General features: G+C 32.8%; 5 protein-coding genes and 1 non-coding gene across 6 annotated transcripts in view; 3 read left to right on the forward strand and 3 right to left on the reverse strand.

The window, feature by feature from the left end:
- Window positions 1–19,005: 19,005 nt before the first annotated feature.
- Window positions 19,006–19,766, reverse strand: LOC124922426 (VQ motif-containing protein 4-like). The gene has a single exon (XM_047463156.1). It carries the CDS (start codon window positions 19,717–19,719, stop codon window positions 19,075–19,077), a length of 645 nt encoding a protein of 214 aa, XP_047319112.1. The 5' UTR covers window positions 19,720–19,766; the 3' UTR covers window positions 19,006–19,074.
- A 7,125-nt stretch (window positions 19,767–26,891) lies between these two features.
- LOC124920664 (beta-glucuronosyltransferase GlcAT14A-like) lies at window positions 26,892–28,615 on the forward strand. Its single transcript, XM_047461204.1, has 4 exons — window positions 26,892–27,465; window positions 27,548–27,623; window positions 27,689–27,804; window positions 27,875–28,615. The coding sequence occupies exons 1-4, from the start codon at window positions 26,892–26,894 to the stop codon at window positions 28,372–28,374; spliced, it is 1,266 nt and encodes a 421-aa protein (XP_047317160.1). The 3' UTR covers window positions 28,375–28,615.
- LOC124920663 (probable serine/threonine-protein kinase At1g54610) lies at window positions 28,549–32,039 on the reverse strand. Its single transcript, XM_047461203.1, has 8 exons — window positions 31,156–32,039; window positions 30,783–31,067; window positions 30,376–30,693; window positions 30,062–30,289; window positions 29,885–29,985; window positions 29,688–29,805; window positions 29,158–29,592; window positions 28,549–29,071 (listed from the first exon to the last, which is right to left on the reverse strand). The coding sequence occupies exons 1-8, from the start codon at window positions 31,588–31,590 to the stop codon at window positions 28,859–28,861; spliced, it is 2,133 nt and encodes a 710-aa protein (XP_047317159.1). The 5' UTR covers window positions 31,591–32,039; the 3' UTR covers window positions 28,549–28,858.
- Window positions 32,040–52,832: 20,793 nt separating this feature from the next.
- Window positions 52,833–52,906, forward strand: TRNAV-AAC. The gene has a single exon. It is a non-coding gene; the product is annotated as a tRNA-Val (tRNA).
- Window positions 52,907–62,256: 9,350 nt separating this feature from the next.
- On the forward strand, window positions 62,257–65,616 carry LOC124921433 (terminal nucleotidyltransferase 4B-like). The gene is made up of 13 exons (XM_047462095.1): window positions 62,257–62,664; window positions 62,835–62,947; window positions 63,036–63,092; window positions 63,170–63,265; window positions 63,345–63,415; window positions 63,785–63,827; window positions 63,910–63,990; window positions 64,062–64,121; window positions 64,211–64,261; window positions 64,553–64,650; window positions 64,755–64,803; window positions 64,882–64,926; window positions 65,016–65,616. The coding sequence occupies exons 1-13, from the start codon at window positions 62,304–62,306 to the stop codon at window positions 65,523–65,525; spliced, it is 1,635 nt and encodes a 544-aa protein (XP_047318051.1). The 5' UTR covers window positions 62,257–62,303; the 3' UTR covers window positions 65,526–65,616.
- Window positions 65,617–71,051: 5,435 nt separating this feature from the next.
- LOC124913261 (WD repeat-containing protein 44-like) overlaps window positions 71,052–72,089 on the reverse strand; it is a 3,285-nt gene continuing 2,247 nt past the window's right edge. Inside the window, exons 4-7 of the mRNA XM_047453860.1 lie at window positions 72,087–72,089; window positions 71,934–72,016; window positions 71,769–71,862; window positions 71,052–71,695 (exon numbers count right to left, since the gene is read on the reverse strand). The exon at window positions 72,087–72,089 is cut by the window's right edge and continues 49 nt beyond it. Coding sequence (XP_047309816.1) covers window positions 71,124–71,695; window positions 71,769–71,862; window positions 71,934–72,016; window positions 72,087–72,089 — 752 coding nt within the window. The 3' untranslated portion in view covers window positions 71,052–71,123. The remainder of the gene's footprint in view (window positions 71,696–71,768; window positions 71,863–71,933; window positions 72,017–72,086) is intronic.

A 72,089-nucleotide genomic window follows, 5' to 3' on the forward strand; every position in this document is an offset into this window, starting at 1 on the left:
CTTTCAATAAATTCGTTAGTTAATCCTCGACGATCTGGTAAATTTTTGTTGTACATCCAAAAACGATTTTCTCTCATATTATTCTGACAAAGTTGTAATTGCCAAAAAATTTAATTTAAATTACCTTGGATAGACTCTCATGAGAAATTTGTAACAATTATTACAAATGAATCAAAAATAGTGATGGACATACCTGTAGTATTCCAATAGCAGCTAAAGATTATTCATCAACAAATGCAAAATGATAAGCTCAGCTAAATCTCCAAATATAAGGACCGGATCTTTAGAAGTCCTAGAATATAACCAAAATTTCAATAAAAACAAAAAATTTGTTTAAATGGGTTTCCATTTCATGTGGGAATCATCGTTTACAATGACTAATATGTTTTAGCAATACACACTTGTTGTGAATAACTGGAGATACAAAGAGTAACAACAAGTATAGCTAGTAGTAATAGTAGTGACAAACAATAAAGAGAAGAAACAAGCAATTCTGGTACACTGTTTACCATTGTTAATGAGCGAACCTAAACAAATCAAGAACTAAATCATCATCATCAACAACTAAAGCTCCAACAATAATAATAATAATAACAGCAATAGGCTCTAGGTTTTTGCATCTTGCTTGGAAGAGATTACTCCATATTGCAGCACTGATCCTCTTACAATCATATTCCATCGTCTTCATCCAGTTCTCAAAGTCTCCAATTTCCTGCACAATCAATCAAATTTCAACATTTGAATTCAATTCCATTCCATGATTCAATAACTCAGAAACGCTATCAACCCTAACAACTTAGGTGTCTAATATTAACTAATATAATAAATCTAAGGGATTACATACTATATGGAGTCCTATCAATTAATCTCATAAATGTTACACAAACACATAGAGTGCATTAAACCTATTAACAATGAAACAAGGCTTCAATAGCTTCAAAAACATTTTAACAAACACCTAAAGTGCATTAAATCTATCAACAATGAAATGGGGCTTCAATAACTTCAAAATCATTTTAACAAACACTTAGAGTGCATTAAACCTATCAACTATAAAATTTGGGTTCAATAGCTTCCAAATCATTTTAACAAACACCCAGATTGCATTAAACACATAACAATGAAATGGGGCTTCAAAATCATTTTAACGAACAACTAGATTCTATTAACCCTATCAACAATGAAATGAGGGCATCAATAAGTTCAAACTTATTTAAAATCATTTTAACAAACACTAAGAATGCATTAAACTTATTCAATCCTTCAAAATCAACTTGCATTGCATTCATTAAACCGATATCTATTAAACTGTTAAAAGATCAAGCCATTATAATCTAACACCAAGCAATCAAATCATCAAGCCACTATGAGATTGACCTTAGATTGAAGAATAATGGCTGGAACGAAGAACAATCGATCGGTTGAAACACTTACAATCGATCGGTTTTGGAGCTTGTAATGGAGAACGTATGACGTGACCAACACAAATATGTTTATAATTCTGTTATACCCATGTCCCCAAACTCAACAAAACATAAAGAAACCCGAGCCTTCATTATGTTTCATTATGTTGTTCTTTCTAAACCTAGAAAATATAAATGTTTGTCATTTACGATGAAATTTATGATAAAAATGAATGTAGAAAATAAAGTTAAATATAACGTCGAAACGACCGTCGAAAATCTATAATTAATTTTGAACACTAATATTTTCTACGGAATTTTTGACAAACTAAATAAAAATCCGACACTAAACATTTTCGTCGTAAATATAATCCAAAATATAGTATAAATTAATTGACTGATTTTCCTACGGAAATTTACCTTTAAATTTAGGGACGATTATTGATCATAGGTAAAATATATTTATTTATTGTGATGAAGTTTTTTTCATTTATTAATATTTCCGACGATTTATGTTTTTCGTGATTAAACCGCCGCAATCGCTGTCACATATTTTCGACGCTAACTAAATGTCGATAATTATTCGTCGCTAATTAGGCGTTTTTTGTAGTGTATGTTATGATTTAATAAAATAATAACATAATATTTTATCATACTAATTATATATTTTTAAAAAAAATAAATACTTACAAGATGATATATATACAACCTGTTAGTAAATGAGTCAACAATAGCAGGGGGTTGACCAATTATTGTTAACCGCGAAAACTTTCGTTTGATATTAACTCCTTTAGAAGCTAATATATGTTTCTATTCTTCGCAAGTCGTCACAAACTCTTGAACGGAGTCAAGTTCAGAACTGTTTGTTTAGACTTGAAGCGACAGATAAGGGGTTGGAAAATTCAGAAAGTAAAGAACACAAGACACAAAGTTTGTTTATGGATATTCTGAGCAAACTCTCCTACGTCACCCATTCTTCTCAACCTCGAGAAGGATTCCACTAGAAGATTTGATTTGAATAGCACATCTACACAAATCTAGTCAGAAATAGGTCTTAAACACTGCCTGTTTCTAAACTCCTAACACACACAACACTTATTGAATAGATACTATCTATTCAACTTACACAAAATCACACAGATAAAATGATTAATATAAAGCTTTATATGAAATATCTCTCACAGAAAATGCTAAGGAAAAAGCTTGAATATATATTTGTGATAGTCTTCTATAGGATTAGCTCAACAACTGCTACATTGAATATAAAGCTTTTCTGGCGTTATTCCGTTGACCGGACGCATCTGACCGCTTTTCTGAAATAATAAAACTCTAATTATTATTCGCACCTGGTGAGATATGAACCCAGGTCTCCAGTGTAACAAACGGAAGTACTTACCACTGTACTACAAGACTTTATTATTATCTTTAAATATATTAATATACTTGATATGACTTAACAATTATAATCTAACAATTTCTCTCTTTTTGATTATTTTAACTAAATTATCAAAACCATGTGAGTTTATTTATTACTTATAAAATCGATTATGTTAATTATCCTAAGTTAATTAAAACTTTAGTCTAACAATTTCTCATTTTTTATTGTTTAGAATAAATTATCAAAACTAGTGACATCATTCTAACATTTTCTCCCTTTTTGATTATTTAAACTAAATTATGAAAATCAGGCGAGTTTATAATTAAATCAGTTTATGAATTATCTTAATCTAACAATCCTAAAATATTTCTAAGGTAAGAAAACTTAGACTCGAGAAGTGGCTTCGTGAGGATGTTAACCACTTAATGCTTTTTGTCTGTCATATGATGTGTCTGTCAGCAGCCGACTGTCCATATGTCATGCATAATCTTCCACGTTGTAGTCCTGTTTTATCTGTATTCATAGACAATAACAAATTTGGTACTCATTTTTCTTTGGGTCCTTGATGGATTAGTCCATTGGGAATCCATACCTTAATTATGCTTATGAATTTCCCATTGTGTGCGTGTTTGGTAAATTTGACAGATCTCTTACTGCATGCTGATGTTTCTATAGCTTCAAAGGATGAATTTTGTTAACATTTCTTGACTTTCTGTCAAGTTTTTCTTGCCATACCAACTGGCTGTCGTTATCTCAGGTTTTATCCAGCTTTAAGTTGGCTTAAGATAAATCACTTTATCATTTGAAGTCAAATCATCACAGTTTGGATTAATTCCCTTTTCAGTTGATTGTCCCTTAAAAAAACTTATTGAAGAAAATTTGTCTTTGTTGGGTTTCAACTTCTTGGTGGACTTTTCTGGATTTCCATGAACATACCCAAGACTTGTCTTATGTCCTGCATGTCTTTGTTGTTCCTGGAGGTGCTTAACAGCTTCCCTAGAATTTGTCCATGCATCGATCACGTAGTTGTCTCTCTCGTTTTCTTTAGTCAGTATTTGAACTGTCTCCTTGAGCTTCTCGTTCTTAGAGGATAGTTCATTTGTATTACTAATCACGTTGTCTAGTTGAGTTGAAACGATATTATACAATTTCTTGTACTTAATCAAGTCTTCCCGAGTGAACTCTTCAGAGGAGAAATCAAATACCTCATCGTCGTTCGCGATGAAACATTTGATGTCCTCATCATCATTGTCGCTGGATGAGCTTGAGTCCGAATCGCTTTTGGCCCATTTTCTTTTGTTTTCTTCAACCATCAGCATCTTCTGTTCCTTCTTATGATTGGATGTTTTATGATCCTCCTTATATTTCTGATCAGCAGACTTCTTGTTGTCTTTCCTTGGCTTTCGGCATTCGAACTTGTAGTGACCTAGAGTATCACAATTAAAACATCGTATGTTAGCCTTAGAGTAATTAGAGATATTATTGAAAGATGAGTTAGATTGATTCTTCCTCATATATTTGCCAAAATTCTTGATAAACAAAGTCATCACATCTTCGCTGATCTACTCAGCTAACTTGATGGACGATGGAACAGTTGACTCAATAGCAGACACCAGCGCCTTAGATGTGATCGAGGATGATGGCTCATCTTCATTCTTAGAGTTCATCTCAAACTCATGGACTTTTAGATCGGCAAACATGTCGTGCAACTCCATCTTGTGGAGGTTTCTAGACTCCCTCATCACCGTAGACTTGATGTCCCAGGCACTGGGAAGAGCCTTCAACGCCTTGACGATGGCTTCTTTGTTGCCATAGACCTTTCCCAGAGTGGAAAGTTCAATGACAATATTGGTGAACCATTTGTTAAACTCGTTCATCGACTCCCCTAGGCGCATCTTGATGCTATCGAACTTTTGAGTGGCAACCATGAGCTTATTCTCTCTAGGTTGTTCGTTGCCCTCACAAAGTTGGGTAATCTTCTCTCATATCTCCTTGGCAGTGGAACATGCTTTGATTTTTCCAAACATGTTCTTGTCAAGGGTTTTGTACATAATTTTTTGGCCAGGTTATCAAGGTTGTTTTTCCTCTTATCTTCACTGGTCAATTCACATCTTGGCTTCTCAATCTTTATCGGACCATCTGTGATAATGAACCACATATTGTCGTCTTGGAAGCCCAGATGCACCTTCATGCGAATCTTCCAATCATCATACTCTTCATTGTTGAACAGGGAAGCTTGTTAGTGAAAGACATAATGATATTTAATTGCTTGAGAATAGAAACCCTTACATTAATACCACTTGTTAGGAAAAGAGTCAACAATAGCAGGAGGTTGACCAAGTATTGTTAACAGCGAAAACCTTCGTTTGATATTAACTCTATTAGAAGTTAATATATGTTTCTATTCTTCACAAGTCGTCACATACTCTTGAACGGAGTCAAGTGCAAAACTGTTTGTTTAGACTTGAAGCGGCATATAAGGGGTTGGAAGATTCAGAAAGTAAAGAACACAAGACACAAAGTTTTTTTTATGGATGTTCAGAGCAAACCATCCTACGTCACCCCTTCTTCTCGACCTCAAGAAGGATTCCACTAGAAGATTTGATTTGAATAACACCTTTACATAAATCCAGTCAGAAACTAGGTCTTAAACACTGCCTGTTTCTGAACTCCTAGCACACACAACACTTGTTGAATAAACACTATCTATTCAACTTTAAAAAAATCACACAGATAAAAGGATTATGCTAAGGCAAAATCTTGAATATATATTTGTAAACAAAGAGTTTTTAATTAGCAAGAGAACTTGGAGCATCAAGTCTGCATTTTGTTTTCCTTTGATATTTTTTTATATCTAAATCACAACAACGGTCGGATTTTCTTCAATGGATATTTTTCCTCCTTCCGTTAGATGTGTGCCAAGATAGTACATCAGAGAATATTTTGAGATCGTGGTGTACTAGATAGTGGACATGCAATTTGAATAATAACGCATATGTGGCAATCTTCTATAGGATTAGCTCAGCTGCTTTGCATTAAATGATGACGTCATTACATTGATTACTGTGTGTGCTGATGTGGTAGTCTTGTATAAAACTAAACAGGTTAAATACCGGAAGTGCTAACATACTATCAGACTTGAACATAATACCGAACGCGCTTCTCCAAAAACCGAGCCGATCAAACTACCGGACGCGCTAGCTTCTCATTTATCTGACCGCTCGGTCACTTTCCTAAAATAATAAAAGTCCAATTATTATTTGCACATGGTGAGATTCAAACCCAGGTTACCAAAGTGACAGACAAAAATACTTACCACTATACTACAACACCTTGTTATCTTTAAATATATTAATATACTTATATTTCTTCCTTTTTGATTATTTAAATTAAATTATCAAAACCAGGTGAGTTGATTTATAACTTATAAAATCGATTAAATTAATTATCCTAAGTTAATTAAAACTTTAGTCTAATTCAACTAATTCAACCAATAGTTTTAGGAACGAATAAAAATACTAGTTTTAGGAACGAATAAAAATAGATAGAGTTTCTTCTTAATATAGAAATAATTAAAAATTATGAATTATTAATATAATAAATAATTGTGCATATATTATTTTTTATATAAATTATAAAATAATGTAATTAATTAAGTTTATGATTTATTGATATATTAATGAGAATATCAAAATTAACACGGTGTTTATTTGATAACTTTTCCCAATTTTGAAGTACAATTCATTTTTTCATTAACCACCGTTAAGAGAGAAAGATAATTGGAAAATCATTACAACTTGTATGAAAAAGAAAATAATTTGTTGAGATAACTCTAATTATTTGTATCATACTCATCCTAATTAATTTTGTTAAAATATATCAAATATCATATTATTTGGGATATATATTGGTTTTTGATGGGTGCAAACAAAAAGTTTGGAGAATATTTTTTTAATAATCGAACTATTTTCTCCTTACTAATTAATTTCTCTGTTTTATTAATTAAGTTTTTTAATTAATTAATATATCTTTTCAGCAATTAATTCATTTATTTGTTATTAATAGATGATTTTTTTTCTCTATTATTTTTTTTTACTTTCTTTAATATTTCTCTTCTATCATCTAACTTTTCAATAAAAATAACTTAAAAATTAAAAAAATAATCTCTCACATAAAATATCATAACTCAAAAATAAAAAAAATAATCTCTCACATTAAATATCTTATTAATATTTTTGAACAAAACATAATGTGCATTATTTACTAATTAATTTCTTTTTTTTCTCCAACTAATTAATATTTATCCTTCATTTTAATTTCTCTTTTATTTTCTTCATATTTTCTTCATATTTGTATGATTTTTCAATTAATTTATTTATCAAATATTTCTCATCTATTCTTTCCTCTTTTTTTTTTCTCTTTTTTTCATTTTATTTATTTATTTTTTATTTTACTTTTGGTTATAAATATTTATCTAATATTTTTCATTTTTTATTCTCATAATCTTTTAATCCTTTAACAAATGCATATATAATATATTAGTGAGGTACCTTTTTATTTTGGTCAATAATATGGTTAATTTTTTTTTAATAATTGCACGTATTTTTTTAATAATTTAATTTATTTTTTAATAATTGCAAGTAATTTTTTAATAATTGCATGTATTTTTTAATAAATTTAGATAAAGAAACTATTATGGAAAAAAGAAAAAATGATACAAATTAAGTGAATTCAGAATAACAAATAGTTTTCGTAGTATTTCGTGGTAAAAATGGAGACAAAATATCTAGGTCAAGAAATTTAATAAATCCTATATCTCCGCTTAAGATAAATTTTAAAGCTAAGGTTAATGTAGTTATTTAAGATGATACAAATTTTGTAATAAGTGGTGTACACCTTAAACATAACCATGTATTGAGCCCAGGAAAACCACTATATTTTAGATCTAATAAAGTATTAGATTTAGTTATAAAGAGAAGATTGGAACTAAGCGATGAAACTGGAATAACATTAAGTAAAAGTTTTCAATCATTTGTAGTTGAGACTAGAGGCTATGATAATTTGTCATTCGATGAAAGAAGATGTAGAAATTGAATGGAGATGCTGAAACCTTGAATGCTTATATTTTTGTCGCATACAAAGTAGGAACTCAAATTTTTTTTACGCGCTTGATTTAGATGGTGAATATCATATTAGAAATATTTTTTGGGCAGATTCAATATCAAAAGTTGCATATAATTATTTTTCCGATGTCATTACATTTGATATAACCTATTTAACTAATAGTTATGACATGCATTTCGCTTCATTTGTTGTTGGAGGACGTTATTTTTCATTTAGATTAATAGGGGTTTTGAGAATAAAGAGAGAGCAGAGTAAAAACAACATATTTAGAGGTGTAAGCACTAGTAAAAAAGTGACTTTTAATAAGAGAATAAAAAAATTAATATCACCGAGAGTGTTTGTCGCCCTTGGAGATAATTAAATTCTTTTATAGAGAGAAGAGTCAATGCTCTCGGTGATAATCAACATTTCTAAGAAAAATTATTGTTAGAGTTTGTGGCCCTTCATATGCTGTGTCCGTCAGCAGCCGACTGTCCGGATGCAATGTTGTTTCTTCCAAGCTTCTGTCTTGATTTACCTACATTCATAGAACAATAGAGAATCTGGTCCCCATTTTTCTTTGGGTCCGTGGCTTATTAGTCCATTGGGATTTCATACTTTGATTATTTTTATGGATTTCCCGTTGTGTGTGAATATACTATACTTGGCAGATTTCTCTTTGCCTACTTATGATTCTTTAGTTTTAAAAAATGAAGTTTGGTAAAAGCTTCTTGACTTTCTGTCAAGTTTTTCCTTGTCATACAAACTGGCTGTCATTCCTCAGGTTTCAGCCAGCTTGAAGTTGACTTTTACATAAATCATCTCATCCTTTGAAGTTAAATCATTGCAGCTTGTAATTTCTTCCTTGAGCTTCTCATTCTCATATGAGATCTCACTTATTTTACTTTTCAAGACATCATTTTCATTGTTTTGAAAGAAAGATCATGTACTTCCAGATTTGAAATCACATACCTCAGATTCTTTCTCAGCCGGAAATCTGGTATCAACTTTATCATCACTGTCGTTGGATGATGAGTCGTCTGAATCGCTATCGGCCCATTTTCCCTTGCTTTCAGCAGCCATCAGAGCCTTCTTCTCTTTTTGGTTCTCCTTTATTTGGTCGTTCCCTGACACAGTTGGATCAGCTTTTCCCACACTTCTTTTGCAGTAGAGCATGATCTGATTTTTTGCGAAAATGTTTGTCCCTAGCTGTCCATTCACTTCTTTCTTTTTCGATTTTCGTCGGGCCATCGGTGATGACATACCACATGTCATCATCAAAAGCAGCCAAATGTGCATGCATTCTAATCTTCCATTCATCATAGTCTTCCTCTATAAGCATATGAATCATGTTTAACAGAGACATGATTCGAAAGATTGATGTTGCTTGAGGATGTTGCATGAGAATAGAGAACAACTGCTCTGATACCACTTGTTAGGATCGGGATCACCGATAGGGACCGATGTCCGGCTAAAGGAGAACACTTACACACATGTCGGTTGATACTAACCCGGTTAGAGGTTAATATTGGTCTCTATTCTACGCAAACCGTCACAAACTCTTGAACCAAGTTCAAGTGCGGAAATATTTGTTTCGATTTGAAGCAACGGATAATCGGTTTAGAAGATATAGAAAGAAAAGAACACAAAACACAGGATTTTATGGATGTTCGGAGCAAACTCTTCTACGTCACCCCTTCTTCTCGACCTCGAGAAGGATACTCTTCTCAACCTTGAGAAGAGTATCCACTAAAAGATTTGGTTAAATACAACACACTTGTACACAACCCAGTCGAACAGCCAGGACTTAGTTGTTGCCTGCTTTCGAACTCCTAGCACACACACCACTTGTTGATAGACACTCTATCAACTTACAAAAGAGCTCACAATATAGAGAGTGATTCACTGATTTTCGGTATAAAAATACTCTCTCACGGAAAATGTGCTAAGGAGAATATTTGTAGAGAGATAGTTTTTGATTAACAAGAGAGCTCTGATCTTTTTGGTCTTCTGCTCTTCTCTTGTTGAACACTTGTGAAACAGATTGTCTTGTCTTCTTAAGTATACAAGCTGCAATGATCATATTTTCTCCAACGGATATATTGACAGTCTGTCTCTGTTGCATCTGCTCCCAGGCAGTTTTCATCAGACTTATACTAAAATGGCAATCTGATCTTTTGTGGAAGGCTTCTGCTTCCAAGAAGGGTTTCATCAGACTTATACCAAAATAAAAATGAAACAGTCTGGACATATAAAAGTTGTTTTGCCGATCTGACTTCCGGTTGTGCCGTCAAATATTGGTAGAGCCGAAAACACTATCGAACCGATCTGACTTCCGGTTTTACCAATCTCGCCTTCATGGAAATTTCGGTCTTTTCTCAGCTTTCTTGAAATAACAAAACTCTAAATATTATTTGCAGCTGGTAAGATTCAATCCTTGGTCACCCATGTGACAAGATGGAGTGTTTAACACTACATTACAACACTTAGTTGGTATCTTTAAAACAATTAATATACTTGATATGACTTAGCAGTTTAATTTATATATTTATTTGAACTTAATTTTATCTTATTCATTATTAAAGCTTTTCATAAATTCTAACAATTATATTCTAACAATTTCTCTCTTTTGATTATTTAATTTAAATTGTTGGCCGCTTAAGTTAATTAGCATATTTAAATAATTAATTAATATTAATACTTAATTAACTATTTTTACTTAACAGTTATTTCTAGGGCTACATTCTAAATAATGAATATCTATTTTTTAAGGCTTCTAAGACAGTTCAAGAGAAAATCAGAATTGGTAAAGTTGATTGATCTTGCTATTTGTTGTTATTTGCCAAGATTATTGTGTGATCTTCATGCAATTGATTAGTGACTCTAGTTTGATTATAACTCGAATGAACTTATATTTGTAGCCATGTTAAGTAGTCTGACTGTCCAATGTTTTTTACTTTCAATTTGAAGAAAAGTTTTTCACGCTAAAACTTATTTCATTATTTTTTAATTCTGTTTTGCTCATTTTTTTACTCAGGTTAATTGGGAAAACGTTGTGATTTGAAGAATACATTTTCCTATCATAAATCACCATGTGAGCGAAGATAAATTTCTGAAAAATATAATTTTTAAAATGGGATTTTCAGAATTCAATCTTCAAGATGGTAATGAATTTGAACTTCTAATCTACCTAGAAAGTTTTATGGGTTGATTTCGAACACTAAGTGGTAAGCACAAGTAGTGGGGATGATGTTTTTCTCAAAACCCGATTGGTGTGTTCTTGAGTTTTTTTTTAAGAACTTGATGTTCTTGATTTTGAATGAATGGAAACGGTTGGATAATTCAAAATAAATCTCCAAATGAATTCGAAGTTAATGCAGAGGATCTTTGTAGGGGCTCAGATTGGCTCACCTCGAAAAACTAATAATAATAATAATAATAAATATTTTTTTACGGTAAAAATTTGACATTAATTATATTTTTTTTAAAATTTCAATATAATTCACTATTTGGTTATTTAATTATTAAAAAAATAATAAAAAAAATTTCTTGTTATTTTTTTTTAAGACCAACCTAATTTTTGTTAAGTCCACCCAACTCTAAATCTTAGATTCGTCATTGAGTTAATGAGATTCAGGGCCGTCTCGTTCATTTTTGGGGCCCTGAGCGATCTAAGATTTGAGGCCTAAATTTTGAATTCAAAAACAATATTTAATAAGAAAAAATATGATTCGAGGAGGATTTCAAAAATCTAATTAAACTTTTGAGTCAGTATTGAGAGAAAGATTTTAGAGAGAGAACCGAGTATAAAGAAACATAAAACCTAATTTTTATTTTTTTTATAGTACTGCATAAAAAAAATTTGGCCTTCTTAATTTTGGGGCCCTGTGCGGTGGCCCATCTTGCCCACCCTAATAACCGGCTAGGATGAGATCCCTTGTTGGTTCTATGGTGAACCTCGTCAAAATGCCTAACTTTTTGTTTTTATTTAAAAAATATTAATTCGAAAATTAAGGGAGATCGTGTTGATTGAGAATCTTTCTGTTAATGAATTTTTTTCAGAGCAACGTTTTACAGTCGATCGAATCTAAATTCTCATATTTTAGTGGGAATTTTGAAGATTGATCGTCATAGCATTGAATCAACTAATATATTTTTATAACATATTTGTAGTATGTAACAGTAACACATGAGTGTATACAAGTGTTAAAATAATATTTTTTAGAAAGATTTTTTTATATTTTTTTATTTTGTAATTTTCATAAATGATTTTAATAAAATAATATTTTTCAAAAAGTCAAGTTCTTGGAATTTGTTATTTTGTTTTTGTCATATTTAAAATTGTGAGTAAAAATAAATTATTATTGTTAGCATTAATTATTAAGTGAAAATGAAAAAAATATATGAAAAGTGAATTCAAATAACCTAATATAACCAAAGCCTAATAATTTATAAAGTGGAGTGAAATATTTACTTATAAATAAGTATTTTTTTTTTATTCATATACATTAACTTAAAAGTCTTACTAGATAGAAGAAATACAATTTTTTTGTATTAATAAACTTAAAAAACATATTTTCTTTCTTCATAGCTTGTTTTTTTGGTTGATTTTCTTGTGTTACTTCCCTTTCCACCATTGAGAGATTTTAAAAGGGTGACTCTCTAAATTTGCTAAAATTTCAAATAATTTTGATGTGCAGTAAAATCTCAAAATAAATAAATTCAACAATTAATAGTTCTTTTTAACATTTTTTTCGGTGAAAAGAATGAGTGTCTATATATGTCAAAATAATAATTTTTTTTTATAAAGAATACAAAACAAAAAAAAATTGATAATTTAATTAAGAAATTGTTTTTAATAAAATAATAATTTTCAAAAAAGTCAAGTTCTTGGAATTTGTTATTTTGTTTTTGTCATATTTACTTAATAGTTTATAAAGTTGAGTGAAATATTTACCTATAAATTAATAGTTTTTATTCATGTTAGATCTCACTAGAAAAGAAATACAAAGATTTGTAATGACAAACTTAAGAAACATCTATTCTCTCTTCATAGTTTTTTTCTTGTGTTACTTTCCTTCCCACCAAAGGTGCAAAATGACTTAAACATAACAATACTCAATATTTGTATCTCTACTTTAAATTAATTAATATTGACTCGGTTTTATTCTATTTTGATGATAGGAGAGACCGATGGACTAATATACATGGGGTCATGTGATTTTTTCAAAGATTGCATGGTCAAATGCCAAAGGAAAGGTTTTTTCTTGGGTGGAATTTGCAAACCTCATAAACCTAGAACTATATCAGATTTTCCTAAAGTTGTATCAGATTGTTTTTGCACTACAAGATAACTTTATAAAAATATCTTATTTTATGTAAAAGTATTATCAATAAATTAATTATAAGTGAATCAACTTGTTGAGATTACTCTTGTATGATTATTTAGCATTTTATTTCATGCCAAGAAGATAGGAACCAAACAGTGAAAGCCATTAGAAAAACAGTTAAATATAAGTCATGACATTATTTGTCCTAATTTTATGGAGAATAATTTTATTGTAAAAAAAAGATCATTAACATTTTTATCACAAAACAAACACATAACTGCAAAATCTGTCGCTCGCAATTATGTACAAGAAACTCAAAATTGGGTGGAGTAGATCATGGTTTCTCTATTGATTCGACTTCCGACATTTTCAAAGTATATTCACTCTTCTAAACTAATGACAAAAAACCGGTGATATTTAAGTCTCCCTGAAGTCCTGGGTTTGAGCCCATCATGTGACAAGTTCCACTCGTGTCGTTTAATTAATTAAGTGTGTTTACGGAACCCAACATTTTATCATCATATAAACGCTTGATTATGGACTTTGTTTAAATCAAATTCTAAAGTAGGCGACATTGGTTTGGCCAAACATTTTATACACATTATGTTTAAAGAATATAAACTATAAATCATAATTGCTTTATAGTAATTATTAATATGTTAGTTAATTACAAAGTGTTCATAAGTAATCTAATTACATATTTTTTTAATAAGCAATTCTCAATTTACAAGTCAATGAATGAAAAAAATATTTTAGAATTGTAAAACTATGCATGTACTCAATCTTATCGGGATAGTGTATAACAAATGATTAAAAGCTCCCCCATTTCATTTTCCCAGCTACACAAATTCTCTTATATATAATTAGGGCTGTACACAAAAACCGGAAAACCGATAACGCAATCGAACCGAAAGTTAACCGGTTTTATTTTAACGGTTTATTAGTTAACCGGTTCTGGCGGTTCCGGTTAATCGGTTTTTTACCGGTTAAACGGTTCGGTTTTCGGTTTTCCTATTTTTCTAACGGTTTAACCGGTAAACCGGTAATAATTTAATTATATATTTTTATATTTTATAATTTGTATTAGTTATTTTATAAATAATTTTTATAAAATAATTTTTAAAAATAAATTAAAAACAAATTGAAATAATTTAATTAAAATATGTAAATTTGTTTTTAGGAATTATAAATTAACAAAATCAAAATAGTTAAGCAAATTAAAACTTGATGTCTTCAAAGTTTAACCTTCACTTTATGTTTTAACTTTCTCTCAAACACGTCTAATACAGAAACGCCTAAAATCAAAGTTATAAATTATAATTTACCGATTCTACTTCCCGTTCTATCGATTGAGAAGGGGATTCTATCATATTCGCTTATACTTGGTTGGTCAAAGACTAATCGACATAATGAATTTGAATTTTCTCAAGAAACGTATAAAATCCTAACAGAATAGTTATAAAATATATTATATTTTTATAATAAAATTATATATTATAACATATTCCTAAATATATCAATAAAATATATTTTTATAATATAATATATTATAATAGAGACAAAAAAGGAAGGAGAATAGTATAATAGGAAAGTGCAAACAATAATTTAAAAAAATATATTTTATAAATTTATTACTTAATTTAAAGAAATTGAATTATTGGTTCCTGGTTAAACCCGGTTAACCGGCCAGAACCGGTAGAACCAGAACCGGTAAAACCGATACCATTAACGGTCGGTTAACCGGTTTGTAAAATAAAAGCCAAAACCGATATTAACCGAAACCGTTTAACTGGTTAACCGGTTAACCGGCCGGTTGAACACCCTTATATATAATTCTCAATTATATTTAAAAACTTATTAGTGATGATATTAAGTTATTATTTGACATCATTTGATGAGATTTAGCTGATCATATATCACATACATAAATTTAGAAATTTTCAAATAAAACCAAATCTCAAGTAATGAATCTCATGATGTTACTATTTATAAAGAAAATAAATAGATGTTTACAATATGTATTTCCATTTTTATAAGTAGTGTAGAGTTTGTGGTGTCTGATTGAGTCAAAGGTGCCCTGGCTGGTTTGGGTTAGAATCATTTAAAAGGGAATTATGAATTAATTAACTACATTTATGACCATGATAAACAGTATCTTTGAAAGTCTTGAGAATTTTGCGTCTAACGAACTGAGTTGTTTGTGTCCTTGGCATCAAGGTTAGAGGATTTCCTTTACAGGGTTGTTCTTTATTAATGGTATAACGGAATATGTGAGAATGATGTAAACAATAAACAAACAAAGATTTAACGTGGTTGACCAGGATAGAACTTAGTTACGTTCACCCAGAAGAGAGACTGTTATTGAGAAGATTGTTACAAAAATGATGATATGACAAACTAGGGTTATAACATGAGTTTATATAACACATTAACAAATAATAACCTTTTTTCTTGAAAACCCATTAATAAGTAATAACATTTATCCATGTAGGTAATGAAACTAACTCCCAAATATGATACTTGTGAAGTGATTCCATCTCATCTCCCATTGTTGTGAAGCACTATGCAACTTCAAACCCGGATATAACTTCTTTGTAAGTGGATGATTCAGACGTATTCCATCTCATCAACCTATAGTACGTGCATAACCAACCATACCTTCATAACCGTATCTCTGAGGTGGTCTAACTTCAATCCTCCTTAACCGACCTTCAACTACACTCTCATGAATTTGAGAATCTAATTGTTTAGGCTCTGGCAATTGACTCTCAACATGGGGTTCTTTCTCCTTTTGTAGAGTAGTTTCCAACTCCACATGTTTGTTAATACTACTATTTTCTACTACAAACTTTTCAATATAGTTGAGTATAGAATTCTCATCAAATATGATGTTTCTACTAAGAATAACTCTTTTTTCATATGGAGACCATACTTTGTATCATTTGACACCATCTCTATAGCCCATAAATACTCATTTCTTCGCTTTTGTCTAGTTTACCATCACTGACATGATAATAAATTGTGCAATCAAAAACTTTTAGACCCAAAAAATCAGTAGATTTTCCAGACCATACCTCGTAAGGTTTTTTGTAGTTAATCTCGGTGTGAGGCCCACGATTGATCAAATAGCATGATGTAGTCATCGACGCTGCCCAAAAACTTTTATCAAGTCTTGTATTAGAGAGCATGCATCTTGCTCTCTCCATTAATGTTTAATTCATTCTTTCAGCTATACCATTCTGATGTGGCGTATGTCTTACCATGTGATGCCGATCAATATCTGTATTCTTGCAGAACTGATCGAAATCAGACGAACAAAACTCCAGATCATTGTCAGTTCGCAACCTTTTATTCTTCTTCCCAGTTTGATTTTCCTCCAACGTTTTCCATTATTTGAAGTATCCGAAAGCTTCTCCTTTATTTTTCATGACAAACAGTCATCCTTGAAAAATCATCAATAATTGTCAAGAAGTATCTATAACCTTTCAGTAGATTCAACGTTAACCGGACCCCAACAATCCGAAAGGATATTATCGAGTGTGTCTTTTGTATTATGAATAGCCTTTGGAAACTTGTTGCGATGTAGTTTTCCAAAAACACAATACTCACAGAAGTCAAGACTGGTGATCTTATGACCACCAAGAAGATCATCCTTTGCTAGAATCTGTATTCCCCTTTCACATATATGACCAAGCCTCATATGCCAAAATTTAGTCATATCATCCTTGTGAATCTCTAAGTATGTAACAAAAACAAAACCTGAGACAGTAGAACTTTACAAGAAATTGGAGTTTCATTCTTGACACCTTTCAGAATAACATTAGAATCCTTGTAGACATTCAGAACTCCACTTTCACCGTTGAACCAAAATCATTTACTATCTAGCATACTTAGAGGTATCAAATTCTTAGTAATGAGTGGAACATGTCTGACCTTGTTTAGTGTACAAAATCTACCATTGTGTGCCCTAATCTTGATTGAGTCAATCTCAACTGCCTTACAAACAGAACTATTGGCCATAGAAACATTATCATCATCTACTTGTTTGTAAGATTTGAACCACTCTCTTCGAGTATAAATATGATACAAAGCTCCAGAATCAAGACCCATGCATTAGCTTGATGGATGTGTCCATCTACCACTAGATCAATATTATCATCAAATAATGTATTATCTTCTGCAACAACTATAGAACTAGAACTAAATTTTTGTGGATTTTTCTTCAAAGGATATTCCTTCTTCCAATGTCTTTTTTCTTTGCAGTAATTACATATATAAGTCGGTTTAGGACCCTTTGAAGTAAGCGAATTGTTGTGTTTCTTCTATTTCCCTCGCCCGTTACCTCCGCTGGTAAACAACCCTTAAGATTGACTGTCTATAATTATATCAGCCTCCATATGACGTAGATTCCTTGAATGAAGGGCAGACTCGACATCTTCCAGAATTCCTATATATTTCCCAACAATGAAAGACTGGACAAAATTTTCATATGATGGAGGCAAAGATACTAACAGGATTAAGGCAACATCCTCATTATCAACCTTAATATCAATATTTTTTTAATTCTAACATAATATAATTTAATTGATCTATGTATTCTTTAATTTGCATACCTTCCAGCATTCGCAGGGTGAACAAACATTGCTTCAGAAATAACTTGTTGGTGAGTGACTTCGTCATATAAAGACTCTCCAACTTCAACCATAACCCAATGGCCTTCTCCTCCTGTAAAACCTCGATGATAACATCGTCTACAAGGCACACCATTATTATTGAATGTGCCTTCTCCTCCATAATGGCCATCTCAACGATTATATCTGCTCTTAACAATACTTCAGCGTCCTCATAGGCCCTGTTGTTTTAGCAAAGCCCCCCCATTTTGATATGTCATAAGCTAAAATTGTTTATCCCCGTGAACTTGTCGATTTTAATGTTCACTGTTGCCATCTCAATTGAAGAACAACAAACGACCAACTTAACATGGCTCTTATACAAGTTTATTGTAACGAAATGTGTGAGAATGACATAAATAATAAACAAACAGAGATTTAACGTGGTTCACCAAGATAGAACTTGGCTACGTCCACCAGAAGAGAGAGACTAGTATTGAGAAGATTGTTACAGAGACGATGATAGACAAACTAGAGTTATAATATGAGTTTATATAACACTCGTTCCCCTTGAACCTTTTATAAAAATACTGATAAATAGAGAATTGGGACTGGCCATTAAAAAAACTCAACTATTCAACTATATGTAATCGCAAACATTGTATATTACTACGCCCTAATTGATCTTTTTGGTAAGCCATGTTAGGTGCCTACTTTTGTGAGTAGAGACCGAGTGTTATATAAACTCGTGTCGTAACCCTAGTTTATACGGTTGTAATCTTTGTTCTGGTCTCCTAATAAGATTCTCTCTTTCTGGTAGACATAGCCAAATTTTATCTTGGTGAATCACGTTAAAATCTGTGTCGTTCTTTATTGCTTACGTCATCTATCGCGTTCCGTTAAAACAATGACTTATAATGTATTTGTTAATCGGTATTTTTATTTTATTTTATATAGTGACTAAATTAAAATAATAAAACCAAAATTAACTAATACATTTTGTTGAATATTTTGTAATGGTAATAATCTATGATTTGAAGTATTTCCAATTATTTTTTATTAGCCTTGATTGGAATAACCATTTCAATTTTAAGAGATAAAATAGGTTTTTTACCTTCTAGTTTTCCGAAGATAAATTAGGATTTAATTGAGATAATTCAAATAAATACATTGAAGAGAAGATACATACATCTTGATCCAACAGTTACTTTTCACTTTATCATCATCAATTCATCATCACCATGAACCCATCAAGTTTTGGAATGTGAAACACTCCGCGACGACGACGAAGTAACTGGAAAAAGTGACAGAAGACGGGGGGGTTCGTTCATCGGAATACTCATTGACGTCCGGCCGGGCGAAGGGTGTAAATAAAACCCTTCCTTATGAGCAATCGCTTTCTCTTCCTCCGGCGAAGACGTCGGCGAATACACCTTTTCTCCCGTCAATGGAGTAACCGGACTCATCAGTGCCAACGACGGGAAATCCAGCATGCTTGGAGACAAAACTTCTGAATTCTTCTTGTTCAAATTGGGAAGAAGAGGTGTCAATCCATATTTCAAGCTGTTCCTCCGTTCATAGAGTTTGAACCCCTGTTTCTTCTGCCCTGTTCTGATCGGAGGTATGTTATTATGACCTTTGAATGCGGGATCTGGTGGTGGATGAACTGATCCGGTGAGCATTTGTACAACCTGTTTGAAAGTGGTGGAGTCAGCTTGTACAAAGATTGTTGGATGTGGGTTTGATTCGGATCTACAAACAGGTCTTGATAATAATAATAATGATGCCCCATTGTAGCTGTTACTGTTGCTGGTCGGTGAATTTGTAGTTGATGAATTGTCTATCTCATCGGGTCTTGCCGGAGAAGATGGTGGAAAGTCTGCAAATCGCTCCATTGATGGAGAAGAAGAAGATCACCGGAGAATCAGAGAGCTCGATGGGAGAGAGAGAATGTGTGAGGACTGAGGGTACTATCATTTATATTATAAACCGTATACAACTTTAAAGTATAAATGATATAAATTATATAAGATATAAGTTGTATAAGATATAAATTGTAACGAGGTATAAATAAAATACGGTAGTATAAATTGTATAAGTTATTAATGTTTGATATTAATTATAAAAAATAATATAAATTATATATGGTTTAGACGTAGTATAACTTATATATATATAAATTTAAAATTATTATTATTATTTATATTTATTTATATTTATTTATATTATAAATAATATTATTTATTATTATTATTATAAATTATTGTATTCGTATTATTTAATAATTAATATAATTTTAATTAAAATATAAAAAAAAAATTATAATATAAACGACAAATTATGTTTATTTAATTTAAATATTATTAATAATTGTAATAAATAAACTAAAATAAAAATATTATTTATAATATAAGTAAATATAGAAAATAATAATTAATAAAATTATAGTTATAAAAATAAATAAATATTTTTTAATTAAAATATTAAATTATTTTAAAAATAACTATATTAAAAATGATTATATATAATAATAATATTAAAATTAAATAAAATATATTTAATATATTATATAATAATAAATTATATAATATTAATAAAGATAAAATGAGAAATTAAAAATTAAATTATATAAGAATAGTATTATACTACGGGATTAGTTATTATTTTATATCAAATATTAGGTATAAATTTATACTAATAATAAAAATATAAAAAATACCCTATTATAGTATCCTTTATGCCACTAATCAAACATGACCTTAGCTTAGAGTATCGTGTTTATAAGGTTTGGTAAGTTCAAATCTTAAACTTTGAGAACGGATCTAACTCGTAAATCAACAAATCAATAGGCTTACCCGATGATTTATAGCATTATAAAGTCTAATTAAATTATGAATATAAACAAAAATGGACTTACATCTTAATAAATAAATAAATAATCAATTATGTTTGCCAGCCTATTTTAAATGGCTTTCCTTCTCATATATACTGCATTTGTCCCCCACCCCCACAAATAATTAATAATATTTTTTTGAAGGATAATTAATTGTTTTTATAACTAACCAACACATTTCATCACGTAGACATCTGAAACAAAAATTAAAAAAAAAAATGAAGAAAATTAGTTATAACAATATTTTAAATTCAAAACCTAATAGTTATGACTTATCTAACCAGGGCAGAGAAGGGAACATTAAATGTCATTTCAGCACTATATATGTCTTCCATCTATATATAATTCAATTATCCAAAATAATAATAATATATTGATATACCAGTATTAATAAAAGAAATGAACTATATATACTATTCACTCGCCGACTGAAAAGAAAATACTACCGACAATAATTCTCTTAAAAACAACTCTTACTATTTGAGTTTTCTTACTCGTAGCAAATAAATTATTCATATAACTTTATGTAAAAGGAATATTTGAAAACTTTTGATCATCCATCTCTAGACCAGATTTAGATGTCAATTAAACTGTTTTGGCCATTAAAATTGGTATTTTAACTTCTTGTTTTTGTAAAAAAAAAGTATCAAATTAACCCTAGTTGAGATGGATATAACATTATCACTGGGTTTGGAGATTTGGATAGATTTTGTGTCCATGAAAAAGTCAGAGGGAGTACTCAAGATGAGTGATTGGAATTGCTGGGTTTGATTGAGTATCTCCCACTAGAGAATAAGGAAAATGGCATCTTTAGCAAGACAACAAAAACATTATGAGAATTTTATTATTATTGTTACTTTGATTTTTCAACTTATAAATTAGATATTCTGTTTGGGTTATTTAAATAACTCAAATCACTCCAACATCATTTTACTCTACTTCTCGTTATTTAAATCACTCAATTTATTAACTTTATTAACTAGATCTAGGTAGGGTTTGAGTGTGCTGAAAAAAATTTACGGTACAAATATGGCATTACCCCTTAATTTTTTTATTATTTTTAATTTCATACACTACTTTCATCTATATTTTAAAAAGACAAACTTACATTTATCCATTTTCGTTTTATTCATAATTTTCTTGTTATTTTTTTAAAGTCCACCCCAAAAGTATTTCAAACCCACCCCAGAATTTTTTTCAAGTTCACCCAAACTCTCGAATTTCTGAATCATTTCTATATCAACACTCTTTATGTTTTTTACCAAAACAAATCATCACAATTTCTCAAAATCATTATCAATCATATTTTTTTTTCCTCTAAATTATTTAAATAACCTTAATCCGAACCAGTCCTTTTCTTAAAAATAAAATTCTTTTACATTTTGAATTATATAAAAATAACATATAACTAAGATTATTTTAAAAGTAAACTTTCAATTTCATGAATTTATATAAGTGTTAACAATTTCATTTTTCACTGACTTTATTAATCAACTTTTAAAGTTTGCAATGGACAAATAATTCTATCGATCTCACATAAACAGTAATAATTGAAGATACTTTTCAAACCAACTTATCTAGATCATCCCTATCCAGAATTTGAATGATTGTTTTCTGTTAGATTCAAATATAAAAAAATGTTTATAAATCAAAAGAATATTGTCCATGCCCCACTAGAAGGAAGGGCTATGATAGTATTTGGAAGTTGCTTTTGACATTACCCTAATTTCAGGATTGTCTGCTAGCTAGCTAATTCCCTATTGTAAGGGACAAGAAAAATAAAGTTATAGAGGAATCAAAATTTTCAAAGTTAGTTGATTATAACTCGAATACTTTATTAATATGACTTATGTTTTTCACTGAGAATCGAATTCACAAATTTTAATATTTTAGGCACAATTCTTGTTATTTGAATTATCATAATAGATTTACAATTTTTTTTCCTTAATTGATCTCGATAATGTGAATGTATACAAGACAATTTGGAGGATGGACAGGTTATGTTATGCTTCAAGTGGAAGAGTTGCACATATATAGTAAGAATGTATATATATAATTAGGGGAGTAAACGGGTAAAACCAACCCGTATTATCTTAACACATATTCAATTTAAATTAAATTTACTCAACTCATATTATTTACTAATATGGGTTGGGTATTGATTGGGTAACCCAAATTTTTATTTTTTTATTTTTTCATTTAACATGTATTTGACTCATTTAACACATTTTTATCCGTTTAACACGTTTTTAACATGTTTAACACGTTTACCACATTTTTCACATTTTTGACACGTTTTGACGTGTTTAACACATTTTTGATACATTTAACATGTTTTCACGTTTTGACACGTTTAATACGTTTTTCACACGTTTAACACGTTTTTGACACATTTAACACATTTGTGACACGTTGAACACGTTTTTAGCACATTTAACACATTTTTGACACGTTGAACACATTTTCATGTTTTTGGCATGTTTAACACATTTTTGACACGTTTTTCACGATTATGACACATTTAACACATTTTGACATGTTTATTTACGTTTTTGCACATTTAACACGTTTTGACATGTTTAACATGTTTTTCACGTTTTTCACATTCTTGACACGTTTAATACGTCTTTAACATGTTTTTCACACGTTTTTGGCACGTTTTCCACATTTTCCATGTTTTTGGCATGTTTTGACACGTTTAACACATTTCTCACATTTTTGACACGTTTAATACGTTTTTCACACGTTTAACGTGCCAAAACATGAAAAATGTGTTAAACATGCCAAAAACATGAAAAACGTATTAAACATGCCAAAAACATGTTAAAATTTGACAAAACGTGTTAACGTGCAAAAAACATGTTAAACATGTCAAAAATATATTAAATGTGCCAAAACGTGTTAAGCGTGTTAAAATATCAAAAACGTAAAAATGTGCCAATAACGTGAAAAATGTGCCAAAAAACATGGAAAATGTGTTAAACATATGAAAATGTGTTAAATGTATTAAATGAGCTAAAAACGTGTTCAATATGTCAAAAACGTGTTAAACGTGCCAAAAATGTGAAAAATGTGAAAACATGTAAAAAAAACGTGTTAAATATGTCAAAAACGTGTTAAACATGCTAAAAACGTGAAAACATGTTAAACGTGTTAAACATATAAAAATGTGTTAAACGTGTTAAACTTATCAAAAACGTGAAAACAGTGTTAAACTTATCAAAAACGTGTTAAACGTGTTAAATATTGTCAAAAACGTGTTAAAATGCCAAAAAATAAAAAACATGTTTAACTTGTCAAAAACGTGTTAAATGTATTAGACATGTCAAAAAGGTGTAAAACGTGACAAAAACGTGTTAAACGTGTGAAAAATGTGTTATTAGTGTGAAAATGTGTTATTAGTGTGAAAATATGTTAAACATGTTAAAACGTGTTAAACGTGCAAAAAACATAAAAATGTGTGAAAATGTGTTATAAGTGTGAAAAACGTGTTAAAAACGTGTTAAAGATGTTAACAACGTGTTTAAAATGTTAAAAACGTGTTAAACGTGTGAAAACGTGTAAAAAAAACGTGTTAAACGTATAGAAAACGTGTTAAACATGTCAAAAACGTGTTCGACTTAAAGTTGGAAGATGATTAATTTATATTGGATTAATAATAGAGAATTAAATTAAATTTATATAATTTATGTAATTTGGGTAACCCTAATCCAACCCAAATTAAACTCAACTCATACTTAACCCAACTCATATTCAACCCAATCCAACATTAATTAAGCAACCCAAATTTAAGATGGAATAATCTTAATCCAATTTAGAATGCTCTCTATTCAGAGACTCAAGTTTGAAAGGAAAAAAAAAATATGTTTTTAGGGTTTATGGGAGTCCTCAAGTGAGTGCCCTTAAATAAATAGGTCAAATTGAGGAATTTTGTTGCATTTTTTCAATTAAAATGAACTTTTTAGTAAACAAAATATTTTTTTTGGGTCAAAGTAAAACTTGAGAATACAAAAGGGTGTTTTACATGTTGGGCCGAAGAACCTAGCCCATTATTAAACTGTTTAGTTCTTGGTGAGTGCAATGATAATGATAACTAAGTTATATGTTTGAATTTTATCACCATTTTAAAGAAAAATATATATTTTATGTTTGTATAATTTTTATGTATAAAAAAAATGTAAATGGTTAAATTGTAGCTTCTTATCATCGAATTTTTCACATATTCTTCCAATAACCTCGTAATTTAGACTATTATTGTTAAATTTATTTCAAAAGAAGTTTGGTCTTTAACAGTTTCGATTAATCTATTATCTACATTACATTTATAAATAAATGAATAAAATATTAATGTCACTAATCTAACTATCGAATTTCAATAAAACGAGAGTTTTAACTAATGAATTTCAGCTAATCGTTAAATAAAACTCCTCCGTTCGCTGAAAATTTTGATAATTAAATTAGTGACATTAATCTTTTATTTAGTTATTTATAAATGACACATAAATAATAAATTAACGGTATTTGAAATCGTTACCAAAAATGTTTTTATAATTTTAACAATAAGATATTCTAAATTATGAGATTTGAAATAAGAAATCTAAAATCTAAAAATATGAGATATCAAGGATATCGAGAATAAAAATATGTTAATAAGAGAAATTTGATAAATCTATTTTTATGGTTTGATATTCTGGCGTCATAGATGTAGATGAATCATATCCATGTATTCCAAACTTTATGGTTAAACTCTACTACGTTGACGATACTGTAGGGGATGCGAGCATCGACTCTCAAGGGAGGAAGGATATTATAAGACAAGAGAATCGACTATCCCTAAACCTAAACCAAAACCAAATCCGAGCCTCGATTTCTCTTTATAAAAATATATATTATTTACCTACAACTAGGGGTGAGCATTGGGTGGTTTAATCCGAAATCCAATCCGAATCCTAAATACTAATTCGGATTGGATATTTCGGATTGGACTGAGATCGGATCGGATTGAGTTCGGATTGAATTAAATCGGATTGGATTAGGATTATCCAAATTATCCAAACTATCCAAATAAAAATATTTTTTTAATTAATTTTTTTTAAATTAAATTTATCTAAATATAATATATATTTTACTTATTCACTTGGCAAGGATATTTATTTTTATTATTTTTTTTCAGATTCAAATTTAATAATAAAAAAATTCGAATTTTTTAAAAAAAAAATTAAAAAAATTAAAAAAAAAAAAAATTTAAAATTTGTTGACTAATTTAAAACGGATATATATAAATATTTTTTAGTTTGGATTATCCAAACCATTTTCAATCCAATCCATATTAATTAGTAAAATGGTTTAGATTACGGATTGGATAAACTTAGTTTGAATTTAATACGAATCGGACAAAACGGATTGGTTTTATCCATTTGTTGACCCCTACCTACAACTCAAAAGGAATTTGTTGTGCTCAAATAATTATTTATTATATAAGAATTTGACCATCTCAATAATAATATAAAAATAGTTGGTAGAGAGAATTTGGACTCTTCTCTTTTAAAGCATTAATTACACTTTTGTCTTATAATTAACTACACTACGTACATCTCAACATTTCTATTTAAAATTTAAATTTATATAATTATATTTTATTAAAGTTGCCTATAAATAAATAAATAATTTATAAAAAAAATAATAAAGTAGATATAACCACGTCTTCTCTCTCTAATATATGATGGTGGGATCAACGAAGCGACTACTAGTGGTAAGAATAGGTATAAATATATATAACTATAATTCATAACTGAAACTCTCCATTTTCATTATTATTAATTCTTTTTCTTGTTTTCTTCTCCAACTATCTTATTATTGCAGACTTTAATCAGGTTTTACTTCTTCTTCATCTTCTTCATCGTGATTTACAACTACACAGATTACAAATGCCGTTTCTCTACACGATTGATTCTTCTTCGTTGATCCGATTCACATGATGATCCATTGTATGTATTTCATTTATATATAATTCACTTTTGAATTTATAATTAATTAATTAATTGCCGATGATGATCGTCCATGAACATCTTCTCTGATCCGATCCTTTTCTTTGAACTTACGTTTCCTATACATACATACATACACATCAAATTCACCTTAGCTTCCTAGTTACAAACAAATTCACACCGGGCCATGGGATATGCAAGTACAGAGAAGAAATGGTTTTTCCATATTCTTATGAGCTTCGTTGTATTTGCTTTCCTAATCGCTACATCATTCAATACCAGTCGTGTTTATTCCCTTCGCTCCATCGATTCATTACTCCCACTTTTCCAATCCCATTTTTCGGTTAACAAAACATTGCCACTTTTTGTTGAAACCAAGATATTACCCACACCTCCTCCTCCTGGAATGCCTTCCGTTCCTCGATTTGCTTATCTGATTTCTGGTTCCAGAGGTGATTTAGAAAAGCTATGGAGAACTCTTCGAACGCTTTATCATCCTTTAAACCATTATGTTGTTCATCTTGATCTTGAATCACCGGCTGAGGAGAGGCTGTCTTTTACTTCTAGACTCGAAAGAGATCCCATTTTTGCAGAGGTTGGAAATGTTTATATGATCACCAAAGCTAATATGGTTACTTACAGAGGTCCAACCATGGTAGCCAATACTCTTCACGCGTGTGCTATTCTTCTTAAGCATAGTAAAGATTGGGATTGGTTTATCAACCTTAGTGCATCAGATTATCCTCTTGTCACACAAGATGGTAAAGAAAGAAACAAGATCTCTCTATCAGAAGTTTTATTCTTAAACTGTTTTCAATCTAATCCAAATTAGCTTATCCTCAGATCTTCTATACACGTTTTCTAAGTTGGACCGCAGCCTGAATTTCATCGAGCACACGAGCCATCTTGGTTGGAAAGAGTAAGCTAATTAGATCTCGAGGTTGTCCAGAATAATTAGCTATTTTTAACCACTACCCTTTGCAGGGGTCAAAGAGCAATGCCTTTAATCATAGATCCTGGGCTCTATCAGTCAACAAAGAAGGATTTACTTTGGGCTAATCCCAGAAGAAGTTTGCCAACAGCCTTTAAATTGTTTACAGGTCAGTTTTTTCTACCTTCATTAATGGCTGATTTTGGCTCGATCAATTATCTGAAATTCATATCTTTCAGGTTCGGCATGGATGATTCTTTCGCGCTCATTTGTAGAATATGTGATATGGGGCTGGGACAACCTTCCCAGAACCTTGCTTATGTACTACACGAATTTTGTCTCATCTCCTGAAGGCTACTTTCAGACAGTCGTTTGCAATGCACCGGAGTTTGCACACACGGTTGTAAACAGCGACATGCACTACATTGCTTGGGATAATCCTCCAAAGCAACACCCGCACACGCTTACTCTCAACGACACGAACAAAATGGTGGCGAGTAATGCAGCATTCGCTCGTAAATTCAAACAAGGTGACCCTTTACTTGACCTGATTGATAAAGAGTTACTAGGGCGGAAGAATGGGAGCTTTACACCCGGGGGCTGGTGCACTGGAAAACCCATGTGCTCCAGCGTAGGGGATCCTACTAAGCTTAGGCCCGGCCCTGGTGTTAAGAAGCTTCAACAACTTATTGCTAAGCTTTCCCTTCTATCGAAATCTAAACCAAACCAGTGTAAATAAATCAATTTGATTCTTGTCCATTATTTGATTGTACCTAAAGGATTAGGGAGAAAGAGAAAGACAAGAAGAGTAGAATTATAGTCCTGTCCCACATAGATATAAGCAAAGAATTTTGTACTCTGGTTCTTTCCTCAATTATAGTGCAATTCTACTAAAGTATGAAGAGGAAGCTTGTACAATAATTAAGTAAAAGATGGTTTAAATTATATCCATAACAACAATGAACCAACTGCTTTTGACACATGTTTTGATACAACAGTGATGTTTTATGTTGTCATAGTACAGTTGTTGCTAACAATAAGGTCTACATGACTGAATCCTACTCACAGGAATCGAATACGTGGATGGATAATATAGGTAAAAATTCCTTAGTGACCGACCGAGCTATCATCGAATTAACAAAAAAATCACCCACCTGCCAACTTCCATAGAATGGTTCCTATACATATATCTTACAACAGGAGGATAGGACAAATAGTGTAGATCAACGACCCGAGACAAATAATGCATTTGTAGATAATTGGTTCCCTTCTGCCTGCTGCTGGGCTCTTCTCAGTTTTGCCTTGTCAAGCCGAGATCTTCTTGCCGCCTCTTGTATTTGGCGATCATGGTCTTTCAGCATCTGATCTACTTTGCTTGAAGGAACTACCAAAGGTCCAGAGTAATGTATTTTGTTTCCTTTTGACCCGTACCCAAGCTGTGACAAATAAGTTCATCAGAATTCAGAAAGTTAATTCTACTTGTAAGAAAGTTAACAAATGGATATGTTCTTATGGAACTTACAAGGATTGGATCCTTGTTCCCTCCATTCTGATGTGAACCTGACAAACTCGGTGTATGTTTCATTGTGGACTCGGAGGAGTCTTTATAAGATCCCGAGTACCTAGATATTATTACTTTGGGAACGTCCATCTGTTGTGAGTAATCGGGTTTTTCTAGGTGATCGTCGGACAAGAGATGACTCCTAGCCAAATCAGCCCCAGTAGAAATTTTGGGAGATTCGTCCATGTTCTTCCCTGTCTTTGACCAGCCAGACCGACGAGTAAGTGGACCGGAATGGGAGGCCCTCTTGTGAACATTCTCAAGGTGATCTTTTGTTGTTTCTTCTTCAATAACCTGTGATGGTCTAGGTGGGTCAATTGGAAAGCCTGAAGCAACTTCTTGGTGGGAGTTGAACTTCTCACTTCGGCTCTTGGTAGTAGAGAAACCTTGTCGTTTCTGAGGATCAAATTATAAAGGGTTTCCAATATGAATGGTCAATCAATGTAACTGTTTTTGGTTCACAAATCTTTTTTAACGTGAATGATGATTACCTGCATGGACGAAGGCAATTCAGCATTAGCATCGGGTGCTGGAACAGCTCTAGACTCCCTATATCTTCTCTCAACATCATGTCGATTTCCACCCTTGTTTCCTGCTGCAGCTGCTTGCCTACAATGGAGTACAACATAAAAAGATGAAGAAAAGAAAGCAGTGATCATAATTAAAAGAAACTATTTCTTCAATCTACCTTCGAGCTTCTTCATCCCGTACTTTGGCATCTAACTCCTTGCTAGGAGGATACTTAGGCAAGATAGAAGGATCACAAGGCAGCGGTTTTGTCACAAAGAACTGTAATAAAAATAAATGTCATTTTTACATGGAAAACACTAATAGGTGCCAAAACTGTTGACCTAGAACATCATACATCGCTTTGTAGTGCATAAGCTGCAGAGCCGCGATCAGCTGGATCAATTGAGAGTAGGGTCTCCATTAGGTCCAAGGCAGGTGCAGGGAAGTCTCTGTATGTATCTCCAACAACCCGTCTATAAGGTTGCTGGGGCTTGAAAATGGTAGCATGAGGCAACTTAGCCTTTCGCCAATACTCTTCAGAGGGTGACCCACATAGCTTAAAAATCTTATGCAACTGTTCAACCTATTATATTATAAGGAGGGTACATTAGTTGAAGCTTCTCATATTATTTATCACATCACCTGTCTATATAAAGATTTTGAACAAACCTCGGTTCTCCCTGGCATGATAGGCTTCCCAGCATATAATTCGGCTAGAATGCAACCAGTACTCCATAAGTCCACGGCAGGTCCATAGTAAGCAGCTCCAAGTAGAAGCTCCGGCGGTCGATACCAAAGAGTGACAACTCGGCTCGTCAATGGCAGAGAATGTTGAGGATCATAGAAACTTGCTAAACCAAAGTCTGCAATCTTCAGGATGCCATTGTTATCGATTAAGAGGTTTGAACCTTTAATGTCACGGTGCAGTACACCATGGCTGTGACAGTGATCAAGCCCCCGTAATAGTTGTTGCATGTAACACTTAACCTGGTCGGTCGTATCAACAGAATTACCAATTTACAATCATCATCATCATTATCATCATCATTATTATCATCATTAAGCAAAGAAATTACCTGAGCTTCTGTGAACTTAAGAGCAGGGTGTGAAGCAAGGCCAGCAAGATCATGCTCCATGTATTCAAACACAAGGTATAAGCTGCAAGACATTCGAGAAGTGACGAGACCTTCAAGCTTGACGATATTTGGATGATCAAGTCTACGCAGAATATGAATTTCTCTAGCCATGAAACGGACACTTTCTGGTTCGAGATTATCAAATCTTACTTTCTTCAATGCAACAATCTTCCCTCTCTCAAGATCACGGGCACGATATACATTACTATATGTTCCCTGTCCTATCTGTTCCATAAAGAATTTTTTAACTCTCCTGCCTTTAATAAAGGATTCATGGAGACCACACAATAATAATAACAATAATAATTATTACCTTATCCAACTTCTCAAATGAATCTGCTCTTCGTGGAATCCATCCTCTGATAGCTTCTCCGGCAACTGCCGCTAACCATGGTGGCCATCCTGCTGCGACTTGCTCACCTTCAATTGAACCATGGATGTTGCCTGTTCCAGGATGATGATGTTGAGGTATATACTCCACCGTCGTCTTCTCTTTCTTCCTCCCAGAATATTCTCCTTGCAATCGAGCTAAATCAGTTCCTTGTCTATCAATCAAATACGACCTCCCGTCACCACCACCACCACCGCTGTTGTTCACTCGGTCTTTCACTCTATTATAATCGTCTTCTCTCCTTGAAATCGGAACCCTAGATGTTCGATACTCGGAGGATGCCTTGGAAGATAATCTCTCCCTTGGACTCTCTCTTATATCTTCAATAGCGGAAGGTTTACAACAAATACTCCCCATTCTACTTACACTATCTCTTTTCTATAACATACACTACTACTCAATGTAAGAAAACGAACATGAAAATAGCCTTAATAGGTACTTCGTCCTCTAATTCCATTAAGCTTTAGCTCAAAACACCAACACATGAACAAAAAAATCAATGAATGAAGCGCGAGTATTCGAAACCAGAGACGTTTGAGTGAATATAGCAAGCGGAACACACGAAATCAGCTGGATCTCTTGTGGAAGTTATAGAGTGAGGTGAGTTGAGTTCTTTGTACCTGGAGAAATGATAATGCCATGAGCAGGTAACTGAGAAACGCAACTCACGGAGTATTAGGAACCGTGAAACCCTAGCGAAGAAGTGATCTAGGGTTCCTGAAACAATGAGGATGAAAGCATGGATCTGGGGCACACAGGGTGAGTGAGTGCACAGAGAGAGAAGAGAGAAGAGAGACTAGAGAGAGAGAGAGCAAGAGTATAACTGCTGAGTATAAAATTCTGAACTTTTGTAAATATAAAAATTACATATTTTAAGGTGCGGTTGATTCAGTAATTAATTTTTTTCATTAATTTGCGTAATAATCTCCTACATTTATTTTGTGTAATAACTGGACTAAACTTGTTACTACAAAATTCTAAACTTTTGTAACAACAAAAATTCAATATTTTAGAGTTCCAACGTTTAATTTTAAGCATTTAGCAATTTTTGTAATAATTTATTATAGTAATTTTAAGTAATAATTTAACTTAAAAGAATGATAATCAAAAATATTTTATAATTTTTTCTCCATCTTATTCTTTTAATTGAATAACCTGAATCCTATAAAAGATAGGTAAGAATATTGACTTAAAATTCAAAAAGTTACGAGTTCGATTTTTGAAAGTTTCTGAAAGTGAAAATTTGATGAAATGACCCTTATTTGATTTTTTGGCCAGTGCATAAAATAAATGCGCTGGTGACACTTTTCTTTTAGACAAAAATGCCCCCGTTGCGAGCGAGATGCAACGGGCAATCGCGAGATAATTTCTTTTTCTTTTTTTTGAAAAAAAAAATTCGTCTTGCGATTGTCATTTGCGTCTCGCGAGTACCGTTTGCGACTCGCGAGTGCCGGTTGCGTCTCGCGAATGAAGACGTCTCGCGACAGGGACAATATCGTTCAAAAAAAGAAAAATATGTCACCTATTTATTTTAAGCACAGTCAAAAAGTTAAATAAGTGAATTCATTAGTGTCATTTCTTCAAGTTACCTTAGGCTAGTTCTCTCTCATTAAAAAAAAATAATTAAAGGAAAGAAGCTAATCTGAATCAAACTTACCATTATTTTGTGTTATTTAAGTCATGTTTAGACAAACATAATTATATCTTGTTAAGATATTAATTTAAACAAAATTTATTATACTTGTGTATATATTAAAAAACTTAATTATTATATATTTAAGCTTAGCTTTCTTGAGCATTTTAATTATTTCAGTAAAACTTTTATATAGAAAGTGCAATACACGCGCTATTATTCATCTTGTTTGGTTTTGATTTATTTATAACGTGGTTGAGAGCGCGTGAAGTAAAATTTATTATTATCCAGAGGGAAGCTCTGCAGTTTGCTTTTGGGCAGTCTCTTTCATTAAATTGGGGTGGACTGAACTATATATTATTATTATTATAATTATTAATTACTGTCTCCTGTAAAAATAAAAATAAAAATTAAATTATTTAAAGACAACAAATTTATCCTGTAGGACCCGTGAAATGACAATCATCTACTTTTTGCTGCATGTGAACCGTCTGATTTTTATTTATTTTTATTTATTTTTTATTTTTTTTTATTTTAATAATTAAACCGACGGTAGTTGAATCATTATCACCACCACCTTTATTTCTTCAGCGGTTGGCTAGAATATTTTGTACTACATATTAAAAAACATATTAAGTTAAGTTTAAATAAAAATAATAATAATAATAAATATAGTCTTCTTCTGAAGAACGTGACATTAATAATAATAATAATAATGATAAAAAACAAATGTGACCTACAAACTTTTGGAAGGACCTATACAATAATAAATAAAAAACAATAACAACCAGCAATTCCCAATACAAATGATTGTTGCAACCGTCTATAATAGTACTATATTAATGTTATGAATTATTATTGTTTATTTTAGCTTCTTATAAATTTGATGTATTTTTAATTACGAGTTAACTGAAAACGGGGAATTAAATGAACTTATTTGAAATTTAATTTATAATTGTAATTTATGTATATACAGAAAAATAAATAGAAAGGAAAATGGGTTGCATGAAATTTATGGCGTGCCATGTTTCTTAGAGACATCCCAACGAGGGACGGGGCCCTTATGTTTTTGGCACCCTTATCAGAATTTCTGCAACCATAATTTTATTTTTCTTATATATATATGAACTGTTCATTAAATAAAAATAAATAATATACACAATATGCATGATCCATTGTTCTTTAGACACTTATATATGATCACCTCATGTGACATCTACATGAAAACAAGTATTTTTAATTAGCAATGCTTGCCACAAATTTCAAGATAATACCTCTATTGGTAAGTTTATAGCTACATTTTCAATTGCCTTAATATATATATACACACACCATATTTTATTTGTCTATATTTCTTTTGTTTTAGTATTTTTGTTAGTTTGTACTTGTATATTAAAAATTGTTCAAATACGTTGTATTGTAAGTTTGTTACATTGTTATTTGTTCATTCAAATATGTTGTGACTTAACTAATTGAAATATTTATATATTTAAGGAATTCTGGTGTAATGCATATGGACAAATATATATATAAGCGAAATAATTTAAATAAATTATTAACAAAAAAATCAAAATTTTGATAAAAAGTTTAATCACAATATATAATATATTAATGATGGTTATATCCAATAATTTTTTTAAAAATTAACCAAATACAAAACATATATTTCCACCTTAATTATATAAGAATTAGACTATCAATTTCAGGTTATTATAATAAAGGTAAAATCTGAAATAAATTAAATTTTGTTATTAAAAAAATTGACACATAAATTCCATTTTTGTATTTTCAACTTTACACAATAATTAAAAAAATAATCAATTAGATTTTATTATATAAATTTTATCATTATAGACTTATATATGACATTTTTTAAATGAAATTCCTTCAAAATAAATAAATAATTTGTGTTACCACTATATTGTGGATATGATGAATCTCATTGTACCATTACTAATAGACATCATCCATATAAAATATAAGCTTAAATTTTTTTTAATATTGTGGGGATATTGCTTCTTCTTTTTATGTTTTAGAAAAAAATAATATAGTGTTGATTTTGGGTTGATTATTAAAAGTTAATTACTGAATAGGTGTTTGAGCCGTTTTTTGGTTTGGTTTAATTAATAATAAAACCGGGTCATTCATTTTCTGTTATTATATATTGATGACAACTAGAGGATAGGTAGTTAAGTTTTTGAGATTCTGTTTTTTTTCTTGAGTGAGGGTTACTTTTTTTTGGGAGATTTTGGTGAAGAATTTTTGTAGAGAAAGGTAGTGTGTGCGTGATTGTAATCTGGTACATTTTTCTCTATAGTGGAATCAAGCTCCAAGTTGAGCTTGACGGAGACGTAAGTCCAATTTAGGCTGAACTCCGATATCAAATCTTGTGTATTCTTCTTATGCGTCTTGTTTTATGATTAGATTTCTAGTTTACTTTGCAATATTGTGTTGATCTTAGAGAGTATTTACTCAACAGTGGTATCAGAGCCTGAGTTAGGGCTGATAGAATGTTTATCATTATCCTAATCATGAATATAGACTATAATTATAACGCATCGGAAGCGTACCTGAAGATGATCCCATTGTAGATCCGGATTGATCTGTTTTTGAAAGGAACGGCTAGGTCTTCCAAAACTAATATTGACGGGGGAAATCAAAGGACAATAAAACAAAGGAGAGTTGAGAGAGAGAAGGCGTGAGAGTTCTTCTTTGAATCTCCCTCTCCAGTTTCTTAAATAATACTTGTCTTAGGGACCTAACCCTAGTTGAAGCCCATATATTGTTAAAGCCCACAATATAAGAAGGCCCACCATATTATTAATACTTGTTTTTGTCACGTCACCAAAAACAAATACTAAACGGGTATCTACAATTATTCATTTCATAATCATTAAGCCCATGACTTTAATCTAATAATATGTTCTACATATATATTTAAATCCAAAATCCAACAATCTCCCACTGGATTTAATATGTATCCGAATGAACACATTATTTTTCAAGAGCTCAATTTATCAGTCAATAAAAATAAAGGGCTTATAACAATCTGGTCCATCAATCATAGCAACATAGGACTAAAGAAGCATTCGTCATATTTATGGCTAAACTAACAATAATCACTGATACTACTACAATCAAATGACATGGATCAATTATGAAACATGTAGAGAGAAAATCACATTAATGTGACATGAATATGTCAATTTTCTCTGGTCCAAACTTGATGAGATCGTTATCTTTGAATATAATGTACAAAAGTGTCAAAAAAATAAACTTTATTTTTGATCAGAAAAGTGCTCTAGAAAACATCGCGCAATTGACAAACAAAAATTAATTGTAGCATACTCTCCCACTATAATGAAGCTTCCTTAAATTGTAACACACCCATACGTGCAGTATTCACGTAAAATACCATAGTTGTTACACCTTTAGTCTGGGGGTCTGCTAACATAGATTTTGTTCCTAAATGCTCGATGCAAATCTGACCACTTTGTACCATTTCTTTCACACGTAGGAACTTAATGTCAATATGCTTTGACTTCGACGAGCTCCTATTGTTATTGGAATACAAAACAGCTAAATTATTGTCATAAAAAATCTTAATAGGTTTTTCGACCCCCGGAATAATGCGCATCCTTGTGACAAAATTCTTTAACCAAATTCTCTAATGTGAAGCTTCAAAACATGCCACAAATTCAGCCTCCATAGTAGAGCTGGTAACAAGTGTCTGTTTGGCACTATGCCAAAAAATGGCTCCTCCAGCCAATGTATAAACGCAGACAGATGTAGATCTCCTACTATCTGGGCAACCCGCAAAATCGGAGTCAGAATACCCAACGATCTCCAAATGGTCTGACCTCCTATATGTGAGCATATAATCCTTTATTTTCTTTAGGTATCTCATCACCCTTTTAGCTGCTTTCCAGTGATCCATTCCAGGATTATTGAGATATCTGCCTAACACACCAACTATGAACGCAATATCCGGACGCGTACATACTTGTGCATACATAAGACTTCCAACTGCAGAAGCATATGGAATCTTTTGCATTTCCTGGATGTCTAAACTTGATTTTGGATATTGATTTAAACTGAATTTGTCTCCTTTGGCAACTGGGGTATTTCCTGGTTTGCAATTCTGCATGCCAAATCGTTCAAGCACTTTATCGATATAGCTCCTTTGAGATAACCCAAGAATACACTAAGATCTTTCACGGTATATTTGGATCCCTAATACAAAAGATGTTTCACCAAGATCTTTCATTTCAAAGTTATTCGAAAGAATTTTCTTAGTTTCGTGCAAGAAGCTCATATCGTGGCAAGCAGAATGTCATCCACATACAAAACAAAAAAAAAAATTACTCCCACTAAACTTTTGATAAACACAATCATCAACTACATTCATTTTAAAACTGTAGGAAAGAATTATTTGATGAAATTTGTGATACCACTGGCGAGACGCTTGTTTTAGTCCATAGATAGATTTTCTTAATTTACAAACCATTTGTTTCGGGTCATCGACCTCAAAACTTTCAGGTTGTACCATATATATTATTTCATCAATGTCACCATTCAGAAACACTGTCTTTACATCCATCTGATGAAGCTCCAAATCAAAATGTGCCACTAGAGCCATGATTGTCCTAAAAGAGTCTTTCGAAGAAACCGGAGAGAAAGTCTCTTTATAGTCAATTCCTTTTTTCTGAGTATATCCTTTAGCTACAAGACGTGCTTTATACCTCTCCACATTACCATTAGCATCCCGTTTGGTTTTAAAAATCTATTTACAACCTATGGGTTTTGCACCTTCTGGCAATAGGACAAGTTCCCAAACCTTATTGTCTTGCATTGATTTATACTCATCACGCATTGCTTCGATCCATTTATCCGAATTAGGACCCTTCATGGCATGACAAAAGTTGATAGGATCATCCTCAGTCATGCCACCATTGTCCTCATTTTCTTGAAGAAATATCACATAATCATTCAGAATGACATTTCTCCGTTCTCTAGTGGATCTACGTAATAACGTTAGCTCTTGAACAATATGTTCTTGAGTTTCTTGAGTTTGTTCTTCAGCTACAACTTGGTGTTCCCGTTCAATTTGAATGGGTTCCTCAATTGTATCTTGAAACTGTATGGGAGTCGGAATGACTAATTCTTCTTGAGGTGTCAGGTCAATCACTTTGGTGATTTCTTGATCCTCTAAAGACAAGTCTAAAACTGTATTTCTCCCCCCAAACTCAACATTCTCAAAAAACGTGGCAATACCCGTCTCAAAAATGTTTCTTGATGTGGGATCATAAAACTTATACCCCTTTGACCGTTCCGAGTAACCAATAAAGTGACTACTCACCGTACGAGATGCTAGCTTTGGTTCATTTGACATATAACGCCTTGCCTCAGCTAGACATCCCCACACCCTAAAATGACGTAAGTTGGGTTTACGCCCATTCCAAAGTTCATAAGGTGTTTTGATTGTCGCCTTAGTCGGTACTCGATTAAGAATGTAGACTGCAGTTTTTAATGCTTCCCCCAAAAAAGATTTTGGCAAAGTAGTTTGACATATCATACTTCGAACCATATCTTTTAATGTGTGATTACGTCTCTCTGCAATACCATTCATGCTAAGAGAACCCGGCATGGTGTATTGAGAGACTATTCCACACTCTTTAAGGAAGTTAGCAAAAGGGCCTGGACGTTGTTCACCCGATCCATCATTTCTACCGTAATATTCACCTCCACGGTCAGATCTAATGATCTTAATGCATTTGTTGAGTTGATTTTCAACTTCAACCTTAAATGCTTTGAACATGTCCACTGCCTCAGATTTTTCCCTTATGAGGTAAAGATAGCCATATCGAGAATAATTATCTGTGAATGATACAAAGTATTGTTGACCATTCCACGAAGGTGTGGAAAATGGCCCACAAATGTCTATATGTATCAACTCTAAGACTTCTGTAGCTCGATAAGCATTTGTCCTCTTCACTTTGGTTTGTTTACCTTTAATGCAGTTAACACAAACCTCAATATCCGAAAAATCTATGGAATCAAGAATTCCATCCTTAATGAGTCTTTCAACTCGATTTTTCGAAATATGACCTAAACGTTTGTGCCATAATAAACTTGAATTATTTAATTTTTGCTTATTACCTCTCGTTTGCACATTTAGGGTTTCATGATATGAAGTTAAAGTGTCAAGCATGTATAAATTGTCATTCAACATAAAAGTACCAAAACCAACCAAATTTGAATTCAAAGACAATGCAACTTCATTGTTTCCAAACGAACAATGATAACCGAATTTGTCCAAATAAGAAACATAAACCAAATTCCGTCTAAATGGCGGTATAATAAAAGTGTCTTTTAATTCAAGAAAATGCCCAGTACTTAGAAATAATTTAAAATCGCCAACTACTTCCACTTCGACCGATTCCCCATTTCTAAAGTAAATGCGTCTTTCAGCATCAATTGGGCTCCGGTGGCTTAGGCAACCCTGCATTGAAACACTGATGTTAGTAGTTGAACCAGAGTCTAACCACCAAGTGTTTCGAGGCATTGAAGCTAGATTAACTTCAAAACAAACCAAAGTAAGAACAGTACCTTTCTTCACACACCAATTGTGATAGCTGGCACAATCCTTCTTTTCATGTCCAGTCTTCTTGCAAAAGAAGCAAGATTTCTCCATAGGACGAGCCTGAGGAGCTGGGACTGGAGCCTTATCAGTCTCAATCTTCATGGCCTTAAACTTTCTTTTATTGTCGTCGACATATTTCGAGGTTCCAATCATATGTACCTCCTTAGTCCTTTTGTGCTTCATTCTTTCTTCCTCTTCAACACGGTGAGAAATGAGTTCATTAAGAGTCCATTTCTCATTTTGACAGTTATAACTAACTTTGAACTAATCGTATTGAGCAGGAAGTGAGAGCAGGACCAATAGGACTAACATGTCCTCTGAAAGGTCTAACTTGAGTGCTCTCAGTTTTGAAGCGACATTGGACATATTAAGGATGTACTCCCTTATGTTCCCCTTCCCGAGATACCTCATGGCAATGAGTGACTTAAGAAAAATACTCATTTCCTCCTTATCGCTTTTAGTAAAGCGTTTTTCTATCTCGATGAGAAATTCTTCAGCCTTAGTGATATCATCAGATATCGTACCCCGAATATTTCTGGAATGCTTTTCTTTATGATCATCAGACTTAAACGATTAGACTTTTCCCACTTCTCAAACATCTACCTTTGATCAGCAGTGCTTACATCCGTAAGAGGAACGGGTTGGTCTATCCTTAATGCTAAGTCCAGATCCATACAGCCCAAATGAATCAAAATAGATTCTTTTCAGTTCTTAAAGTTGTCCACCGATAAAATGGGGACTGGATAGTTAGCAGATATCAAAGAACCAGATCCTGAAGTTAACAAAAAAAATATAAACACTCACATTATTACAAATATTTAAATAATAAACAAATTATGGTTAACCCCATCGCAAGATACCAAACACAGCATTAAAACCAAATCTTTGGATAATAATTTTAATTGTAAGCGGTACTCTTGTTGCAATAATAAAATCTTGACAATAAATTTTGTAAAACTAATAAATTTATCTTTAGATAAAAGTATAATCCACATGAAAACTTAATAACTGTCACAGATTTATTACCACGAGTATGTTTATATTTCTGTCAAGTATTGATCAACCTTTGGGTTAATCAATAAACGCATGAAATAAAAATATATATATAACCATCCTTAAGAATTTAAATAAAACAATTACGAAATAGAGGTCACTTTGGTGACATCTGAAGATGAAATTATTTTATTTAAAAAGAATAAATATTAGATTATTAATATTATTATCTAATTTAATAAAACAGATTCTAATAATTCATTTCTTAGCCGTTAATATTATTTAATATAATATAAATTCTTTATTAATGATGATAAAAATAAATATTATATTATCAATTCCTTATTTATTTAATGATAATAAAAAAATATTATATTATCAATTCCTTATTTATTTAATAATAATAAAAAAAATATTATATTATCAATTCCTTATTTATTTTAATGATAATAGAGAATATTATTTCCTTATTTATCTTGTAGTTTAATAGTAATGATAATAAAAATAAAATAATATATTTTATTTATTATTAATTAAAATAAATAAATAAATAAATAAACCAATCCAGATTCAAATGAGATCATTATAAAAATTATCGATTCATAAATAGGATAGCTCTAATACCAACTGATAGAATGTTTATCATTATCCTAATCATGAATATAGACTATAATTATAACGCAGCGGAAGCGTGCCTGGAGATGATTCCATTGTAGATCCGAATTGATCTGTTCTTGAAAGGAACGACTAGGTCTTCCAAGACTAAGTATTATCCGTTCTCCTCTGATATTGACGGGGAAATCAAATGACAAGAAAACGGAGGAGAGTTGAGAGAGAGAAGGCGTGAGAGTTTTCTTTGAATCTCCCTCTCCTATTTCTTAAATAATATTTGTCTCAGGGACCTAACCTTAGTTGAATCCCATATATTGTTAAAGCCCACAATATAAGAAGACCCACCATATTATTAATACTTGTTTTTGTCACGTCACCAAATAAGCAAATACTAAACGGGTATCTACAATTATTCATTTCATAATCATTAAGCCCATGATTTTAATCTAATAATATGTTCTACATATATATTTAAATCCAAAATCCAACAAGGGCAAGAAACAGATCAATTGAGGAATTTCGTGAAGATCTTCAACGCTGACGAGAGACTGGGAATAGAGTGATTCCAGCTCCAGCGAAAGTGAAAATCGTGTTAACAGCGTTCAACAAGAGACAAGTAAGAACTCAACGAAGGATTCCGCAAACAAGGTATTTCTTTGGCAACCAACTACGACGATGAAGATAGATATCGACAAGTTCGATGGAAACGACGATTTTCGAATTTGGCAGCGGAAGATTAGGGCACTTCTTGCACAACAGAGACTTGTGCGTACCCTAGAAGAATCAATTGCCTGGCCACCTGAGATCAGTGAGGATCAAAAGGATGAAATGATGAATTGGCAATAGGTACAATCATTTTCATTTATCAGATTCTGTTATTAGGATGATAGATAATGAAAAAAATCCTACTTCAATGTGGAAACTTCTGGATGAGTTGTTTCAATCCAAGTCTTTGACCAACAAGATTTACTTGAAGGAGAGATATTTAGCTATAAGATGATGCCGAATAAAACTCTTGCACAGAATCTTGATGAATTCTTGAAGCTCAATATTGAGTTGTCCAATTGTGGAGAAAATGAAGGAATGAGCAATGAGAATCATTCTTAATTCACTTCCAGAATCATATAAGGAGGTCAAGAATGCAATCAAATATGGTTGAACTAGTATTACCCTTGAAGAGGTAATATCTGTCCTAAAGTCGAGAGAGTTGGACTTGAAAACTAACAAGAAGATCAGCTCAAACGGGGAAAACTATATGGTTAAATAGAAGAACTCCAAGAAGTCTCAACCTCGTCCTAGCCACAAAAATTCAAAAGAGCCCAATAACATGACACTCCAGTCTGACTCAATGGAATCCATAAAATGTTTTCATTGTGGAAAGTTAGGTCATCTAAAGATCAATTGTTATTTGTGGAAAAGGGAATCAAAGAAAAAACAAGGAGGTAATTCAATACCAGGACATGTCAAAGAATCAACAAACTATGGTGATGAATATGATTATGGAGAGGTTCTAATGGCCTCAATGGAATCTGTAAATTGCAAATGGATTCTTGATTCTGGATGTACCTTCCACATGACTCACAACAAGGATTGGATATCAAACTTTCAGGATAAAAATGGGGGCAAGGTGTTGATGGGAAATAGTAATACATGTCGAGTAGAGGGCATTGGAGATATCAGCATCAAGATATATGATGGTTTTGTGAGGACATTGAGACAAGTAAAGTTTATGCCTCAACTTACACAGAATCTGATTTCTCTCGGGTTGCTTGATGATTTGGGATACAATTATCAAATTGGTTCAGGGAAGATGGGAATTGTGAAAGAGAACAAGGTTGTGATACAGGGCATCAAGAAAGGGGGCTTATATCATTTGATTGGTGAGACAGTGTCAAGACAATCTGCATTTGTTGTCACAAATGAAGACAAGACTACAAAAAAGTGGTATCGTAGGCTTGGACATATTAGTGAAAGGGGATTACATATACTCAGTCAAAGCAATTTGCTTGGGTTCAGACAAGGTGACTAAGTTGAATTTCTGTGAGCATTGTGTATTGGGAAAACAACATCGACAATCTTTCAAGACCGGAATTCACAGATCCAAGAGGGTGTTGGAATATGTTCATTCAGATTTATGGGAGCCTAAGAGAACACCCACACAAGGAGGTAACTCATACTTCCTTTCAATTGTGGATGATTATTCTCGCAAGGTATGGGTATATCTTTTAAAACATAAAAGTGATGCATTTGAGAATTTCAAAGTTTGGCAGGCTCTAGTTGAAAATTTTATAGATAAAAAGGTGAAGACATTGAGAACTGACAACGGGTTAGAATTTTGCAATGAAGTATTTGATAGCTACTGTCGTGAGCAAGGAATTCAGAGACATCAGACAGTTCGACACACACCCCAGCAGAATGGTGTTGCTGAGCACATGAATCGGACCTTGATGGACAAGTCACGTTCAATGTTGTTTAGGCAGGATTGCCTAAGATATTTTGAGGAGAAGTTATAATGATAGTAGTCTATCTGGTGAATAGGTTTTGTTAGGATCTAGGTCGCTGCTAGAGGACCGGGGTTGGGCTGGTTAGCGCGTCTCACTCAAAGAGTGGTGATTAATCCGGTTAGAGATTAACACAGGGGTTTCAATACTACACAAACTGTCACAAACCCTTGAACCAGGTTCAAGCGCGGAAGTGGTTTGTTTCAGGTTGAAGCAGCACACTTATGAAATAGGCAGAACCGGTTTTTAGATAAGACATGTTTGGAAGTTGCTAAGTCGGTTTTGTAACTTGGTGATTCGGTTTAGGTAATGTAGAGTCGGTCAAAGTGATGTAGGTAGGTTAGTACAGCTCGGTTATAAAGTAAATCAGGCGGAAAGTAAATAACAAGACATGTTTTTATGGATGTTCGGAGATAAAGCTCCTACGTCACCCCTTCCTCTCGAAACCGCGAGAAGGATATTCACTAAGGAATACAAACACAATCCGATCGAGACTTATTTCCTGCTCGATAACACCAGTACAATTTACACCGAAATTGTAAATACACACTTCAACTTTAGCACTTAGGTCTTTTCTAGAGAGAGAATACAATCTTATCACTTGTAGATTAATTGTTCACTGTGTCCTACATTTACTCTTCTTCGGTTGCTCTTTTTATAGGTGAAATATGCCAACGGTCATATTTCACTTCCTTGAATTTGATTGGCTGAGCAGAGGTTCAGTGATTCAGATCTGGCGGTCAACCTTTCAGACCTGGCGGTCTGATCTTCCAATGTGTAGGACAAACCAGCTAGGTTTGTCTTTTACTCAATATGGTGATTGTCGGTTAGACAGTTGTCTGTACTTAGAAAATTGCCTTTCTGATTTATCCTGAAGTGGAAAGATCTTGTAGGACGGACTTCTGCAGCCTGCAGACTGTCCTGAGACTTGTATGAATATGGAAATGTTCAGTCTGTTCCTTTGGTATTATTCTCAACAGATACCCGAAGTATCTTCTTATGCTGGTCGGTTATTTGTCTTAACCGGATGTCTTCCGGTTATTGCTTTGGCTTCTGGTCGGTTAATGACCGACTATCTGGTGTTTCCGGCCTTCAGTTTTGACCGATCCTGTCTTTCTTTGTGCGGTCATGTTTCTGGTCGGTTTGATTGCTTGACCGATTGAGTTTCTTAACCGGTTGAGTTCTTTGGCCGGTTGAATTCTTTACCTGTTCCGGATGACTTCAGGTTTTTCATAGCTTCAGGTTAACCGGATGACTTCAGGTTTTTCATAGCTTCAGGTTAACCGGATGACTTCAGGTTTTTCATAGCTTCTTCTGGCCGGTTTGATATTCAACAGGTTAGATTTCTTGACCGTTCTTTCGGTTTACAACTCAACATGTCCTGAACTTGAACCTGTCTGGATTTTTGCACATAGGTTGAAACTGTCCGGATTTCTGCACATAGGTTGAACCTGTCCAGATTTCTGCACATAGGTTGAGCCTGTCCGGATTTTGAACTTCTTGACCGAACCGGTTGACCGAACTCCGGTTGACTGAGCCGGTATACATTGTCGAGCCGATCTTGCCTATAGGTAAATTTCGGATTTTGCTCAGCTTCCCTGAAATAGCAAAACTTTAAATATTATTTGCTGTCAGTGAGATTTGATCCCTGGTCACATGTGTGTCAAGCATGGGTGTTTACCACTACGCTACAGCACCTTCTTGTTATATTTAAACCAATTAATATACTTGATATGACTTAACGGTTTATTTTCTAACAATTTCTCCCTTTTTGATTATTTAGAATAAATATTCAAAACTTGTAATCGTTGGCCGGTTTAAAATTAACTTACTTAATTTTTCTAACAATTTCTCCCTTTTTGATTATTTAGAATAAATATTCAAAACCATGCAAGAAGTAAGAATTAGGCCGGTTTAAAAATCTTATGTTTGTTTGGCCGGTTTAGAAAAGCTTATGTTTGTTTGGCCGGTTTTTGGAAAAACGGTTTGGTTTAAGGAGAACATTATTTGAAGAAGAATTTTGTATGAAAATTTTTGTAATCTAACAATTCTAAGGTATTTCTAAGTGAAGAAAACTTAGACTCGAGAAGTGGCTTTGTGAGGATGTTAGCCACTTCATGCTTGTTCCCTTCATGTGATGTGTCTGTCAGCAGCCGGCTGTCCGAATGCAATGTTGTCTTTTCCAAGCCTTTGTCTTGATTTACCTACATTCATAGACAATAGAAAATCTGGTTCCCATTTTTTTTGGGTCCGCGATTGATTAGTCCCTTGGGTATCCAAACTTTAATAAATCGGATAGCTTTCCCGATTATGGTTCTAATTAGTTTTCCTGTGCAAGACTTGACATCTTTCTGTTGTCCTAAGAGTGCCTTATTTGGGGATGGTCTTTAGTTTATCCTATGCGGTTGAGAATTGGCTTGCCTACTTTTGAACCGGTTGGCTTTCCTTTTCTCAGGGTGAATCCATTTCTCAGAATCAGTCGGACCTACATAGGTTAATTTGTCTTCCGTATAATAGACAGTTAATTCCTTTTCAGCGGTTAAGGAGCTTCTTATAAAACTTACAAAGGGAAGATCATTCTTTGTGAGCCTTACTTTGTCTAAGTGTTTTTGGCTTTGGGATCTATTGTTTTTGTAACCTAGACCAAACATGCAAGTAGGGTGTCTTTTGTAACTACACATTTTTCTTACCATTTCACTAGATCTCTTCCATGCGGCCATTCTATACTGGAGGCGGACATTTTCTTCCTCGGTCAATTCTTGAACTGGCTCATTGAGTTGTTCGGTTTCAGAGGGTAGTTCAGGTGTTGACTCGGTTTCTAAGGTAGGGGTTTCATTAGGTTGTATGATCTTTGGTTCGGTCAGAATGGGTACTATGAGGTCGGCTCTAAAATTGGGTTGCTTAGGTAATAGAGTTAGTAGGTTCTTATACTCTGCTACCATATCATTCAATGCATTATATAACTCATCTTTAGTAAATTCTTCACAAGGAGAGTCAAATACATGTTCCTCATTTGCCATAAGGCATGTGAGTTCATCATCACTGTTACTGTGAGCCCATAAGATTCCTCCATCATCGGCTATCAGTGCTTTCTGAACCTCACTTCCTTCACCGGTTTGTTGATAGTTATTTCGGTTATTTTGATTGTCCGGTTTCCGGTCATCTCTCCTCGGTTTTCTACATTCCCACTTGTTTTCCTTGGTTCTTTCATTTCCCTCGTGAATTTGTATAACCGTTTCCCATGTTTCCTTTGCGGTTTTGCAGTCTCTGATCTTGCAGTACGTGTTTCTGTCTACACCGTTGGAGATCCGGTTTCTGGCATGGTTATCCAGATTATTTCTTCTCCTATCTTCAGTTGTCCAGTCCTTTCTGTCATTGTCAATGATTATCGGTCCTTCGGCTATTATGAACTGTATTTCGTCATCCATGGTGATTAAGTGTAGGTGCATGCGTGCCTTCCAGTTGGCAAAGTCATCACCTTCTAGCATAGGGGGCCTATCGAACGACATGCTTGCTTGAGTATTGAAACTAACTGCTCTGATACCAATTGTTAGGATCTAGGTCGCCGCTAGAGGACTGGGGTTGGGCCGGTTAGCGCGTCTCACTCAAAGGGTGGTGATTAATCCGGTTAGAGATTAACATCGGGGTTTCAATACTACACAAACTGTCACAAAACCTTGAACCAGGTTCAAGCGCGGAAGTGGTTTGTTTCAGGTTGAAGCAGCACACTTAAGAAATAGGCAGAACCGGTTTTTAGATAAGACAGGTTTGGAAGTTGTTGAGTCGGTTTTATAACTTGGTGATTCAGTTTAGGTAATGTAGAGTCGGTCAAAGTGATGTAGGTAGGTTAGTACAGCTCGGTTATAAAGTAAATCAGGCGGAGAGTAAATAACAAGACAGGTTTTTATGGATGTTCGGAGATAAAGCTCCTACGTCACCCCTTCCTCTCGAAACTGCGAGAAGGATATTCACTAAGGAATATAAACACAATCCGATCGAGACTTATTTCCTGCTCGATAACACCAGTACAATTTACACCGAAATTGTAAATACACACTTCAACTTTAGCACTTAGGTCTTTTCTAGAGAGAGAACACAATCTTATTACTTGTAGATTAATTGTTCATTGTGTCCTACATTTACTCTTCTTCAGCTGCTCCTTTTATAGGTGAAATATGTCAACGGTCATATTTCACTTCCTTGAATTTGATTGGCTGAGCAGAGGTTCAGTGATTCAGACCTGACGGTCAACCTTTCAGACCTGGCGGTCTGATCTTCCAGTGTGTAGGACAAACCGGCTAGGTTTGTCTTTTACTCAATATGGTGATTGTCGGTTAGACAGTTGTCTGTACTTAGAAGATTGTCTTTCTGATTTATCCTGAAGTGGAAAGATCTTGTAGGACGGTCTTCTGCAGTCTGCAGACTGTCCTGGGACGTGTATGAATATGGAAATGTTCAGTCTGTTCCTTTGGTATCATTCTCAACAGATACCCGAAGTATCTTCTTATGCTGGTCGGTTATTTGTCTTAACCGGATGTCTTCCGGTTATTGCTTTGGCTTCTGGTCGGTTAATGACCGACTATCTGGTGTTTCCGGCCTTCAGTTTTGACCGATCCTGTCTTTCTTTGTGCGGTCATATTTCTGGTCGGTTTGATTGCTTGACCGGTTGAGTTTCTTAACTGGTTGAGTTCTTTGACCGGTTGAATTCTTTACCTGTTCCGGATGACTTCAGGTTTTTCATAGCTTCAGGTTAACTGGATGACTTCAGGTTTTCATAGCTTCAGGTTAACCGGATGACTTCAGGTTTTTCATAGCTTCTTCTGGCCGGTTTGATATTCAACCGGTTAGATTTCTTGACCGTTCTTTCGGTTTACAACTCAACCTGTCCTGAACTTGAACCTGTCCGGATTTCTGCACATAGGTTGAGCTTGTCCGGATTTTGAACTTCTTGACCAAACCAGTTCACCGAACGCTTTGACTGAACTTCGGTTGACCGAACTCTAGTTGACTGAGCCGATATACATTGTCGAGCCGATCTTGCCTATAGGTAAATTTCGGATTTTGCTCAGCTTCCCTGAAATAGAAAAACTTTAAATATTATTTGCTGTCAGTGAGATTTAATTCCTGGCCACATGTGTGACAGGCATGGGTGTTTACCACTACGCTACAGCACCTTTTGTTATATTTAAACCAATTAATATACTTGATATGACTTAACGGTTTATTTTCTAACAGTTCTCCTCTATAGCAATTGACTTTAAAACTCCTGAAAAAATGTGGTCTAGAAATCCACCAGACTTATCTCATCTTAGACCTTTTAGATGTACTGCATATGCACATCAAAAGTAAAGAAAATTGGAGCCTAGAAGTATATGTGTTTCTTGGTTATCCTCAAGGGATAAAATGTTGCAGAATTTGGTTAAAACAGTTAGGTAGTTTTAAAACTATAATAAGTCGAGATGTAATCATCAATGAGGAAGAATTTGTGTACCTTACTCAAGAAACATCTAGCACCACCCAAAAGGGTTCAAGTATAAGCAAGCAAGGAACAAGTGTTTACTATGTTCCCATGATGGCTCAACAACTGTCAACAGGTAGTTACTGATTCGGTGGAGGAGAATTATGGCAACATGGGTCAGGTGGAGTCACTAGTCTTAGTTCATGATTCAACAACAGCCACCACTGAAATAGAATAACAACGATGCTCAAGATGATATTTCTTTACAATCCACTTCTTTTCAGTATTATCCTTGCTTGCAAAAAAAATATCAAGAGCATCCTTCTTTAGTACACTTTGCCCTCATTCTATAACAGCCTTGTTTAAGCCATTTCAAACTAACTCTACAATCATAAGAATATTGTATTATAGCATCTTTGATCACTTTTTTTAGACACCATACCTATAATAAACATCCATGCACCCTCAACATAAGGCTTGAATGATACATTTGAACTTGGTCATCTCTTTATTTTATGAAATATTACATCATCATCAATCCCCTCAAAATCACTTTCTTCTCTACCACTCCATTTATAAGTACTCGGGTCACTTTCTTCAAAATATTTAGAAAGTTCAACTTCATCTTCTACCTCATCACCATCTTCATCTTCTATATCAACTTCCTCTTCATAGGAAGTGTCATTTTATTCATCCCCACTTTGAACCTCAAATTCATCATCAACATTAGAATGGATTGGAAAATCTTCAATATTACATTGAAATGAAATATCTTCAATGCTTGTTTCAATATTTACATCTTCTTCAAAGTATTATGCACAATCTACCTCTTCATCATCTACCACTTCTTGCTATACGTCTTCTATCAGATGTACCTCTTCGACTTCTAGTGGCATGAACTAGATTGAATTTCATGCATTTGCATTAGATGATCATCTCTTACCTCAAGATGAATATTAATCTCAATAGATGTCTTAAATATCTTTAAGATATCTAACAAATCTTTATCATTGATAAATGGAAATAAAGGCTTGTTTGGAGGACGATACCATAACATCCGACAAAATCTATCTAAATCTCTTATTGGCGTGATATGTTCTTTACCATAATGATAAAATCGAACAAATTTATAATAATAATAATATTAATAATAATAATGAAACTACCAAAATGTACATTTTAATAATGTAAATAAAAGTTAGAAATGTATACCGTTCTGGATTTTGAGACAGTTTATCAGGACTAAAGATTGTTTTACCACTATTGGAGCATTCTCCCCGAAACATCGACATTTCGCATTCCTTTACCACAAAATGTTATTCCGATTATCAAAAATAATAAGAGAACATAAGTTAAAAATAATTAATCAATAAAGGGAAAATGCGAATAATAAAATTTAGACCTATTGAAAGTGGGTAATTGATCACATGCTTCAAACATCAATATCTTTACACACTTCCGTAGCCAGCTGAGGAAATTTGAGAACTGAAATAAATGAAGTTCGACATTAGGTTCAGTTGTGAAAATAAAAGAAAAAGTGAGGATAGAGCATACAAGTAATTGTATTCATGTTTATTTAAACAAAATATTCATTCAAGAACATCCTCGTAGCAATCTAAGAGCTTGTTTAATGTAGGTTATATTGGATATTATCAAGATATTATATTAACATCCTTTTTTTAATTCAAAAGAATACATTCGCTCAAACTAAGCTACATGTTTGGAAATTAGAGATATTATTGTAATCTTAGAATGTGTAGGTTTGAAAATAAACATAATTAGGGTAGGCTAAAATAATTATAGATGCACTCAACCTTAATGTGTAGGTTTAAAAATTGAAGCATAACACTAACTCATTCCGACATTAAACTGGAAAAATGAAACATAACAAATCATACCTTTCAGGTAGGCAGTTAGTCGGTTAGTCAATCGAGATGAACTCCGCCAAGGCTTCAATATACTATGCCCAAGCTTCGATGATGAACTCGCCCAAGATTTAGCAACATTGAGAGATGAAGAAGAACCTAGATGAAGAAGAAGATAAGTGAGAAAAAAGATTTTATGATATAGGGTTTATAATTTAAGGTTTTTAAATTTTAATTTAATTTATTATTTTTAATACGTGGAAATAAAAGAATTATGTGGCAGGTTAAAAAAACACGCTGTCATAAATAGACGGACGTTTGGACTATTCCTCAAATGATTAAATAGGTGAAAGTTTGAGCCCATTTGAAAACTGTTTCAACTTCGAACCTCAAATTGTATTTAAGCCAAAAACATATATATGTGTGTCTTCCCTCCCTCAATACATAATTGTTTTTGTTTCTACTATACCCTCTCAAAGTCTCTGCAAAAGTTTATTGTCTATCAAAATTTAAAATATTAATTAAACTATGTATCTACAAGTCTTTTAAAAGCATCATGCACTATCTTGTTGATATCAACCCCATAAAAATTTTGCTTCAAAACAATTCTGCACATATGATGACAATTCTACACATATGATTGTTTATTATATTATAATTTTGTAAAATTTATAGGTATAGGTACCCTAAAATTCTACACATATATTTACTAATTAATTCTCCCAACTTGATTACTAAAATAACAATTAATTTCTTTATAGTAAAAATAGTTTTTGGAAAGTTGAAAAGTCATCTTACTCATGGCCCTTCGGTGACTTTTTTAGTATAAGAGGATACCTTGTTTCTCTTTTCACCACTCAATTTTGAGTTGATATTGTATTTTGTTCGGTACGACAATCTATTTAGTCGGATTGGATTTGTCATCTCGGATTTTTGTAATCTGAATAACACTCTCCATCTTTGGTGGGACGTTTGTTGTTCATACCCTCCAATCATGTTGGTGACCATTTCTCGAGTTTGTATTCATCTCTTTCTTTACAGCAAAGAAGATGATATTGTCGGATCTGGAGTTCTTTTTTATTTTTCTTGTAAGGAATTTTTGGAATTAATCTTTAATCTTAGGGCCATAAGTATCTTTTAATGATTTTGATGGATTTCTTGCTATTTTAACCATATTATATGGTTAGTTATAATTTGACAGAACTTTTCCGGCGTTATTTACCCACCCTCGAGCAAAGATAAATTTTATTGTCGCTGAGAATTCCGGCTAGAGATTCTTCTGACACCGTTTAATCAGTTTGTTCTTTTTCACCATTTATTGAATTCAAATGAGTTCGTTCTTCGAGTTACGCTAAAGAAATTGTGTGATTGGTGGATTAGTTTCATTAGAATCTTAATATTTACAAACTTATTTTATATCACGTCTCGATTTGATTTTTTTAAGTGTTATTTTCTTTTATTTGTAAATTAATGTTCTATATTAAATATTTATTTAATTTAATAAAAATTAATTCCTTCTAAAAAAATCAGAATATATTTAAAAACTATTTTGTTCAATATCAATTAAAAATGCAATAAATATATTTTGTCTTAATTTTGTAATTATAATTAGTTGGTATGCGAATTGTGTTAATAATATTAATAATTTCAAAATTAAAATATACTTTTGGTTTGATCCATCTGTGAACAACTAAACAAATCAAATATTTTAATTGAATACAAATAATTAAATTAGTTAACAAATATAATATTTATAGTAACTTAAAAATAAAAGTCATGCATATTTTTCATATAATACAGCTTGATTTTTTTTGTGTAATTGTTTAACATGTTAATAATACATTAATGGATATAGTTTCAATAGACTTTGTCTAATGAATAAAGTTCATAACTTGGTTTCGTGGTGTAGTTGGTTATCACGTCAGTCTAACACACTGAAGGTCTCCGGTTCGAACCCGGGCGAAGCCATTATATATATTATTTTTTATTACACTAGTATATAGTCTATGCATTTACACGAATAATGATATAAAAAACTAAGAAAAAAAAATTACGTTAAAAATCTAACTTTATAATTTAATTCAATATTTTTTTAATCAAATTATTAAAAAATATGACAAAACTTACATTTATTTACTCGTTTTATTTAAAATTATTTTGTTACTTTTTTAAGTCTACCCAAAATCATATAAATTGAAAACATTTATTATGTGGAAATAAAAATAATTTTGTTAAAACAAATCTTTAAATATTGAAAATTTGGATCAAATTACCAATCAAATATAAAATTCTACCAGATTTAATATTACTTATTATTATATACTTATTTGAAAAAATTAAGAATTTAAAAAAAATCATCTAACCAATTCATTTAAGTTTTTATATTTTTTTATATCTATAATGATTTTGATTAATTAATAACCAAATTCGAGCTGATACCAATGCTTATGTTACTCAAGCCGACATTTCCTTCATTGACGGAACCTTAGGTTTTCTCACCAAGTTTTGCGTTACACAAGTCGACATTTCCTCCATGGACAAACTCTTAGGTTTTCTCACCAATGTTTGCGTTTCTCAAATCGACATTCTCTCCATGGACAAACCATTAGATTTTCTCAATCCAACATTCTCGCTTCCGCTTCATCCCTTATGTTTTTTTATCACCAATGTATGTGTTACTCAAGCTGACATTCCCTCCATGGACGAACCTTTAGGTTTTCTCACCAATGTTTGTGTTACTCAAGCCAACATTTTCTCTGAGGACAAACTCTTAGTGTTTCTAACCAATGTTTGCATTACTCAAGCCGACATTCCCTCAATGGACAAACCCTTAGGTTTTCTCAAGTCGTTGCATGTTCGAAACATACATATAGCATTTTTATTTTATTTTTAACCGTTTTAAGTTTATGGGCGGGTCAACACACCATCCGACTCAAGTATCCATTTACTCTCACATGTATATTCAAATTAACCACAACTCTCGACCCGGAAATTCGGACACTTTTGAAACTAAACATCATTATATATATATATATATATATATATATATATTAGTTAGTTAAAAAAAATGAACTTATATTATTAAAATGTCCTGCGTTCATCAAATTTTGTGTTGAATTTAAAATGTAAAGTTTTATTAGCTTAGTTGGTTAAAAATTATACTTGTTTTTGTTAGGTTAAAAGTTCGAAACATAAATATAGCATTTTTAATTTTATTTTTGACCATTTTAAAATCATGGACGGGTCAACCCACAATCCGACCCAATTATTCATTTACTCTCACATATATATCTCCAAATTAACCATAGCTCTCGATCCAACCATTCGAAAACTTAATCTTTTAAATTAAGCATAATTATATATATATATATATATATATTATTTCAAGTTCAATTTATTAAATTTTCATCGTTTCAGTTTTTGAACTGATTTATCTCAATAGTTTAATAAAATATTTATAATGTTAGTCTAGTTTCCTTTTATGGAATGAGGTACATTGAATGGACAAAGATATTGATAAATTTTATTTATTTCAGCTTTTAAAATACCGTTTATTAGTTTATAAAATAGTACACTCATTATTAGTTATATAAATATTAATTATAGGGGTTAAAGGTTATAGGTTGTAAAAGAGTATTAAGAGGTATAAATTATTTATGTTATCTGTATTTAGTTGAAAGTATAAGAGGAATATAAATTGTATAAATTTTATAATTTTGTATTTAATTGGTATTATAAAAATGTTATATAAGATGTAAAAGACATTTTTGCCCTTTATATTTATATAAATTTAATTTAATTGTTAAACTAAATATTTAGTTAATTTTTTTTTATTATTTCTCTTTATTCATATATTTTTTTTTATTGCTTATAATTTGTGAACATATTTGATGTGTTATGTTATAAAATAATGTTAACAAATATTGTAATTTTTATTCTTATTTATAATTTTTTTACTAATTTATTTTATTTATCTGTTCATGGGTTTAGAAATGTAAGAAAATGAGAAATTATTAAAGAGAGGAAAACATGGATAAACTTTCTAGAACAGGGCTTTCAAGGGAAAACAATAATAAGAATAGGGTAAATATGGAAATAATATTTTTAATACATGTTTGTATTTAATATGATATATAAATTATATAACTTTTTTACACTGTTTATATAAAACATTCAACTAAAAATCTAACTAAATTTATTATTAGTATTATTCTATATTTACATATTAATACCACTTAACAAACACAACCTTAAAATATAAATTTATTTTCAAAATATTTCTATAATCATTTGTTATAATATTGTAATATTCAACTAAACATATTTAGATGTTATAATTAATTTGGTTGGAATATAAATTTATAATAGGAATAAAAAGAAGAACAAAAGTAAAAAAAGAATAGTAATCTAAAAAGGAGAATAAAAAGAATAAAAGTAAAAAAAAAAAAAAATAGTAAATTATAGGCTGTTAAGCTAACAGCTCGTCTTCCTCACCTCTTTCTCTCTAATATGTATAAAATTAAGGCATTGTTTGAATTGTGCCTTAGTTCGAATGGGAGTTATTTGAATAATTTAGAAAGAGAAAAAAAGTAACGATTGGTTGATAATTTTGAGAAAATGATGACTATATTTAGTAAAATGACTTAAAAGATATTGATATATATAAATAAAATAAAAAATAATAATTTAAAATATAGAATTAAATATTTGTTTATTATTTAAATATTTATGTATTTTATTTTGTGTATTAATTATATATTTATATAAATAATTAAAATATTTAAAATATTTAAAATTTTAATACTAAAAGTCAAAAATAAAATATAATATACATTAGTATTTTTTTTAAATACATACAAATTACTGAGTTTTTTTAAAATATCCTTTTAATTATTAAATTTTGACCTCCATTAAGTTAATAAAAAATATAATAAAAATACTAATAGTCTTTTAAAAAAAATATTTATCATTTTTTCGCCAACAAAATTAAACTTTGGACTTATTAATCTTAGGATTTCAATTAACCTCTCATTATTAATATTGTACCTTATATGAAACATTTTTTTAACGAATTCTTACCGTGCTCATTATTATATTAGGGTCCTTTAACATGTCATTTTCATTATTAAATTTTTATTATTAAATATTTTAAAACAAATATTAATAACGATTAAATAAATAAATGTTAATTTTTTATTTTTAATAAAAACTAATATTCATTATATTTTTGCTAAGACGATTCCATATAAATTTTGGGAGTCAAAGATTTATCTAAAATCTCGTTTTTTGGATGAAGCTTTGATAGATTATAATAGATGATATGTGCATGAAAAAAGTTGTATTATAGCTAGTTGTATGTGTTAAGAAAATGTTGAATCGGCAACTCACTTACTTTTTGTATTGTCAATGACTAATATTTGGAGTCTTTTGTGGAATATTACTATGATTCATTGGGTGATACTCAAGTCTTTAGGTAGTTGATGGAAAGTTTGAATTGATGTGCCTGATATGGACTACCGACATATTTGAGTTATTATCCCAATTATTTTTGGTGTACTATCTGGTTGAAGAGAAATCGTCGAACTTCCAATGATTGTATGCGTCTGATGCGTATCATTCATAAAACTATTAATATGCTTTCTGAGATTCGTTCAAGAAAGTCAATAAAGTCTATCGGTGAGTTAATCGTTATTCTCGGTGATTTACGAGCTCAATAACTATTAAGTACTATTTTTTTATTTTTTTTATTTTCATGTCATGCTTTTTCGTTTTGCTTAAACGATTATTTTTATTTTTAATATACATAAACCTTTTTTTAAAAAATCTAATATTCATTCACCAATAAAAATAAATTGATCTTTTTTTGTCACCAAAAATATGTTTTGACTTGCTAATTTTGTAACATCACATCAAATATTTCTCAATTGACCTCTCATTACTAATTTCACTACCTCAATTTGAACCTTTTGTACTAGTTTTTTACCCTAACTCATTACTAATCTTCAAGTTTTTAAAATATTAATATATTTTTAAAATATTTATTATAAATATCTTATTATATAGTTACGTACATGTTCAACATACAATGAAATCAAGCAGAAACGCCAATTTTTTTTTAAGAATATTAAAATCCTTGCTTAGTTCAAGGAGAGCCAATCTAAGTAATGAGTGTGGGAAAACAGTGACAATATAACATTGTTAGATCTCAAATTCCTCAAATTCGTCATCGTCTTCGAATAGGTCAATTTTGGTTTCTTCAACCGCTACCTTGAATTCGACCATCATTCTCACCGTCACTAACAAAATGCTATCCATACAAACACAACATCATATATAAAAAAGGGACGACATAAAACCCTAATAAGAAGGAATGAATGTTAGTCTATTATAGAGAACATAAAAATGAGATTAGAAAACTAATTAACTTATGATTACAGACGACGACGGAGTCGACGAGTGAACGAAGCATTCGTTGCAACAGTGGGGACAACGCTCGTCATAGAAGTAGTGGTCGGCGGTCGCAAGAGATTTTGAAAATGGGAAAAGAGGAGGAGCTCTTAGGTTTTGTTAATTAATTGAGTAATACTGATTGGTGTTTCTACAATCGATATTATAACTTAATAAACGCGTCAAAATTGACGCCTATTTTTCCTATATATTTTTAGGGTCTATACCGATTAGTTATAATATCAATCGGTTTTTTTCATAGGCTATACCGATTGATATTATATTATAATCAATCGGTATTAAGCTAATAATATCGATTGATATTATAACCAATCGTTATTATTAACTTAATATCGATTGGTTAGCTTAATACCAATATCGATTATTTCAAAGTTGCACCTTGCGTGATTCAAACTTTAGTTTTATTATGTACTACAAACACTTTAATCATGAGACCACTAAAGATTATTAATTTATATTTATAATTTTGTGTATGAATATATAACTTATATAATTAATCATTCAACTCATGTTAAAAAAACATAATTCTCTACCATAGAAAAAAAAATATTACTTATAAAAAATTTAATAAAAAAAATATCTTTGGTTCATCAACGTATATTTATAATATATTTGACTGAATTTAATATATAAAAGTTAAATATCTTAGTTGGTTCAATTGTTGCACATTTAATATAATATATATGTTGCAAGTTTAAGTCTTACATATATATTGTTAATTGATATTTTTTAATAAATCATTTTAAATTTTGAGGACTGTGAATCCGCAAACCAACCAAATATCTATTTATTCTCATATATATATATATATTTATGGTAAAAAACTCATTTAGACGTAAATACTTGTAATAAAATAATAAAAGTTCATTTATAAGTATAAGTATGTATTTTAATTGGATCATCTCGCCTCAGTTTACTAAACAGTATTAACTATTTTTTTTTTTTAAATAATTTATTTTTTTACTTTTTTTATTAATTAATAAATTTATTTCATTTTATCTATTTTTTCCTATTCTTATGTCTTATATTAGTATTTGATTATTTTATTTTTTTCTAAAATTTTGCATTCTTTATATATTAACTTAGATCATTTAAAATTATTTTATATTTTAGAGACTAGTATTGAATATTAAAATGTATAAAATAGTTGAATGTTTACTTTAATATTTATTTATTTTAAAAATTCTAAATTCTAAAATAGAATAAATCGAAAGATTATTAATTTTATTTTTGTTTATATTAAAATAAATACCCTCCACAAAAACATTACAATAAAACAAAATTTCATAAACAAATTGTAATAAAAATTTTGTTTATGAATTTTTATATTTATTTGTGAATTTTGTTCTATGTAATTTTTTTTGTGAAGTTTTATTTTTATTTTTTTAATATGAAAAAAATGAAATTAATAGTCTTTATGTTTAATATTTGATTTAGAATTTAATTTTTTTTTACTATAAATAAATATTATAGTAAATATTAAACTATTTTATACATTATATATAATATTCAAATATTAGTCTTTAAAAAAAGCAATTTTTAAAATAAGATATAAGAATAGAGAAAGAAGAAATAAATAAAAAGAGATAAATTAATTAATTAATTGATAAAAAAAAATAGAGAAAAACTGAATATTTAATTAATAAATATTTAATTTTAAGAAATATTTAACAATGTTGATAAACATAGGCTAGATGAGCCAATTTTTAGTATATACGTCTCACTGAACTAGGTGTGCAAGTATATACATCTAAATAAATTTATTTTTTAAATTTATAAATTCGTTTCGCAGAGTAATTAACCTCTCCTCAGTGTATTATAACTAAACTCCGTCTTAATCTTAATATGGTTCAAACAACTCAATAACAATACAGTGAAGATTAGAAACACACTTTGGATTTCCGACCAAACATGTATACTTTAACAAACTTTTTTTTAGTTTAGAACATGTCATTCTATTCAAAATTGAATATATGTCAACTTAAGCTAAGGTTCTAAACTATATTAATCAACCCACATATTAGTTATTGAGATTTTATCTGAGAGAAAAAAAAAATTATGTAAATTTGTTAGAATAAATATACATATATCCCTATTTTTATTTTTCTCATTTTCGTCCTGAATTTTTATAATCTAAATAATCCTCTTACATTTTGATGGGTCGTTTTTCGTTCATACCCGTCAATTGTTTTTGTGACCACTTTCTTGAGTGTAAGAATCTCATTTAATGATAAGATCACTCTAAATTTCTTTTTCTTTTTCAATAAAAAGTTATTGAAACTAATATTTTTAGAAGTCTTTTACCGGTATGGTTAGTTTGTTCGATTATTCTAATTTATCATTCATCGTTATATAAGTAAAACGAATTTGAATTTAGAGTCATTATAAAAAATTCAACATTATTGGATCTTTTCAATTAGAATTTTTTTTCATTCCATTAAACATTTAATTTTTTATTTAATTGTTTTGATTTTTTTAATATTATTTTATATTATATGTAACATTTATTGAAATGAATGAGAATTAACTCTTTATTAAAATATTAAAAAAATGTATTATATCTAATATATCTTGATAATAATTAATTTATTATAAAGCATCATTATCTCTAATTCATTTAAAGTTATATTGTTTTAACTTTAAGATATCCATCAATGAATGTGTCAATGAATGTGTTCTGTAATCTATTCTTTTATATTTTGATTTGGAGCTTGAATTGAATTTGAAAATTAATAAAAACATGTTAACAATTTTTGTTGTTAAACTATTTTATTGAAATATTATATAATATTTTGAAAAAACATAATTATACAAATATTGAAGCATTTGATAGCTTTTCTTAGTGAAACACATCTATAAATCGATTTATTTTTCTCGTTTATTTCAATCAAATATGAGTATGAACCTACACACAAAAACATTTTATTGAATGGTATGTTTTTCTATTGAGAAATATGTATAATTTTAAAATATATAGTCGAATCGACGGTCCAACTGGTCCGACCGCGAACAAGTTAGATAAACGGTTCGACTTCTAACTACAATACGATTACGTTCAAAATCCGGTATGACCGGATGGTTCGACTGAAAATTAAAATCGGAATTTTTCGGTTCAAAAAGTTATCTCCTACGTGATGCGTTTCTCTTTCTCTCATCCAATGACTATGACCGCTTGCAGCTTCGGTCCGATAGGTTCCAACAGTGCGGCCATTCTTCCCGGCTCCCGCTGACTGTGACCGTTTGCCGCCCTAGTTGGTTCCATATATAACGACCAATTAAATAGAGAAAAAAAATGAAAGATAAGAAAAATATCAAAGATTAAAAATATTAATAATAAATAATAATATATAAATCTACATTAGTGAGAAAATGTAAACTAGTCAGTTGTCAATCAAAGCGTGGATACTTTTTTTTCTCAGGTTGGTTTTTTCAGAATTAAACAATGAATGACTCGATACATTAAAAAAAAAATATATATATATATAAAAAAAATAAAAAATAAAAAATGACAGTTGGATAGAATCGTTCGAACCGGATCATTCGTAAAATAATCCGAGTTGATAAACGGAACAATTTTCAAAACATTGCAAATAGGGGTTTTCAATAGTTGGCATAAACCAATATCCGACCTAATTAGAATAAATCAGATTCAAATTTCATTTTTGTTTTTTAATTAAATTTTAAACTAATTCGAATTTAAATAAGATTTTTAATTTAATTATGGGTTTAAACTCGAAATCAAAGTCGAAAAACCAATTTTGTATTTTATTATTTATTTTAATTATATTATATATAATTAAATAATTATATATTAGTAAAACCCAATTTACTAGAGTTATCATTGGTATAGTCTCAAATAAACAAAGAAAATATTAAAAATTTTGAGCAAGGTATTATTTTATTATCTCTAATTTAATTATTTATAAATAAATTATATGATAATTTTAAAAAATTTATTATAAAATTGAATTCATTAAATTTTAAATATGACAATTATGATTTAATAAATTATATAATTTGTTTTTAAGTCATAGGATAAGGCAACGAAGTTGGGAACGATAACAAGATCGCGAATTTGATGTGACCGGTCACTACTCACTTATGTAGAAAAAAAAATATTAAAAATAATAATAAATAAATAAAAAATAGTCATGTTCATGAGATTTTTGTACATGAGAGAATAAAATAAACATGTTTAGGAAAAAAAACCTCCTCAACATGAACATATGTTCGGAACAAAAAAAACTCCAAAACATGATCATTTTCTAAAAAAAAATAATCTCCTGAATATGGTATTATTTTAAAAAGAAAATATATATTTTTTTCTCTCATACACATGTTGCAAGACACATTGAATTAGTGACTTTGCTTTAATTATAATTTCATTGTCCAAATCAATTTTTTTTGTTTTTTATGTTAAATTTTTTAGAGAAGATTTGATATCTTAATTGAATTTTTTTTTTTAATTTATTTTGAATAATTCGAATTCAAAATTGATATGACAAAAATATTCGAATTTAGTTTGAATTTGACGAATTTATTCGAATTGAAACCAAAAATTAAATTAATCAAATCACTTGAATAATCCAAAAACGAATACTTCTCATTATAACTTTTTAATTGCCATAATTTAATTACGTATATATATTTTATATTCACCTTGAGAGTCTAAAAATATGTTTAAATGAACCCTTTATTTTTGATATCCAAAAGGATGCAATATGATTTTAACGGGCCGTCCTAAATCCGGCCCAAATACCTTTTGTAACTCAAAAATAACTCCTTTGTTTGTTTGACCTCAAAAATTCCGTATTATTAATAAACCTCCCTCCCTCCCTCCCGCCCGCTAATAACCCGAGCCAGGATTTCTCACAGTATCCTTCGCTTCTTCCCTACAATGGAAGCCGAATTCAAATCTCAATTCTTGTACGATACCCTAAGTCCTATCACCGCCGCCGATCCCGCCGCCGGCGAATCCCCATCATGTAACATTGAATCCAAACCTTACGTTGTTTTCCGCAACGAAATCTCTCTGTCTACCCCTTGCGCACCCTCGAACGAGATAGAAGCTACTGATTTTTTCTCTCTTGACGTCGCCGCTGATGATGATGATGAAGAAGAGGATTTGGTCATTACTCCTCTCCCTTCTGCTGTAAATCACAAGTCGGCGAAGGACACGGTAGAAGAGAACACTCTTGAGGGGAACTGGTTTAGGGGGAATTGTCGATTCAAGAGTCCCATGCTTCAACTTCACAAGGGTACGCCTTATTTCTTTGATTACTTCAGCTGGTGCTGAATTGATTATAAATATCTTATCTTTATTTATGATGATGATCTTTTTTTTTTGTTGAGTATCATGATATACTTACGGTCCTACTTCAGCAAAAAAAAATAGTTGTGCATGTTCTTACTATGTTCTGTATTACAGAGATACTGGATTTTTGTGATTTCCTCTCACCAACCCAAGAAGAACAAGAACAAAGAAAAGCATCAATTGATCGTGTATTTGAAGTTATCAAATATATATGGCCAAATAGCAAGGTCAGATAGATTCAACCACCCTTTCTAAAGCAGCCATATATGATCACAACTTGTACAAATTGAGTGAATTATTAAACCTTTTGTGCAGGGTGAGGTTTTTGGATCTTTCAGGACAGGGTTATACCTTCCAAGTAGTGACATTGATGTAAGCCTACAATCACGTTTTCATCGGTCATTCTTGAACGAAATCAATGCTTATTTCTTTCCAAATGTCTGTTTTAGCTTGTGATTTTGGAGTCAGAAATCAAAACTCCAAGACTTGGCCTGCAAGCGCTTGCTAGAGCGCTTACTCAAAAAGGCATTGCAAAGAAAATACAGGTACACAACCTGCTAGTCTTGAATTCTTTCATTCTACTGTCACAATTGACTCCTCAAATGACTTCCTATGTCTTTTCAGGTTATTGCAAAAGCCCGAGTACCAATTATCAAATTCATAGAGAAGAAAAGTGGGATTTCATTTGATCTAAGGTGAAAACAAACCCGGAAACTCGATATGTTTTTGAAAAATTTGAATTGAGGTGTATAGTATTTTCATATACACATACCAATTATTTTGTAAGAGAGCGAAGAGTAACACATTTTTCCATGCTTCTCAACTGTTTTATTGAATTCTGTGAAGATACAAAACTATTTATCTAAGATTCTTGGTCTATGCTATTATATATATTATTCTTGATATGAAGAAGTTTTAGCAGTGCATTCAATGATTGGATATATACCTTCTTTATTAATCTTATGCATTGTTTTTCCTTATTTCATATAAATCTCTCCATTGGGTTTTACCGTTTGATTAGTGTTTCAAATTTCACTCATATGATTGGTTTTTGTCATGTGCAGCTTTGATTTGGAAAATGGGCCTAAAGCAGCTGATTTCATAAAGGTAGTTTTTTACTGCACATTTAATTGAGATTTTCCTGTGCGGGCACATTCTATACTTATCTGATAAATGGTTTGATTTTCAGGAAGCAGTAACTAAATGGCCTCCACTACGACCGTTGTGTTTGATCTTGAAAGTTTTTCTACAGCAAAGAGAGCTAAATGAGGTTTGAAACTTTGTTAGCCTGTTCTTGTTTTCCGTAAGAATCTTCCACATCTGATTTGCATGGTCTTACAGGTCTACACGGGTGGAATTGGTTCGTATGCTCTCCTCGCAATGCTCATTGCAATGCTGCGGGTAATTAATTTATTAATTTATAAATTTTCTTCGTCTCTGCATGCCATCATTCTCATGTTTTATATTTCTGTGTGTTTCTCAATATGCAGAATATGAACCACCGACGAGCTTCTCCAGAACTAAACCTCGGAGTACTTTTGGTAAATTTTTTTAATGTTATCCACAATATTTATGAGTCAATGAGCCACTTGGTAGATGAAATATTGACTAAACAGCACAATTACATTAAAACATATTTCAATATTTGTACAAAACCCCAACATCACTATTTATATATACCTTTTTATTTGTTGAAGTTTATATTAACAAATTTATCTCAAATACGCGAAGGTTGTTTATTGAACAACTTGGACCAATCCAGTTTCTAATTCGTTTCATCTCAATCATAATGTACATGAATACTGAGTTGGATGCGTTAATCTTGGGATCAGGTACACTTTTTTGATTTTTATGGACGCAAATTGAACATCTCCGATGTTGGAGTATCATGCAATGGAAAGGGCACATTCTTTGTGAAGAGTAGCAAAGGGTACACATCATAACTCTTGTTCTACATTAATGTTCTTCTTTGTTATCCATCATTTTCCCTGCTGTCTAATTGTTGTTTGCTTCTTGTTTTTTTGTTTTTGTTAGGTTTTTAATTGACGGGCGACCATTCTCACTCTGCCTTGAGGATCCACAGGTGATACTTCTCTTTTTATATGAAAATTAAATCAATCCAAATTGATATACTAACCTGTGATATTTCTGCATTTAATAGGCACCTGAAAATGACATAGGGAAGAGCTCATTTAATTATTTCCAGGTTTGATTTTGAAACCTTCAACCCTTTGATCTCATAAAAAATCTTTGATATTTATTATAGTTGTTTTAAAAACGATTTGATTGCATCAGGTTCGATCAGCCTTTTCCATGGCATTCTCAACGCTTACAAATGTGAAGACCATTATTGGTCTTGGCAGCAATAGAAGCATTCTTGGCACCATAATAAGACCTGACTCAGTTTTGTTGGAGAGGAAAGGAGGCTCGAACGGATCTGTGACATTTAAAGAGTTACTTCCAGGGGCTGGAGAGCCGTTGCAGGACCAATATGATGACAAACAAGATATTTACTGTAACTGGAATGTAGGTAATGACGATGAAATCCCTCTCCCTAGGGGAAATGGGCATGTCACTACTCCATTAAAATCGCCTTCTTCGTCTGGTAAAAAGAGAGAGGCGTCATCAAAGGTGAAGAAGAAGTCAAAGAAACTGAAACTGCAGAAAGAAGAGAAAAGTAGCAGAAAGGAAGAAGGAAGCAGCTCCAAGAAAGGGAAGGATTCCGAGAAGAAACGGTGGAGGAAGTATGGCAAACCTGGAAGTCAAGGTGGCAAAGGTGGTTCCGGCAGTCACCATGGCTGGTAATTTGTTAAAGAGAAATAGCCTAAGTTTTTATTGTATTCTTGAAATGAATATCTGATTGATCGATAAATATAATTTATGCAATTTTGAACCATTTACTAAAATTTCAGCTTCCTAAACTTCGTAACAAATGAACTTGATACTCAACTTTCTTTTCTTCAAAATAAACCATGGCCTGTGTCGAGAGAGAAAAACGAACCCACCGTCTGAGTGGGATACAAACAACCCGAAACTCTTACCCACCACGCAGTGCCATGGCGCAAGCTAGGAGGGTGATGCGGTGCGAGTCGAAGAGGCGTTTATGCGAAAGTTGCAGCATCCGAAAATATCTCGCAAGTGTCAGATTTCGACGATTGCCTAGTGTTTTTCGGGCGGAAACGTTTAGGGGCTCAAAATCGCATTTTTTTATTAGTTTCGGGTGTTTTTTGCAATTTATTAAAAGTTGTTTATTTCTTTTGCAAGCTAGGGTTTGAGTATTTAAAGGATCTTAAAACACTTTGTTAGGGGAAGATTATTAATCAGAAAACGAGGTTTCCTCAATATCTATCAACGTTCGGTATTCGTAAGAATCAACGAATCTTGATAAAGGTTCATCTTAGCCACGCACGCTGCATCAGTTGGTATCAGTTTCCAGTCGACCCTGAGGTATGCCGCCCCGAAGACAGCCGCGCAACCCTACCCCTGGTGCTGATGATGGTGACCTTGCTGAGTTGCGACGTGAAAACGCTGAGTTTCGCCGTGATAACGACGATTTGAGGCGGCAGGTTGAATGGTTGACGCAACGGATGGATGCATCTATGCACATGCACCACCCTGAAGATGATGTTACGATGACAGATGAAAACCCTCTCGGTGGTCTTCGGAATCGATCCCCTGAACGCCCCAATCATCGCTGGGAGCAGGCTTTCAGGGTGGACATCCCTAAGTTCGATGGTAGTCTATCACCGGAAGAGTTTATTGATTGGCTTTCTCAGGTTGAAGAGATTCTGGATTTCAAGGAAGTTCCTGCAGATCGTCGTGTACCCCTTGTTACGATCCGCTTACATGGTCGTGCACAAGCATGGTGGCAGCAGTTGAAACAGACACGTGTTCGTCATGGTAAGGCAAAGCTCACGAATTGGGACAAATTCAGGAAGCATATTAGGGCTGCGTTTCTACCATATAATTACGAACGTAACCTGTACCAGCGGTTCCAGAATCTTCGTCAGGGTTCTCGTTCCGTGGATGACTATTCCACTGAGTTTTACACCTTTGTGGCTCGTGTTGACCTGTCTGAGTCCCCTCTCCAGTTGGTTTCTCGCTATATTGGTGGCCTTCGCCTCCAGTTGCAGGATATTTTGAATATGTTTGATCCCTTGACTATTTCTGAGGCACATCAGCGTGCTTCACAGGCTGAGAAACAGCTAGCCAGGCGCGGTTCGGGTAGCTTTGGAAAACAGGTTGTCCCCACTAGTGGCATTGGTTCTTCTTCCCAGTCGGCCCATCCCACCCCAGCCCCCCCTCGCGGCACTACAGCCCCCCCGCAGGGACGTCCCGGTGGCTTGCGTTGTTTCAATTGTGGTGAAGTTGGCCATCGCCAAGCAGAGTGTCGCAACCCAAAGTCCACCAATCGTGGTCTTTTTACTGAGGTGGATGATCCTGACTCTGCTCTTCCTTCAGATTCAGCCCCAGTGTATGATGTTTATGATGATGAGGCAGCGGAGGAGTATGTTTCTGGTGATGTTGGCCCCCTTTTGGTGATTCGTCGATCATGTTTAACCCCTCGTGCTCCTGACAACGAGTGGTTACGCAATAATCTGTTCCATTCCACTTGTACCATCGGTGGCAAAGTTTGCACCTTCATCATTGATGCTGGGAGTTGTGAGAATGTGATTTCTGAGGTTGCAGTTTCGAAGCTGGGTCTGTCCACTGAACCTCATCCCAAGCCTTATCGCTTGTCCTGGCTGAGTCAAGGTACGGATGTTACAGTTTCGAAGCGCGTACTTGTTAATTTTTCCATTGGTTCCCATTATCGTGATGCTGTATATTGTGATGTGGTTCCTATGGATGCTTGTCACCTTTTACTTGGTCGCCCTTGGCAGTTTGATCATTCTGTTATACATGATGGGCGTGCTAATATCTACACGTTCTTATTTCATGGTACCAAGATTGTGTTGATGCCAAATCAGCCCAAGAAGGGTGCTGCCCCCACTCATCATGTGTCCCCCCTGCCACCTTGTTGTCTCGGGGTCCTTTTCAAACCGCCATGGTCGAATCAGGCATGGTGTTTGCTCTATTTTGTTCGCTGATTACCTGTGGTGCTAGTTCTGAGGTGCCTATTCCAGTGCAGCCGCTGTTACAGGAGTTTGCAGATGTTTTTCCTGAGAATCTGCCTTGTGCCTTGCCTCCTTTGCGTGATATCCAGCATCACATTGACTTGGTTCCAGGTGCTGCCCTACCCAACCGTCCTCATTACCGCATGAGTCCCAAAGAACATGAAGAGTTGCGTAGACAGGTGGAGGACTTGCTGGCTAAGGGACACATTCGAGAGAGCCTTAGTCCCTGTGCTGTCCCGGCCCTTCTTACCCCAAAAAAGGATGGGTCTTGGCGTATGTGCATTGATAGTCGTGCTATCAACAAGATTACAGTGCGTTATCGGTTTCCTATTCCCCGGTTGAATGACTTGTTGGATCAGTTGGGTGGTGCTTCTGTGTTTAGCAAACTGGATCTCAAGAGTGGATACCATCAGATTCGTATTCGCATGAGTGATGAGTGGAAGACTGCCTTTAAGACTCGTGAGGGCTTATATGAGTGGCTGGTTATGCCGTTTGGTCTGTCGAATGCTCCTAGCACCTTTATGCGTGTGATGAACCAGGCTCTTCGCCCTTTCATTGGGAAGTTTGTAGTCGTTTACTTCGACGACATCTTGATTTACAGTGACAGCGAGGTAGCACACCTCTCCCATCTTCGTGAGGTGTTATCTGTTCTCCGGCGTGACAAGTTCTATGCTGCTTCCTCGAAGTGCACATTTCTTACTGATTCTACCCAGTTCCTCGGTTATGTGGTGTCTCGGGAGGGCCTGAAAGTGGACCCGAGTAAGGTACTGGCTGTCAATCAGTGGCCCCGCCCCTCTTCGATCACTGAAGTTCGCAGTTTTCATGGCTTGGCTTCCTTCTATCGGCGTTTTATTCCTCACTTCAGTAGTGTTACGGCTCCTATCACTGATTGTATGAAGGGGGTTAAGTTCTTCTGGACGGATGATGCCGAGGCTGCCTTTGTTGAGATCAAGCACCGACTCACTTCAGCCCCTATTTTGGTTCTTCCTGATTTTTCCCAGCCATTTGAACTACATTGTGATGCTTCGAAATTGGGTATTGGGGCTGTACTTAGCCAATCTGGGCGTCCTGTTGCTTATTTTAGTGAGAAACTGTCTAGCGCTAAACTTCGTTTCAGTACCTATGATATTGAGTTTTATGCTATTGTCCAGGCAGTCAAACACTGGCGTCATTATTTATTTCAGCTGGAGTTTGTCTTATATACGGATCATGATTCCCTCAAGCATCTTGGTGGTCAGGACAAGATTTCTCATCGTCATGCTTCGTGGGTCTCTTATTTACAGCAGTTTACTTTTGTGATTAAACACAAGGCTGGTGTGTCTAATCGCGTGGCTGATGCTTTGAGTCGTCGTCATGGGCTGTTGGCGGAGATGCGTGTCCATGTACCCGGCTTTGATTCGTTTGTGGACCTCTATCGTGATGATCCTTTCTTTTCTCAGGTCCTCATTCGCATCCAACAGGGGGATTCGAGGGACTTTGTCTTGGAGGATGGGTTCCTTTTCCGCGGTGTGCAGCTGTGCATTCTAGATTGCAGCCTGCGTTTGAGGATGATTCAGGAACTCCACAAAGAAGGCCATGTTGGGCGTGATCGTACCTTCCAGCTTCTTGCAGCTTCTTATTTCTGGCCTTCGATGCGCAAAGAGGTGGGGCGTTTTGTTGCTCGTTGTCGTGTTTGTCAGTTGGCTAAGGGCGCTTCGACTAATGCCGGGTTATACTTGCCTCTGCCTATTCCCACTCAACCATGGTCTGATGTCAGTATGGATTTTGTCCTTGGGCTGCCACGTACCCAGCGTGGTTCTGATTCGATTTTTGTGGTGGTTGACCGATTCTCGAAGATGGTTCATTTCATTCCCTGCAAGAAAACCTCTGATGCTGTGGCTGTTGCACAGCTTTATTTCAGGGATGTGTATCGCCTTCATGGACTTCCTGCCTCCATAGTTTCTGATCGGGACACTCGCTTTGTGAGTCACTTTTGGAGGAGTCTTTGGCGTTTGGTTAATACTCAGCTGAATTTTAGCAGTGCCTATCACCCGCAAACTGATGGCCAAACTGAAGTTGTTAATAGGTCTTTGGGGAACCTTCTGCGCAGTTTAATTGGGGATCATCCTAAGGCTTGGGATCTGAAGCTGCCTCAGGCCGAGTTTGCTCACAATCACGCTGTTAATCGCTCCACTGGTTTCAGTCCTTTCCATGTGATTTACGGGCTGTCTCCGCGTGCTCCTCTTGATTTGTTAGCGCTGCCCAGCAAGGTGCGTCCTCATTCCACTGCTGCGGATTTTGTTGGTCAGTTGGCTCAGGTTCATCAGACCACTCATGACCGCTTGGTTGCTGCTACTGCCAAGTACAAGGAGAAGGCTGATTCGAGAAGGCGTGCTGTTGATTTTGAAGTTGGTGACTTTGTGTGGGCTATTCTGACTAAGGATCGTTTTCCAGCTCATGAATATAGCAAGCTTGCTGCTAAGAAGATTGGTCCTGTTGAGATTGTGGAGAAGATCAACCCCAATGCTTATCGTTTACGCCTTCCCAGCCATGTGCGTACCTCTGATGTGTTCAATGTGAAGCATCTTGTTCCTTTTGTGGGTGAGTCTTCTTCTGATGAGGATGATGCGGTTCCAGATTCGAGGACGAATCTTTTCTACCCTGGGGGGAATGATGCGGTGCGAGTCGAAGAGGCGTTTATGCGAAAGTTGCAGCATCCGAAAATATCTCGCAAGTGTCAGATTTCGACGATTGCCTAGTGTTTTTCGGGCGGAAACGTTTAGGGGCTCAAAATCGCATTTTTTTATTAGTTTCGGGTGTTTTTTGCAATTTATTAAAAGTTGTTTATTTCTTTTGCAAGCTAGGGTTTGAGTATTTAAAGGATCTTAAAACACTTTGTTAGGGGAAGATTATTAATCAGAAAACGAGGTTTCCTCAATATCTATCAACGTTCGGTATTCGTAAGAATCAACGAATCTTGATAAAGGTTCATCCTAGCCACGCACGCTGCATCAGAGGGTTGGATTTGGTCGGAAAACTTTATCATAAAATAATTTGTGTAAAGAAGTGGTACCCTTTTTGGTTACAGATTAATTCCTGGCTTATTTGATAAAGTTTGATCATAATAAGGACTTATTCAAACTTATTACAAAAACTGTGTAGCCATCATAGAACTGCCATCTCTATACATTATACATTCTTGTAATGGATTATCGATATACAGATCATACGTAAAAGTAGTAAAAGAATCGTTACTAGAATCGCCATTTGTGATGAGTTTGTCGGGTTTTTTCATATATATATATAGTTATATCCCCCCAATTGGTAATCCAAAATTTTGATAAGTCCTGAGTTCTCCTTTAAGGCCAGCAGTTAGAATTACCATTCCCCAAGAAGCAGACTTATTTTGGCCCAACCCATCTGAGAAATCATCGAGGCTAACTCGCGGGCTATGCCTTTTGGTGGCGGCAGGGTGAAGCTTTTCCTCCTCCTCCTCCGGCCAAGTCGCAGGGGATATCCTATCAAAGAAGTATCCGCTGGAAGCACCAGAAATGATTCCATTGCATTTCTTCTGAAGATGATTAGGGGCACATATTTCTTCTGATTGATCAAAATGTAGACTATTCCTAAAATCCGACACCCCAGGCCAAGGAATGGCAACCGAAACATCTTCACAGTGGAAATGCTCGTAAGCTCCAGCAACAGAGACACCTCCTCCTTTGCTTCTTCGTCTAGTAGTAGTAGAAGTAGCAGCAGCTCCATACGACCACTCCTCTTCCTGTTTCCAAACATATACATGAGAGTCTTCGCTTGCACATACCACATACCTCCCATTTTCTGTAATGGAACCTGATATTTGACTGTTGCTGTTGCGAAAGCCTGAGTAAATTAACTATTATCAAAATCAAAAAATAAATAGTGGGAATCAAATGAGTTTCTAGTGATTGAGAACCTTTGAACTTGTGAACCAAATCCACACCATCAATAACACGTATTCGCGAGTCAGAAGAAGTTACAAGGACTTCCGATGAACTTCCTGGTACAAACTGTTCAAACAAAGTTAACACCCTAAACCAAACCAAATAGGAATAAGAATATGTGTGATTGATGAGATTACCTGAAAACCTGTTATTTTCTTTTTATGAGACTTCTTTTTCTTGTTTTGAAGATTTATCTCACATTCTTGTTGCAATTTGTTCTCTGTTCACAAAACCAACTAAATAAAATGAATTCAAGGCACTCATAATTCTTTGTAATTTTTATTTTGTACCTG

This window comes from Impatiens glandulifera, chromosome 1 (genome assembly GCF_907164915.1).
Source record: "Impatiens glandulifera chromosome 1, dImpGla2.1, whole genome shotgun sequence".
NCBI classification, from domain to species: Eukaryota; Viridiplantae; Streptophyta; class Magnoliopsida; order Ericales; family Balsaminaceae; genus Impatiens; species Impatiens glandulifera.

Excerpts from the sequence above, each read along its gene's own strand:
- LOC124922426 (XM_047463156.1), bottom strand. The coding sequence starts at position 19,719 with ATGGAGCGATTTGCAGACTTTCCACCATCTTCTCCGGCAAGACCCGAT.
- LOC124920664 (XM_047461204.1), top strand. The coding sequence starts at position 26,892 with ATGGGATATGCAAGTACAGAGAAGAAATGGTTTTTCCATATTCTTATG. Across the intron at positions 27,624-27,688 it reads AGCCATCTTGGTTGGAAAGA|GGGTCAAAGAGCAATGCCTT; the intron begins GTAAGCTAATTA and ends TACCCTTTGCAG. Across the intron at positions 27,805-27,874 it reads AGCCTTTAAATTGTTTACAG|GTTCGGCATGGATGATTCTT; the intron begins GTCAGTTTTTTC and ends CATATCTTTCAG.
- LOC124920663 (XM_047461203.1), bottom strand. The coding sequence starts at position 31,590 with ATGGGGAGTATTTGTTGTAAACCTTCCGCTATTGAAGATATAAGAGAG. Across the intron at positions 30,694-30,782 it reads TTAAGTTCACAGAAGCTCAG|GTTAAGTGTTACATGCAACA; the intron begins GTAATTTCTTTG and ends ACGACCGACCAG. Across the intron at positions 29,072-29,157 it reads GGAACAAGGATCCAATCCTT|CTTGGGTACGGGTCAAAAGG; the intron begins GTAAGTTCCATA and ends TATTTGTCACAG.
- LOC124921433 (XM_047462095.1), top strand. The coding sequence starts at position 62,304 with ATGGAAGCCGAATTCAAATCTCAATTCTTGTACGATACCCTAAGTCCT. Across the intron at positions 63,093-63,169 it reads TTCCAAGTAGTGACATTGAT|CTTGTGATTTTGGAGTCAGA; the intron begins GTAAGCCTACAA and ends TGTCTGTTTTAG. Across the intron at positions 63,828-63,909 it reads AAGCAGCTGATTTCATAAAG|GAAGCAGTAACTAAATGGCC; the intron begins GTAGTTTTTTAC and ends TTTGATTTTCAG.